At 45.0% G+C, this 72089-nt stretch overlaps 2 protein-coding genes across 3 annotated transcripts; one reads left to right on the top strand and one right to left on the bottom strand.

The window, feature by feature from the left end:
* The first annotated feature begins 30591 nt into the window (after positions 1-30591).
* Positions 30592-40819, top strand: igfbp5b (insulin-like growth factor binding protein 5b). Its single transcript, XM_028991020.1, has 4 exons — positions 30592-31232; positions 36775-36971; positions 37045-37164; positions 37252-40819. Exons 1-4 carry the CDS (start codon positions 30896-30898, stop codon positions 37384-37386), a joined length of 789 nt encoding a protein of 262 aa, XP_028846853.1. The 5' UTR covers positions 30592-30895; the 3' UTR covers positions 37387-40819.
* Positions 40820-44659: 3840 nt separating this feature from the next.
* igfbp2b (insulin-like growth factor binding protein 2b) lies at positions 44660-59054 on the bottom strand. 2 transcript variants are annotated; one of them, XM_028991120.1, is made up of 4 exons: positions 58652-59054; positions 47989-48122; positions 46750-46899; positions 44660-45931 (listed from the first exon to the last, which is right to left on the bottom strand). In XM_028991120.1, exons 1-4 carry the CDS (start codon positions 59019-59021, stop codon positions 45773-45775), a joined length of 813 nt encoding a protein of 270 aa, XP_028846953.1. In that variant the 5' UTR covers positions 59022-59054; the 3' UTR covers positions 44660-45772. The 2 variants fall into 2 exon arrangements, with proteins under 2 accessions (XP_028846953.1, XP_028846954.1); XM_028991121.1 differs by having other exon boundaries at positions 47989-48119.
* Between the last annotated feature and the right edge of the window lie 13035 nt (positions 59055-72089).

Below are 72089 nucleotides of genomic sequence, written 5' to 3'. Positions count from 1 at the left end.
GATGAGATCTTCTTCTAAAGAGGACTGACAGTGTGGTCATTGACATTTCGAAAATCATGAAATAGCCGGAGGCCTAGAAGTTAAACAGGATGTCACATTCACAGGAAACAAGGCATCAGCCATTAATTTTGCACATTTTAAATCCAGCAGGTCCATGGTATTATTGCTTCAAGGGAAACTGAAGGGTAGAGTGTGTGGTTGAGCAAATAGGTTTTCTTTTGTAATGTCTTCAAGGCCTTTTCTTCACAAGACACTGGGGAAGAAATCCCCTTCCTTCCATAAAGACCAGTCACAGGCTTTGTCCCATTCACAGTTCTCAGATGGGCAGGTCTTTAAAGCAGACCAAGCTCATTACTTACTATTTTGTAGGGGCGGATGATACTGCAGACAGTCACATCTGACATTTAGCTTGACCAGTGTGAACCCCATTATCACTTTTATTTGAAGTGTTTGCAAACCAGCTCAATGCAGATGTGCTTTTTTTTTTTTTTTAAAGACATTTATAAAAATGATCTCTAAAGAGCACAGGTTTAGTGCCCCTGCTTGGAGGCTACAGTGCAGCTTTTAATGGCACATACATACATATATATATATATATATATATATATATATACAGTGCAGCTACAGTGCAGCTTTTAATGGCTATATATATATATATATATATATATATATATATATATATATATATATGTATGTATGTATGTATGTATGTATGTATGTATGTGTGTATGTGTGTGTGTATATATATATATATATGTGTGTGTGTGTGTGTGTGTATTTGTTTTTATTATTTATTTATTTTTATTTATTTTTTGCTTGTTCTCCCATCCACAAATATAATTCTGAGCACATTTAGGTTTGCATCAATAATTCTTTTTCTATATGTTATTTTATTGCATTGTGAATAGTTGTGACTTTACAGGCTGTTGCTCTTGTGGAGTTTTTCCAGACTCGGCCTGAGGTAGCAAAATACTCTCTGTAACTATAGCAACAAGCTGAAAGAGTTGCAAGCTCTGGTCAAGATTGAGTTTATTTCAACTTTAACAAACTAAAGACGTGAACAAAAACACAATATAAATCAGTACCTTTGTTGTGTTTTTTGGCAAGCGTCCATGGGGGGTTTGCTTCGGTGCTTCTTTGCCTCCATGTTGTATGTCAAATCCATCAACACATACCCCAGCATGGATTATCCCTTTACATATCATTCTGAAATCCTGAATGCCTTTTTGCCATTTTATTATGACATAATGTTTTCTCAGGCTTTGTCCCACATGTCGTATTGTGCCTTTGGAAGGTGATACTGACCCGTGGATGGAGTCTGAAACACTCTGGGTCCATGACTGGGACCAAGAATGTCATCTCAAATTTTCCTTTCAGAAAAGCTTGGAGTTTGGCCACAGCAAGAGAAGGTTGTAAATCTGTGGTGTTATTATATTTTCCCCCATTTGCAATTCTAACCTAAGTCTGAAGGCATCTGAGCATACTTTGACGTGGCAGCAGTGTGTTTAATGTACTGCCATGATAACTAACAGCTTGATTTCAAAATTCACAAACTCATGCTTTTTCTCATCTTTTCATGCATGTAATCTGAGCATCCTAAAGAAATATGCATCTACTTATTGGTTCTTTTTCATTTATAGAATCTCAATGTCACATACACAGCATGATTCTCTGGTTTCCTAGGGCTAGAACATTACATTCAATACAAGGATTAAATATAACAATCAGTGCATGACACAAGACTGTGAGCATAAACCTTAACATGGAAATATAATGAATAATTCTGCAAACAATAATCTCTCACTTAAATGCCATGATTCCCAAATGTACAGTTGCTGAGCAACCAGGTATTAGTTTACCCATCCAAGGTTTTAAGTTCTTACCTTCACCCAACATTTCACTCTCTAAAATCAATAATCACTGGCAGACTGCCAATATACTTTCAGCTGAAGATTATGAACTAGCCCAATGATATGATTAATATCATTGAGAATAATTTTAATGAACCTAGATCCACCACCCATTCATTGCATGATTTGCTGCCATACAGTATGGCTTCTCTAACAATGCAGCTGGCAGTCCCATTTTCCTCAGCAGGCCCAAAGTGATATGTGTAGATTCCATCCAGCATGTCACCTGCAATGAATTCAGGCGGCATTAGCTGGCTGCACATCTCCACCAGCAGAATCCTTCCAGTGAAATGTCACAGGTTTGGCAGTCATCTATGCTAATGACATCACCCAATTTAACATAATTGCCCTGATGCATTTGAGTGACAGCTTTATTTTCACAGATGATGAAATCGTATTTTCCATATAGCCTGGGTTATGAGTGGCAGTAGTTCAAGGCATGCAACCTGCACTCCTAATCTTGTTATACCAGCAACCAGTCATTTTTACGTCAAATGAATATCAGAATCCATGCAGAGCCCAGGTCTCTCCAAGGTTATTGTTGTTAATGGAAACAGAAAATAACAGATAACAATGACAAAAGTAAATGTTGAGTAGAAAATATATATCTAAACTAAAATTCCAATGGACAAAGACTAAAAACTCAGCCAATAAACTAATTGCTTGTCTGGACCATGTCTAGATAATGGATCTAATTAAATGTCACTCACTGCCAGAGTGCTGAATGTGTCCAAAAAACTTAATTCCCTTTTGGTTATCCTTTCGCTCAAGCTTAAACCCCTGCAGGAATTAACAGATCTCTGCACAGCAATACCAAAAACCAGTCTAGTAAGAGCAGCAACACAAAAATGAGGACAGCAAGAACGTATAGTCATTCACTGCAGATGCGCTTAAGCTGACAATGGATATAGAATACAACACAACTGTCATGGTTACGGTGTGAGTAAAAGGCAGGAGACATGGTGTGATAATGTAGTTTTATTACAAACTACATTCATTACATTATTACATGATCATTGCTGGAAATTTCTGGAAAGGGTCAATGGTGGCCTAGTGGGGTTGCAGGTCCAAATCCCAGACTGCCAAGGTGCATCTAAGGTAAGTTAACGTCCCCACACACTGCCTTCATTACTATTTTCTTCTACCAGCTGCTGTGTACATGCTACAGTGCTTTCCCACCGGCAATGTACCGAGACATTTCAGTTAATTTTCCTGCACCATATGACTGGATTGCTGAAATTAACCAAAGTTATGTGCTAATTTCCCACCCTGACAGCATATGGGCCAAAACAATAGAATGATATACACAGGCAGGCAAACAAACAGGTAGATGACACACAGGGAAGGATTATATACAAAGGATGAAAGGAGGATACACTCTGGTAATAAGTGATGATGAGACAAACAAAAAGTGAATGCGGGTTTCAGACATCTATGGGTCACATGCCAGGCCAGTCAATTTCTTTGACTGGATGAACCCATTTTCATCTAAACCGCCTATTTGATCATCTCAAACGTTGGACCAGTGGCAGCATGACCAGTCAAATTCCAATGCATTTTGTGTTTTTGGCCGTCCTTGTCCCAACCTTTGCTGCAGAAGAAAGCAGAAACTTACAAAATGAAAAACATTTATAGCCACAGCTAACTTCCATTCAAACTAAAAAAATATATATATTTTTTTGTATAACTGTGTTTTCTTTATGGTGTGAATGGGAATTCAAAGGAGTTCACAAATTATCATTAATCCCACAAATACAGCACAGGCTGAGAAATACTCCACTTTTAAAATAAGAGCTGTGTCAGGTAACATTTAAAATGTCACCAATTTGTGACAAAGATTAAAGGTTTTTAACGAGAAATCAGTTCGGCAAAAATTCCTAAAGGCCTTTGAATACATTCCAAGGTCAACCATCACCTTTTCCCACCAAAGGCACAGTTCAACACTGTGCTGTTGAATAAAACTGTCTAACGGAGGACTTCTTTTGTCTCCTGAGTGTCAAAACGAACTCGTGGTAATTTACGGTTTACGAGAAGATAACTGGAAATGAGCGTTCCCACTGTGCGGTTGCTGAGTAGGATTAACATGGTCTGGCCTGGTGTTACCAGTCAATCCATCCAAACCCAACACTGTGTCATCCATTCCTCTGAGCTCAGAGACGTGGAGGCTTCCCGGCTGCGCCGCATGTGAGGACTGACCTCGGCACCCAGACACACTGTGTGTAATGGAGCATTTTGAGTGAAGAGAGCAATGCGGCGGATAACAGGAAGCCCTGGGAGTGTGTGGGGATCTACACTGGGTTGGGGAGGAGGCCCGCTGATGAAGTCAGAGATCGTCTGCCACAGGCGTCCCGCTCACGCTGATGCTAAAGCAGCCTGGCTTTCGTGGACGATGACTCAAGGAACTTTATGGGGGGATAATTGCGAAGGCTAACTGGGTAATTAAAATCTCATGTTAAGGCAAATGTGTCACTGTCTACGCCGACTGTGGCCATCAATGTGTCTAGCAGTGATGGCCTAATGAATGGGAGAGAGCTTCCCAAGGACACCGTTCAAAGTTGATTCTTTGTCTCCTCTCTGGTTAAGCATAAATTGTTTGTGCATTTTATCAGCCATGGATAACATCTATAGATGCAAGGCTTCTTCTTATTCAAAGTGAAAAGTGAAGTGATTGTCACATGTGATACACAGCAGCACAGCACACGGTGAAATTTGTCCTCTGCATTTAACCCATCACCCTGAGTGAGCAGTGGGCAGCCATGACAGGCGCCCGGGGAGCAGTGTGTGCGGCTAGGCCACCACTACGTCTCACCACATGGCCCCCGATGAACATGTATGCATTCATTTATCATAGAACAATGATATTTGGGGCAGTGGTGGCCTAGAGGTTAAGGAAGCGGCCCTGTAACCAGAAGGTTGCGGGTTCGAATCCCAATCCGCTGAGGTGCCACTGAGGTGCCACTGAGCAAAGCACCCCACACACTGCTCCCCGGGCGCCAGCCAACCTGAGCAACAATAACCTAAAAATGAAAACACAAAATATTCATTTTTATTATGTGTTTACACTAAAATTTTCTGGTTATGACAGACTGAGTTCAGAAAATGTCATTTTTAACTCTACATCCAATCACTTCATCCTTGCCAAAGGATATAATGGTTAAATATTACATGCATGACAGAAATGGTTGGTTTCTGCAGGAAGCCATATCTGAGATTGCTACTGCAAATTGTTATTATGCATTAAATCTGAGCTATTTTGGTAAAGCAAACAGTACAATGTTAAAGGCTGTGTTTGTCATTAGGAAGCCATTTAGCAGATCAGAATGAGATGCTGGTGGCTGAAACATCTGTGCTTAATTACATGATCTGTGCTATTTATAACTGGTATTATAGGTCAGGGTATACTTAACAGAGTTGATTTTGATTAATTTCCCTTTTTTGTGACAAACGCGTTACGGCTGTTAACCTCATCCAAGAGTTGAAGGAGCAGGAACATAATTGCATGTATGCTGTAACCAAGAAAATAAATAACTTGCAGTCTCGGTCATGAGGCAGAGCACGTGGCAGGAGACAAGTCTTGCTTTGGACGTTTTGGGCTAATTACCACGGACAGTCACGCGTGAAGCAGAGCTGAGGCCTGCAGGCGCATCTTGGGGCGTGAAGATCTACCTCTTCATGAGCTCAGTTTGATATTGGATGCCTAAATTGAGTCCCAATGTCATGCAAGTTCATAGTTTTAGCCTTAGAGATAAGAGCAAGCAAGAAATTGACAATTCAGCACCTCCCACTGCCAAGAGCAGTGGTAAGAATGCAGATGCAGATGGTGGAGATGGGGGTAGAGGAGCTTTTCAGGACAAGTCTACTCAGGCCTTATCGGGCACCGCAGCAATTTTATGGTTGTTTGAAACCAGTCGGCCATGTTCCTCAGCTCAATCACTGAGATTTCGAGCTTTTAGAAAAAGAAGGAAAATAAAAAGTTTCCATCATTTGCTGCAGAACAGGGGTGGGCACGCAGTGGTGGAGACGGTTGGCTCTCGTCTCTCATGAACCTCTGTGGTGTTTATCCTAGGATTATCGACTTTACATTAAATCACTGCTCAAAAAGGGTGATGTCACGGTGGAGTTAAGTCACATGTTGGGGTTTGACAAAACGAAATGATGAAGTAACGCGTTCTTCGAAAGGCAGCGATGTTTCACGGGATGGGTTCCATGGCCATGATTTGATATAAATGTTATGAAGCGGAATTGTGTACAGGCTATGGTTTGATAAAACAAGTTGAGAATCCCAGATGAGGCTCAATCCAAACCTCAAGGAGACAAGTTCTTAGAAAAGCCCCCAGTGATCCAACAGTACTCCGTTCACACCAGCTACAAAGCCTGGTAAATGGCAGCGTCACAAAAGGTTACGTGCAGCATGATGCAAGGTGCATCATGCATTCAATCAGCAGGCCTGAAGGACAAAGGCTATTGCTGAATCATTATGTTGCCTCCACTATTAAAGTTGATTTTGTCATTTGGAGCAATCTAGCAGCTTGCTAAATCATCTTCATGCACACACACATTGACTGTTACTGCTGTCGCGAACCTGGTGACCCTAAACTCAAGGGCTGACTGTTATGTCTAGCTGAAGCTATTTTTTTTTTTAGGTTCTTACCTCAATTACCCGAAGTTAGGCTTTAAAGCAATTTCAAGAGTCAGCACGCTCTTGGAAGCAAGAGATGGTGCGGCCTTTGTACTGAGAATCCATAACTCGTGGCGGTTCCCAAAATATTCTGATTTGCGATTAGTCTATTAGGGTGGAGGTTTTGAAAACTTATTTCCTTGTGCGTTTTGGGGAATGTGCTGGCCTTAAAGTGCACAATAAATCTCCTTCCGAAGAGACAAATATGCTTGATATAAACTGACGTGTTCGTAAAACTTTGGACTTTGTTTTACAGTCGCTGGAAACAAACGGGGACCTTTATGAACCACTTTTGTTTTTGTCAGAGTAAATACTTCGTCTCCTGTCAGCGATAGAATCTGACAGGGACTGTGTCTTCTGCAGATAAACTGGCAGTTATGTGCATGGGAATAACACAATGTGGCTCTCCTATGTGGGCCCGTAATGCTCAAAGATATTATTTAAATCCGTATAAAATCTCGTCTGGACAACCTACTGGGGCAGAAGGACGCCATCATGCAGTAACTCAGTCACGGCATTCATTCCATTCGAACCTCTTGGACAGTGTTGGTTTTCCGTTACCTGCAGATGGATGAGAGGAGGAAAGTCTTTACCGGCCTTAGTGCAGACATATAAATGAGCACAAAAAAAGTGTTCCATTTAAGAAATGTCAAAGAATGACTTGAATCATTTTCCAGTGGAGAAGAAGAAAATGAGCACAAGAAAATTACATTTTCAAACTCGTCTAGGTCCCTTCAGAATTTACAGAGACAAATAGATGAAACAAAAGGAAACATGGTATTTAATGACGTTTGCACATCTGAAACAGTCATCCATCATTTTTGATGAATTTAAGTAAATCCTGACCTAACACTAGTGAACAATCCGCACGCCTAGAGTGTTGCATTGCAGTTGGTGCCAGTGTGAAAATAGTGTCAAAATCCCCGCACATCCTGAAAAATGACACTTGCTTTCATTTTCTCACTAAATTAATGCTAATTTACCACTTGGTTGGTTGAAGTCTTTTGAAATAAAGTATAATAACAGGTAATGTTTTTCAAGATTTTCTAATATATTTGCGAAGCACAATAGACATTGTGCTTTTTTGCATTGTGGTTTTTCACATCATGTTAAGCTTAAAAGGAAGAAATGAAACCCCTACCACACCATCCCAAGTCCCATATGTCTGCATGGCCCTCTTTTTTCCACCGAAACTACAGAACAGGTGGATATATAGTTAAACATGTTTGGTGTTTTGAATGCAACGGTTTGTGTACCTGTTCACTGTGTAGGACAGATCAAAATCCAGGACAGATCTCCCAGATCCAACACGTTCCTTTTTTCATGTGCTTGGAATGTAAGCAGGCAGGAGGTTTGCATGCAGCGCAGAAATACAGTTTCACCGCCCACATGGTACAGGTGCCATGGCTGGCTGGCCTTATGTGTGGGGGTGTCTGGCCCCCGCTGCGTGTTTCGCTTGTCCCGGAGCGGGTGCTCTCTGCTAACACATGGGTCCCGGTGGCTAAGCGGTTCCTGGAAAACCAGCTCCTCTCTGTAACTCAACTCTGGCAAATGCCTGCTTATGTATTTTTATCATGGCTGATGCAACCCTAAGAGAGGGAATAAGGTGGCATAGAGAGATGAAGGTGGAGAGGTGGCGGAGTGGAGGGTCTTCTGCCTACCTAAGGTGTTGGTTAAAACCTAAAGGGGGTTAAGGAGCTCGGGTACACGTGCTGATGTGATAAATCCTGTTTAAGAAGCACTCTGTTCTTGGGGAGTATGCATGGGGCAGAGGTGAATGGGGGGAGGCCAGTGCTTCCCCCTGTCAACAGTTCTGGACCCCCTACTGACCTCACTGTATGAGCGTTTGTCGTTGTAAATCATCGTTTGATTGGTGATGACACTTGGTGATTTTTCACATCATGTTAAGCTTAAAAGGAAGAAATGAAACCCCTACCACACCATCCCATGTCCCATATGTCTGCATGGCCCTCTTTTTTCCACCGAAACTACAGAACAGGTGGATATATAGTTAAACCTGTCTTAGCGCTATTCAAGTGAACAAACTGGACCTTGTACAAACTCCCCGAGACTCACCATGATCTATATGTAAATATATAATCAAATATATAATCATGTAATGTAAAATACAGCATGAGATATAACATTACAGTACAGAAGGCTCTCATGTTTCTTATTCATTTTTTAATTGTTTCTATTCAAACTTTAGCATGAGTATAGCTTAGATAGTTCTTATATTGTACAGAAACACAAAGGTAAGTAACAAGCACGGAGACAAAGAGTTTGTATGAGTTTGTATAGCTGCACATTCAGCATCCTGCCAAACCAAGCAAAAAGCCTGAGTCATCGATGACGGTGACTTACGGCTCTTTTTTTTTTCCTTCTCCTGATTCCATGAGAGTATAAAACAAATACCAAGAGCACGGCACAGGGCCGTGATCTGTTTCAAATAAATACAGCAGAATGCGCATGATATCCGTTCAGATGATGTAAATCACTCTGTTTGCACAGGGCGGAGGCTTGTTGTTACAGAGAGCGTAGCCTTGTCGGCCCAGACATGGGGCTGAGTTTAATCAGAACGCTACACCACCAGATGAGATTAGGGCTCGACGCCACATCACCGTGACGCTTTTCGAAATGCGTTTCATTACAAATTCTACATAGGGCTTAGTCCAAATTCATTTTAAACTAGAAAATGTACATAGATGGACGCGTGGCAACCCTCTGGCCTCTGATGGACTTTTCTCGGTACACGTCCTGTTTTCTGCTGTCAGACAAGACTGGACATAATAAGCCGGAGGTGTTGTCTTTTGGCAAGGTTGCCTGCAGAGGGATTCTTTCCCCTCTTCACTCTGAATAAACTCTGTCTGGTATTTGTTTGGTTTAATCCCTGGGAGACACTACACCTTACTTCACAGCGGCAAGAAAATAGCACAGATGCATGGGATGTGCATTGTGGACGTGTTTGTGTGTGATTACTCTATCATGCAAAGTAAACCAATGGAGGCTTGACATATTACCCTTTAAGGCCAGATAGCAGGACGCTTACCAAAGTTTTAACTTTTATAAGGTGGGACTGACCACTGGGCATGCCAGGTCCTCCGTCCCTCTGTCCCCATTCATCCTACAGCTATAAATATAGCTCATTCTATTCTGTGTTGGTGTTATTCTGAACTATACATACATGTACTTTTGTTCCCACCACCCTAGAACAGCATTTTCCTATACACCATTCTTTGTTTTCCCCAGTACATGTTTTTTAGCAAATTGTAACGGACCTTACACAAGCCCACATCATGGTGGGGAGGGGGGTATTCTGAAATTTATTTGTACAGTTCAGTACTGTTTGTTTCCCAGCCTTGGTAAAGATAATGTGCATATTTGCATAACAAAAGGAACCTGGCATGAACAATTAGGAGGTCCCACTCGCAGTCAAATGCATCTGTTGGCAAATCCCCATGATGGAATTATGCATACGTATCTACGTCAGAAATGCCAGATTAAAAGCAGACAAAAACGGTAATGTAATCAAACTTTGGATAGAAATCTACTTTGGGGGACTGAATTATTACATCTCATGCCTCTAAAGTGAACAGTGAACTAAACAATCGAGTAATGCCTCCAGATTTTTTTTATTTTGACGCACTTGCACGTTTTATTAAATGCTGCTGGGAACATCACAGCAGGGTTCAGTACCCAGTGTGCATTATGATCTTTTTAAATACATGCATTTATCAAATCCATATCTCTGCTGAGTTATAAACATACACATCAAAGGACAAGCTAGTCATTGTCCGCTCACGTTTAGTCAAATGGCTCCAGCCAGTACAGAGCTGAACAAAATAGAAACTTTAAGAAGGAAAACAGAAACTATATTTGTCATCACAGGAGTCATTGATTCTTCATCCCTCTTTGGAAAGTTTAAGCGAGATGGGACTTTCCACCACCGGTCGTCTTCCTTGATAAAGAAATCACAGTTTCACAATGAACTCGCCTCACGACCAATCAGGAAGCTAATTTGCATGGCAACTGCCGTCAGACAACAGTAAAATCCCCTGCCAATTATCAGATTAAAACACTTATCAAAGAATTCCCCTGGTGGGCTGCATTTTTTTCCTCATCGGTCAGTGCCGGGAACAAGCGAAACGGAAGCATTAGAAAAGAAAAATTCCCACGTACACCCGGTTTATCCCGCTGGTCCCCTTTGACAGTTGGGAGAAGCAGCATCTACGCATGTTTACAAAAGCGGAGGCGTTTGTGACAGGCTGTGATCCTTACAATTGAGACAACTAAGTCTTTGTTACAGTATGTTCTAATAACTTGCTCCTTGGAACCAATGGAGGGGAAAATAATCCCTCAGCACCATTACGCATTAGTACACTTCCACAAATAGTCCCGAATTAGACCGGGCGCCTGTTGCACAGCGTCGTTTTCACGGATTCCACAGAGCAACAGACAATAACTAATTAATATCTGACGTGTTAAGTAGACCTTTTTCACACATGGCCACACCATTACTCGGCCACAATGGGCCGCGGAATTCCTCCGCTTTAGAACAAAGTGTTTACAAGCTCTGGCGTGGGCCGGACGACCAACTCACCCATTGCAACGGGAAAACACATCACGCCTGTGTCATTGACCTATTCTTCAGGCACAATTGAAAGGGAAGGTCACAAGTGGCAGTTGCATTCATTACTGTTGAGTTGGGCTCGGGTGCCATCGTTGCACCAGGCCCTTGCTCTTATTTTCCATGGCACAGTTTTGATCAGGTAAGTTCACGGGCCAAAGAGCTCTGCAAGCATAACACTCCATAAACTCGTAGGTGTTGATGAGTAATCGTAAGGATAAGCCCTTTGTTTGCATCTGTTTGTTTTCTTTGCCATGTCCTGCGATTACTCCCAGCGCGCTGGTATGCATGACGCAAGTAATCAAGGAAATCTCTGCAGATGATGAAAAATCTAATTCCTACAAGAGGAGGTCAGACCAAAATCATATAAGCAGTCTGTGGTTATGTTGCTGTTTGGGTATGCTGGGTCTTGGGTTCTTTTTTTTTTTTCTTCTTCACTCCAGGCTTTAAATTTCCATTACTTATCACAGTTGGAACCCAGCACTTCCATCTGTTGTGTACTGTATAATGACAAAAAGGGGCTTAGCTGGGTAAAGTGCATAATCATTAAAAGTATATTCTACATTTGTGAATTCCGTGTTACTGAAGAATGAGTGGGTGCTTCGAACAGCAGATGCCCTCCCATGAGAAGGCCCACCCTGGTCGTCCTGTTCATCTTGTTTTGTTTTAATGGTCCTGGAGAATCATCAATTTGATTCACAGCGAGGTACATGTGAGTCAGAATTCATACTCTGACCCCACTAATTGATTCCATGCACCATATAACCAGTTTCGCTTGGCGAGGACCTGAATCCACGCCCATGAGGCAAGAGCTCGCAGGTGGGTTGCAGTTAATTAACCGCTGGTTTGCGGTTTATTCATCATTAGTACAGTTGTTGTGTAATCATTCTTGCCCTTCGACCATTGTTTGCTATTGACTGCGAGCCAGTTATTGGGGTAACAACAGACCTATGACTGAACATGGTTCACAAAGGATGATGGGATATCCGTGTCTTGCTCTCCATCCAGGAGAAACATCACCGAAGGCCCAGGGTTTCTGTTATTCCATGAATAAACATCAACATGGGGATTTCAGATCATGTGCTTCATATAACTGTTCTACCCATTATGTTGTTTTGGATGATTGAGTATGGGTCTATAGTGTCTGACACTCCCAGTATTTGAATTTTTCAAGCCACTATATTTCAATAAATAAAGTAGACAGTAAAATAAAAACCACCAGCAGAAGACACTGAAACGTACAGGCGAAGCAAAGCCTCCACCCACAATGGCCAAAAACATTAGGTTAAGGCATCAGTTTATAGGTCTCTAAGTTCATGGAAGGCTCCCCTGCTGGAGTGAAAGTGTCTGCCAGTCCTAATGGAGAATTACAACATTTGGCCTCGTCTACAAGCCATCTTTCTTCCAGAACGAGAGCTAGTTGATTGCACTTAGAGGCCCAAACATGATGGAAATGTGTTTAAAAGCCTCCATGAAGATTGTTGTCTGTAGTCACATCCTATCCTACTTAGTCTCCCATTTCATATTTTTTCTTCGTCTGACATTTTTCTTATTCATTTTTTTTTGTATGTGCAATCCTTTAGCTGATGGTCTTACTCAGAATGACTTACGATCCCATTCCCTCAGGAGCAACATAAGGATAAGTGTCTTAATCAATGACACAATAGTAGCAAAAGGGAACTTTGTTTGTCACCCTCTAGGGACTTGTTTCTGGAGCGAGGTAAGGCATCCTCAGGATTCACATAAGGAGATAAAAACAAAAATGAACCGTTCGGTATCCATTTTTGTTTTGTAATTTAGCTTTAAATGGGGAGATGATTTAAGCCTGCGTCTGTCAACACTCAATAATCATATGAACACAATTCATAATTACAGGTGTTTCTTTCTAGTCATAATTTTTATATTTATGTAAATCATTTAACCTTACATGAATGAACAAGCCCCTTGCTTAGTGCACAGTGCTGTGCTTAACACAAGATAAAGCACCAGAAAATAGTCCCCCTAGGACTATACGTTTTTTTGCAACAATTATATTAGTTCAGATGATGAAATCATTCAATTTTTATGTCTTTGAACAGGGTTTTAAAAACATGCCAAAATCAGTTTTACGGCTTACATTTTTCGTATTAAAATGATTGTGTATTTGCATTCAACTACAATGTGGCTTTCAATGTGGACATGATTAAGGTTAACATCATACTGGGCTTGTGTCATCTTAGAAAGTGCACTCCCTTTCCTAAAACAATAAGTAGGAGTCGTCAGTTTCACTTACACCAAACAAGAGAAAAACATTGTGGACGAATAGAGCACTTAACGGATATAAAACAGATATTTCCATTATTGTTTCCAGTATCATCCAGCCATGACTCAGAGGGTTTGAGGGGTGGGGATGTTCGTCATCTCCTTGGCAACACATCTCATCTGTCTTATCAATCTCACTGCCAGCAGTGACTCCCCCCAGCCCAGACCCAGAACCACAACACATTTCCCACCTTCCAGTGTCCGGTGGATGGATGGGATCAGTATTTGTATACAGGAATACTGGTTACTGCATTTGCTCTCTGGGAATATCACAACTTTTAGGATCATGCTGTTCCAAGAACCCTGTCCTCACTTTTCCACTTTCCCATTCCCCCAGCAGTACTGAACATTTCTGCCTCCTGTCATGGACATTACACACCATGTTAGGTGCTATAAATACATATCCTGTTCTCCAGAGGTCTTGATACAGCAGTTTGTGGTGGAAAATTACCTGGACGTTACATGGTGTTTTGCTGTCAAATGGAGTTCAGAACTTGAAAATGAACACCTCTGAAGCTCTGCACCATTTTTCTCCCTCTGAAACTTCAGCATCTAAGCCACAAAAGAGATTGTGTTCTCTCCATTTATTGCATGATTGTGTCTGTGATTTGTCAGCACAGGTATATTCGCGTCAAGATGTAGAAACTCAATCCCAGAGCGTCTGACTCTGAAGAGAATGACATGGAAGACAATAACTGAAAAAAATATCCTTTTTGTCATGTTGGGGCAGCAGATAGTCTAACATATTAATGCTCTGCAGCCTTTGTCAGCTGACATACCTGAGGGCTGAAAAGCGGAGTTACTCTGACATTTTGTAAACGACTCACCCTGCCAGCTGAATTCAGATCAGTTTTCGCCCTGTCATGTCAAGCGCTAGCAGTCTAATGGATATAAGTTCCAGCTGTTGAGGCTGGATCTCACTTACTTGCACCATTCATCAGCTGAAGTAAAGTGATGCACCGTGGTAGAATTGTCATAATGCCAACATTTTTATTTCAGCACCAATACCAAACTGAAATGAAGTGCCAAAACTGCTGCACTGAGTAATGCACTGCACATTATTTAAGTAACATTTGTCTTGTGGTTGTGTGTAGTCAGATGGATCTGGAAAAACATTTTCTACTTTCACAAGGTGGTTGAAATAACAGTAACTTTGACAAGAAACCCAAGATCGCTGTACACATACATAAAGGTCAAAGATCTTTGGGAAAAGGTTAGACTTCGAGAGGTTCTTATTTCAGAATTTCAGATTTCAGAAGGGAGTGTATTCTAAAGAGCAGGGGCAGCTGAATACTCTATCACCAAAGGACCACATTCCTGTATGTGGGACTCTTAATAGCAGACTGTAGAGTCTGAGAAGGGATGTGAGGGAGGACTAGGTTCGATAAGTAAGTGAGAGCTTGAAGGGATTTGTATGTTAGGAGGGGGATTTTACAGGAGATCCAGAATTGAACAGGAAGCCAGTGCTAGTGAATGAGCGTAGGAATGATGTGTTGCCAAGCCACTGTGTGAGTAAGAGCTGAGTTTTATACTTATTGGAGTTTGATGAGGTCTTCACTGGGGAGACCAAACAATGGTTCATTGCAATAGACAAGGAGAATGAGATCTTCTGCGGGAGGAAAAATGCAGGGATGCAGATTGTGAATTAAATGAGAGGGTGGAGTTCAAAATAAATCATAGGTTAAGGATCTCTGGGGATGAAAAGGTAGAACTTCCATCAACAACCAAGAGGATAGCACTCCTTTTTTGATGTATTTTCTTTGGGGCCATCTTCGAGAACTAAGTAGGAAGTTCCAATAAAGTTAGGACCAAAACATAAATTATTTGATGCCTGCAACATGTTTCAAAAAAGCTGCGATGAGCATATTTATATTTACTGTATAACATCACCTTTCCTTTTAATAACGTTCAATAAGCAAAAACACTAATTATTAAAGCTGTTTAGGTGGAATTCTTTGCCATTCTTGCTTGATGTACAACTTCACTTGTTATATTATGCACTTCATAATATGCCACACATCTTCAATGGGAGACAGATCTTTTATTCTGAAGACATGCTAGTGTAACATATGCAGAATGTGGCCTCGCATTGTCTTGCTGGAATAAACAGGGATGCCTATAAAAGAAAATTGCTTGGATGGCAGCATATGTTGCTCCAAAGCCTGCATGTATCTTTCAGCATCAATGGTGCCTTCACAGATGTGCAAGTTACCTGTCATGCCAGAGGTGTGGGAGGAAGAACAATGGACACAGAAGGGATGTTGTAAAAAGTGAGTTTATTTGGGAAAACACAGGACACGGGGAACAACTATGGAATCGTGTTGGTGAACTGCTCTGTAGATCTCCAGATCACACGGGCTTAAATAGGGGAATGGATTAGATATAACAGGCTGCACAGTTGTCAGTGTCATAACAAAGTTTATAAAAACACAGATCAGAGACTATGGTACAGTTACAGTACAATCTTTTGTAAATGTTCCTATACTATACTACCATTGCCACCACTACCTGGTGTAATGAATTGGACAATGATGAAAGTAAGAGCAGAGGAAGGTGTGTCATATGGTGTCACTCGTCTCATCTCGTTGTGCTCCTGGTAGACTGTCTGAACTGAGCCACACTTATCTGATGCAGATTACAGTCCCTATCACATTTCATGTAGCCTACAATGCTTTTGTGTTGCCAGCGGCAACGTCTGGAGGGAAAAGGGGTGAACGACAGGCTTGGCCAGTGTTTTCATTGATGTATGGTATCTCCTCCTCATCACCACTGTCTCCAATTCTACTGTCCGGGCAGGGAGGAGATCTTATCCTGGCATGTTTTATCCTGTGTGTTGGTCAGACATTTCAGTCTGAACACATAGTCACACAGTTGGGCATGGAGACACTGGCATGGTGATCAGTTCATCTTCTGTCCGAACAATTCAATATATAGGTGGTAGTAGCCTAGTGGGTAACACACTCAGACCCAGGTTCAAATCCCACTCACGACCATTGTGTCCCTGAGCAAGACACTTAACCCAGAGTGTCTCCAGTGGGGGACTGTCCCTGTAACTACTGATTGTAAGTTGCTCTGGATAAGGGCGTCTGATAAATGCTGTAAGTGTAAATGTAAATAAGAAATAATTTAAGCAACCATTTGCTCCAACAAGTGGATTTCCCTGCTTGACAAAAATCTTGACTTAGTGTTCCATTTCCATTATTCATGTGAAATGCATTATTAGTATACTGGCTGACTGTCAATCACAACTAATGATATTTGCTTAAATTCAGCTTTAATCCCATCATATCTGACCACCACCTTCCTCTACAGAATTCCTGGAAAAAGCTTATTGGCAGATCACAATAAATAAACATGCAAATACATCTAATTGGTCTGCTCAAGTTGTCTTTCCATTCATCCTCAAATTGAGTAAACTGAAATTAAAAAGAACTTTTGTCTTATTAAATGTAATTTACATACAGGGTGCTAGTAGAGGGTATTTATTTATCAGTTTAGCCTTTGGAGAAGTGTGAATGTAATCAGTGGTTTCAAACTCAATTTAGTTTTTGCAAAACTATAGCAATCTATTTCTGTTACACAAACGAGAAGATTCAAGACCTGTATTACCCGACAACCAACCAAAAGTCAAATTTCCTACTCAGAGTCTCACAAACTTCGATTCCAAATTCAGAGATAATGTCACTGCATTTCAGCTGCCGAAGCCGTTTTCTAACAAAAGACAATTTAGATCTTGATATATATAAGTTTTCACAGTGTTAGGGATGCATAAAATTGCATCTTAATGTGTCGTTATTAGCAGGTATAGCTAAAAATAGTAAATGGCTTAGCTAGCTGTCCAAATGATTTTTTCAACTTGAAAACTGGAACAGGTGTAATATTACTTCCCATTGCAAATGCCAAGAAACACATCGTTACTTAAAGGTCTTTCACTTAGGCAGAGGCTTTATTGTAAAGGGACAAAATATAAAAAATGCTAACAAATGACTAAGATAAAATGACATGACTAGTGACATGTAGACAATGGGTTGGAGAACAGCATTTAAACAAAAACATCAAGAAAAAAAATTCAATGTTGGAGTAGGACAAAAACGTCTGTGTGGATTATGACAAAAACATTAAATTTATTCTCCTAATTTCATTTGGATTAGTACACCATGACTTACCGCAACTCTGGAAGCATGAAAGTGGCTGGCAGGAAGATAGATTCCATCCCTCCTCCCTGCGCTAATCACTGCAGAGGAATAACACCGCTGCTTCCAGGGCTTCTTGCCTTTGTCAGAACCCACCCCTTTAACAACCACTACCAACACTTCAGAAACAGCTATAAAACGACATCTAGATCCAAAACCTCAACTTACGACTGCACAAGGAACAATATAAAAGGCTCTGTTTAATAGTGACACGAAAACTCAAGGGTACCGTTTATTAGATTGCTGACTCACTTTACAGGCCGAATCACCCTTGTGCTTTTCTTTGCTGAGATAAATGCGTCAGCACTTTCTGAGTGACTCACTGAGCGACACTCTCGAGAATTCTGTCCCGCGTCCACAACATATGTGTGCAGGGGACTGCTTGAAAAAAAAAAAAAAAAAAAAGATTAAGGCCCCGATGATTATGACCCTGATGGATGCCGAATACAAAGTCACAGGACATAAAAGCCAGCCCTCAGCACAGCTCCAGCTTGTCTTGCCAAGACAGCTTGATGCTTTGGATTATTCATTCCAAACCCTAAGCAATGTACCGTGTCCTAAGGTCTCAGGAAAGCAAGAAGCAGAAATGCTTAGACTTGGGTTGCAGATAATAAATCATTAGTATGTTTTTTTATTAGGAGAGGCCTGGGGGGACAGGATATTAAAAGAGGCCATTTCTAGCTAATAATTCTTTGTAAGAATGGGTCACTTGTCACCAGCCCTATTTTCAAAGTGCAACAATAGACGTAGCATGTGCGGCAGATTCGCTACTGCGGGTCAAGAATGTCCTTGATATTTGCATAAATACATAGACCATGGCATGCTAGTTATCTGTCTCTTGCAGAAGATAATATAAGAAGTCCTTTTTGTTGGTGTGTCCAGAAGTCTTTTTTTTTTATAAACTTTGTTTAAAATAGAAGAAGCCCAGTTCTCACGCACCCTACTTTCTTATTTAGGACTACCATCATCAGTATATTGCAGGTCCCCTGTTGATATTTATCTGATTGTTTCAGCCAATAGTCCAAAAACGACTCAGAAACAGATCAGATCTCAGAATATATCTATTATCAGATCTCTTTTGTTAAGAAAATTTTACCAGCCAACTAGTAGGTCCAGCATTCAAACAGTATTAAGTATTAACTAGGATTCACTAAATATGTGTTTACTTTGTATTACTGTGCATCACTTCACTCCCGACACATCCGCACACCAACAAATGAACCAACTATTTCTGTAGAGACTTTTTCATTTGTAGTAGAACTGTTTAGTAAGGTGTAGGGAGTGACACTGCTGAAGCCCAAGACAGTCAGCCCATCTTCCTGTTATTTGTGTCTAAATTCTTCTGTCTGCTAAAATCCAGATGTGGATCTCTGAGCTATGTCACACTTGATAACGTCTCCTCGCGGGCTACTTTGGCGTCTTCTCCTGGCCTCCTCTCCGAACGATACACCCACATTAGCACGGCGAGGTCCAACAACCCCACACACCTCCAGAATAGAAGGCCAGCTGAGGAACCAGAGCAGCAGCTCCCTATTTGGCTTTTGAGAGGCAGCTGTCCTCGGCATTTTACGGGCCAGTAAAAGGAGAGGGAGTGATGCTTCTGTCAAATATTCACTGTGACACTGAGGTCAAGTGTGACTGGCTCAAGCCACGACAGCACCACCAAGAATGGAGTTAATAAATTTGGCCACCTGGTTGACATGAGAAACACCAGGAAAATCTTCAACAGGTGGCCCATGGTGTTACAATGGCCATTGTATTGGCCTTCACCATGTGAATGCACCTAAAGCTGGGAGGCTAATGTTGACTGAGCTGGACTAAATCCCTTTTCTACACAAAGCCACGGACTCTTGGTCCTAAAAACGACGTGTAACCAAAGATGTCTTTTCTGGTTCTGAAGTCCCATGGCACTAGGACTTTGCCATTACCCATAATTTTGGCTTAATTTTCTTATCCAGTAGGAGGAAAAACAAGGAGATATTTCCTTTGGACAACATTATACATCATGCGGTGTTCAAACAAATGAAAAAACTCTCTCAGCAAATATTGTGGAAAGATTTTAAGATGCAGAGAATCATTTGAGATAAGATAGTTAGCTTATTTTTTGTTGTAATACAAAAAAAGTTTACTGTCACCCTCAAAACTGTTATAACTCTACCACAGTGACAGGGAAAAGCAGGCATTGAACGGCATTGCCACTTAAATAACTTTCTGCCAGGAGATCCAGACAAGCGCCGCAATGCAACTGCACTTGAGACACCGAGAAATGAGAGCTATAAATATGGATATCATCAGCAACACCAACAAAATAAATCAAAATAAATGATCCTGCTGCCTGGAAACAGATGTCCTATGTGTTGGTTGCTGAATGGGGCCCTCTGTTTGCATTAGGTTGAACAAGTGTCTTAGGCGGCGACGGGTCAGGGGTTGCAAAAGGCATCAGTCAACCCCGTGTCTTGACCTTGTAATAGCTGCAAGGTAACACAGCTGACGGGTTGGCAGTGAGGCGGAGCACGAGGACCGCCCAACAAATCTACAGCGTCCACACTGCCGACACCCCGGGAAGCTGAAGATTGTGTAAGACGCAGCAGACCCCAAGGCACATGGCATATTGATTGGGGCCAAACTATTTCCAGCAATGGCAGGCCTGGTGGTGTGGCGTCCTTGGGGCTGTTATTAAAACCAGATCCCCTGGATAACGACGCCGATAGTCATGCATTCTTAATACTATCAAGATTGCTTTATCCTCCCAAGAGGGCTTAGAGGAGCCTCGAGGGAGCCAAGTGTTGAGGAATTCGTCACGTCGGTGCTGTCATCGGGGCTACGTTGCATGCAAGAAAGAAGGCGAAAGGAGTGGGGCATTAAAAAGCTCTTCTATCCAGGCCCGCAGAAGCCTACAGAAGCAAGGTGGAAAGCGTAAATCTAAATCTGGGATAATCGTGTTAGGAAAATAAACAGCTTGCGCGATGGAATTATTTTTGCATGCGCACAATTATGCGCACAATTAAAGACATTTACTCTGCCTCTGCCTTATTAAAAATGTTGTAATCGTTGGATGGAAAGCTGGTGCTTGTCCCTGTTCCTGCAGTGATTTTACTGTGGACAAAATCCATTATCTTACCATATCTGTGGCGAGATGAAATGCAACCACTAATTGGGATCTCCATGGCAACTCATCACAAGCTTTGCTAATGTCAGGTCTGCACCATAAATCTTTCACAACAGTTTAGCACTGAGAGAGAACAGACGCACTGCGCGCCGTCCAAGAGAACCCAACCATACCGAACCATTTCTGACTAAATAATGTCAACACCAGGGCTGCAAACAGATGGACCACGTTTGTTTGCTGGTGCTTTTTTTTTTTTTTTTTGTTAAAGACGTATTTTTGTTGTTGTTTTCTGAAGTATCTGAAGTTTTTGAAGCATGCACGCTATCCTCGACATACACATAAAGTTTGGGTATTACTTCTTCGCTTAGGTTTTCGTTCCTAAGCAGACTCGTTTACAAAAGCTGCGGAAAGTTTTCCGCCAAATTCCGTAACTTATTGATCAAAGTCAGATTTCAACAGGATGACATAAAAGAGAGTAAGGCCACAAAACGGCAATAAAGTTTTCATCCTGTACATGCCTTAAACCTGCAGGGATAATGTTAATACATCCTGAATTCACTTGTGTGTATTTTCTTCTGCATTCCAGACATAGTCTACAGTCTATCTTTCCCAAACTGAAAATCTGGGTCTTAAGAAACTCAGGCCCCAGAGTCTCAGTGTGCTTGTTTCACTGCACGCATTGAATGAGATGTTCAAAAGCAGACGTCTGAAAAGTCGCCTTGATGCAAAGTTTTTTTACGTAAACCCTCAAACAGCGTGGTAAACGCTGATGTTGTTTGTCAGAAAAAAACGGTAGCTCAGCCTGACAATGGGGTTGGCCGTGATTCAGAGGCAACCAGGCATTGTGAAAAAAAAAGAAAAATCTGTGATGTACGATGCATGTACAGCGATTCCATTACACTGAAAACCACACTGATCATATTCTATCATCATATCATATTCTTTTGCCACCAGTGTATATCTTACACTGTTACAAAACAGATATTCCTATATGTGACCTTTTGAAACCTGATGTCAGAAACATTTAATGCCTCCTCTTTTCAACATCACCATGGTAACGCAATCTTGTCTCCATGGATACTGCTAAATGAAAATGAAAACATGCCAAAATTCATTGCCACATAAAAAAAAAGTGGCCCAGAAAACCTCAGATGCCATGGCTACACTAAGCAAGAGCAAAAATTCCCTTCTTAAGTGCCGGGACACTTGGGAGCAGGCCGTGGCCCTTTAAAATACGGCCTGAATGCAGCTTGTTTCGCAAAGCTTACAAGTTCCCCCCGCTGGGTAAAAAAGCAAGGCCAAAACAAAAAGACATTTTTCAGGGCAGCCAAATGTGGCCGATGCTTTCTACCTCTCGCCATCGCTTCATTCAGCAGCACTCACCCCAGCAGCAGATAACAGAGTCAAGCTAACCATTCCTAAGTTCGGGGGCAGAGAAGAGAATTTTTTTTGGTTGTTTTAAAGTGAAAGTCATGGTGAAACACTGCAGCACAGCACACACACACCCCTGGCGAGCAGTGGGCAGCCATGACAGGCGCCTGGGGAGCAGTGTGTGGGGAAGGTGCTTTGCTCAGTGGCAACTTCAGGATTCGAACCGGCAACCTTCTGATTACAGGTCCTTTTCCTTACCTGCTAGGCCGAATTGCAAAGTCCCATAACTCGTCTGTGTGCTCAAGTGGCAACAGTGCTTGGTTCAATTGACCTTGGGGCAGTGGTGGCCTAGCAGTTAAGGAAATGGCCCCGTAATCAGAAGGTGCCACTGAGCAAAGCACCGTCCCCACAAAGCACCGTCTCCCCGGGCGCCTGTCATGGCTGCCCACTGCTCACTCAGGGTGATGGGTTAAATGCAGAGGACAAATTTCACTGTGTGCACCGTGTGCTGTGCTGCTGTGTATCACATGTGACAATCACTTCACTTTCAATTCTCTGCTGGAACAAAATGTTCATTTTCTGCCTTTTAGATCCAGTGGAGCACTTTAATTTATAGACACTGAATGAATATGCCTGCATGGCTTGAAAGTGCCCAATAGGGCTGGGGATGGAAATGGAATTGATTAATTCTCACCTGAAATTATATAAAAAAAAAAGTTATGTTGTTACTGTTGACAAATACAATATTTTTTATTTGCTTGAAAAAATCATTCATGTTGTAATTTGATGTTTGTTACACTAGCATCTGAGGATAAATGTGTCTGTAAATTAGCTATACAAGCTATATCTTCCAGTAGAAGCTTGTGTAAAGTTAGTTGTTACCAGATATGGAAAATAAATCAGATCAGAAATGTTCAAACAAACCAGTTGGGAGGTGGAGAAATATGCATCTCTTGTTGTCACACATATTTATTTCACATATACCTTTTGACTAATGATCTGCTTTTGAACGCCAAAATGTTCAGATTCCATCTTAAAAACACAGCAAAAAATTCTGGACATCTCTGATGACTAAAAATGAATTATGTCTCAAAGTGACGTTAATAGTTGGGTAACGGGATGTGATGGTAGTTGAGGTTAACCTCACAACACTTTCCACACAAATTCCCGTTACCCATGAGACACTGCAGCAACTGCAGCTTGTGGAGGTCCTGAGAACACTGACTCACACGTCACTGCGGATTTGATTGCCAGGCAGGAGTCAAAGAAAGTGGCACCAGATGAGCTTCTTAGCTTCTTAGCGCTTACTCCACACTGCAAGAATAAATTGAAAGCACACTGTATCACACAGGAATTCATTTGAATACAGAATTGGGTGCTCACAAACTCGCATGTTTGATGGACAAATGCCATTACAGCAAGTATGTTGTCTGTAGATGGTGGCACGGTGGGCCGGAGAAGCAGTCCTCCTTCAGTTTGCTGTGTGATTTATAATTTTGTCAAAAAGTTTGGCCTGAATCTGACCAAAATGCAGCACTCTTGTAAGCTGGTTCTCTTCCTTTTGGTTTGAAGCCTCTGAAGAATTGATTGCCTAATTGCATGGGCTGTGGAATCTTCTATGTGAGTCTCTGCACGTGTTGTTGAAACAAGGGAGCGTTGACCAAATCAAAATTCGAACCTGGCCTTTAATCAGGAACTAGAAACAAAGAAAAAGAGGTCTTTTTGCACCAACCAGCTGGGGTGTAGTTTGTACATTTTGGTTTGGCCAAACGCTTTCTTGCTGGAAAGCTGAGAAAAAACAGCGATGAAAAAGCAGAACAAATTACATAATAGCATCACCATGATGTGCAGTCAATGGGCTGTGAGGATAAAAAAAAAAGAAATGTACGGTACTGGATACTGGAAATGCTGGTACTGGGTGTACTGGGTGTCTGTCAGTGGTGAAAAGAGAAGTGCCATTGAGTGCAATCCTTGGAAAAAAAAAAAACTGGGTCAAGGTTGACAGAGGCACACAGGCAAATTAGACAAATGAAAGGAGCGGAGATGAAAGGTTTGTGGGGCGTTTTGCTGGCATGCTTTGGTCCACTTGTCCCATTAAAGGGGGGGAATCTTTATGCTTGTGTCTTTGAGAATGATGATGCTAAAATTCAAAGGACACCTTCACTTAGTGGTTGCCGAAAATGGTACAAACTGTGATGAGGCCTTCAGTGTTCACATCTCCACCCAATCTTATTTTCAAACTACGTGACTTGCAAAGTCATCGGATCCCTGTTCAATTCGCTACACTACACAAGTTTCTACACAATCTTCTCACAAGGTTCTGTCACAAAAGGTACAAAAGACATTACGCAACCTTCTTGCAAAAGGGGTTTAAAAAATTAACAACAATGGTGTTTGCACACTGATTCCTTAACCATGCAAAAAATGAATACAGGTTGAGAAATGGATTGGCACAGCTGTAGGACACTGGTAACATGACCAGATATTTAGCAAGCCAGAAGACTGGGTGCAGTCGATAGCTAGTTTCGCGAGTGGATTTGACCACATTCACACCGAGCATCCTTTGGTAACTTCAGAATCATCTTGAAATCGGCAGGATGCAATGCTGTTTAGGAACAAGTGGTTATGGAAAGTGAGTCAACATGTCTATCCTTTCAGTACAGACTGATTCTATAGAATCTGGGCAATGTTAATGTTACTTTGTAGAAATGAAGGGCTAACAAAACAATATGGATAGATGTGGATAGATGACAGCAAATGAGTTACGATGACAGCGATAAAATTATCCCTTTCCCACAGTGAGTAATCCAAGTCATGAAACCAAGAACAATTTCTGAATTAATACCTGCATTCCAATTCACTACAATTAGAATCACCTCATTAGTTTGTCACAAAAAAACCCACATTATGAAACTGAAATTAGAGGTTAATTTTTTCGGTTGGTACATGTATTTAGGGCACAAACAAGTTGCTCCATGTCTGGGATCTCTACAACTGACATGTGATATGAAAAAGATTTAATCTTCAAAACACCTGGCAAAAATAAAAAAAAAAAATAATAAATCCATTTACCGCTTGAGCATTTCTGACAGATGTCACAGATGTGCAATGGTTAGTGCGGCTATCTGGGGTTCAAATCCCGGCTTTGGTGCTCCCTGCCTGGAATTTGCACTCCCTTTTTTCTGGATGTTTTACCACTGAAATGGCTAAGTGAACATTAGAGCAAAAGCCCCTCAGATGTGTTGACACATCAACATTCCATTCCATCCACCCATTCCACCCATCAACATATGGGGCAGAGGTGGCCTAGCGGGTCAGGAAATGGGCCCGTAATCAGAAGGTTGCCGGTTCGAATCCCAAACCGCCAAGGTGCTGCTGAGCAAAGCAAAGTCCCCACACTCTGCTCTTATGGCTGCCCACTGCTCACTAAGGTCAGGCCCTAGGCCGGCCAGTTAAATGCAAAGGACACATTTCCTTGTGTTCACTGTGTGCTTTTTTCTGTCCAGTGAACATTCAGGCAGGGTCAGACTTTGGGCCCTATTTTCCTGGCTCAAAGATTTATGAAGAGTGTTTGCTAATGCCAAATGTTCCCTGTTTTCACAAAATGTTGCCCTTGTTCACTTTAAGTAAAAAAATCATTTTGATATATTTTTTATTTACTTATTTCTGCAAATCAAGAAGACACTCTGCGGTCCAGCTCACCCCAAACCATCTCGGTGACTGTGGAGGTCAGGTCTCCACTTTTTGTACTTAACTCCACATGTGTTCATTCATAGTTTTGATGCCTTCAGTGAGAATCTAACAAGGTAAATGGTCATGAAAATAAAGAAAACACATTGAATGAGAAGGTGTGTCCAAACTTTGGCCTGTACTGTACTTACTGAAAGTGAAGTGATTGTCATTGTGAAACACTGCAGCACAGCACACGGTGACACTATGAAATGTGTCCTCTGCTTTTAACCATCACCCTTGGTGAGCAGTGGGCAGCCATGAAAGGCGCCCGGGGAGCAGAGATGTGGGGACGGTGCTTTGCTCAGTGGCACCTTGGCAATATGGGATTTGAACCCACAAACTTCCGATTATGGGTCCGCTTACTTACCTGCTAGGCCACCACTGCCTGTCACCTGTTGCAAATGCTCCCCTTGTATTATGTCTTACATAGTACCAGCAAAACATGGCCCTAAAAGAACAAATGTTGTTATCATGTGACCCTAATATGATCTCATGTGTGGATTTCCAACACATTTCTGCGAACAGTAGAAAAACCTCCGGCCCATTTCAGCATAAATATCTGGAAAGGAGGTCCGTTCACTGTGCTGAAGTTGAGTAGACCACATCACAAAATATAAACTCTGGGACATGAGTTGCATTTAACGGCCAGGTCATTTATTCCCCCAGCGAGCGCTGGAGGAGTCCGATATATCGAAGTTGCTCTGTTTACCCACCAACAAAGTGAAGTAAGTCGGGGCAACGCATCTCACCTTACACAAGTCCAAATGACTGGAACAAGTTCGAATGTGTACGGCGTAAAATGTATATTCTCGCTGTGCGTGCCATACCGTCGTGCCCGAATTCGTCCGAGAACCGAGTTTCTCGAAGTAATCTTGTGTTTTGCTTATCAACGTCGCCTGCAGATTAAAATAATTCGTTTGGTAACTGTACACAGAGAAAAGCTCACAAGATTGTTCTTATTTGGTCTAAACAAGAGACAGGCGTGGCATTAGGGGACACGAGCACATTTATTTAACAATTAAGTTGCGAAGGGGGGGGGGGGGGGGGGGTGTAAATAAACGTCAAATAAACAGATCGCCGACACTCACCTGCTTCTTCAGCTTTTTGCGTGGAGATCAGAACTTCGTGTTTCTCTCTCGGGGTTATGTGCGACGGCTCATCTATTTGTGTGGGTGAGTGGATACACAAAGTGGGGAACGGAGAGTAAATATTTCTCCAAGAGAGTAAATACTCCGGCGAGCAGAATAATCAAAATGCGGTGCTTCTCGATGTGGGCCGCGCATTCTTCAGCACGTGGGCTGAAGCTGGACGTGGTGCCTACACTCTGCATTTGTAATGAAGGATGGTTGAAAGGTTAGCAATCGCCCAAAAAAAGCCCAAAACCGTAACCAGTGGTAACGTCACTCATGGCATAGAAATAAATCGTGTAGCTTAAAAAGAATTTTACATGAATTATCATTTATGATGATTTTTATCCTGCTATTTGCTGTGAGGGAACAGAGAAAAAACCTTGATGAGCAACCTTGATGAGACCTTGGGTTCAAGGCCTTGTGGGGTGTTCCGTAGCCACAGACAAGGTCATGGGCGTCCAGGGTGGGAACGCTAAGTGTATCACACATGGCTAAAAACTTGACCATGGTTGAAATCACACTGCAGTCCCTGTCCTCCACCCAAATGTCTCGTATGGACATGTTGAATAATGGAACAGAAGCATGACGAGTGAATTTTTCCATCACTTTTAGAAAACGAGGACAGTTCGATACAAGCAGGTTGATGTGCACTACAGAAGTGCAATTCGCATTTAGTTTGAAGAACTTCCCCAGAACTCAGTCCAGAAAATACGCCTGTAGGATGTGCTGGGAAACCAGGTCTAATCCATGTAGACCCCACCCATATTACAATTTACAGATCTTACAAGATCTGATGAGAAGGTTTTCTTGCTCTTGTGGCATCTCTGCCTTGCTTTGGCGGCGCGAAGTGACCTATACAATATTAGGCCGGTGGTTTTAATGCTGCGGCTGATCGGTTCGCATCAGATTATATGTGTTCGTAGATTGGGGCATTATTAAAGTGTAACCCGAGCCCACATGTTGCCCAAATGAGCTGCAGGCATGTCAGAAATCTCCCAAGATGTTAAATCCCGGCTTTATACTTATTTAATTAACAGAAAGGCATAGCGGTGAATGGAAAGATAATATCGCGTTACACCATGTGCCATTATATCGTACCAGGGACACAGCGAGTGGAAACACGGCCGTACGAGAGAGAAGGGAAAAAAAAAACAGTCTTCACAGAACATAGCTGGCAGCAAGGCTGAATCCATAATTTGTGACAGTTTATCTCCTCATTAGCAACAGGATAAAATGTCCTGCAAGTTTCCAGTAACCTCTTAACTGCTCTCCTGGCGACCTGTTTTCTCTCAGAGAACCTGGCGTGTGTGAGCCGTATCGGGCCGGTTTAGGGTACGGAGGGGGGGAGCAGGCTTCAGGCATATTGATCATTGCAAGTTAACATCTCAATCAATCAAATGCTGATAACAAGTGATTACACTAGTTCACGAATCTTTCTATATACACACACACACACACATACAGTACAGGCCTAAAGTTTGGACACACCTTCTCATTCAATGTGTTTTCTTTATTTTCATGACCATTTACATTGTTAGATTCTCACTGAAGGCATCAAAACTATAAATTAACACATGTACTTAACAAAAAGTGGAGACCTGACCTCCACAGTCACCGGACCTGAACCCAGTACAGATGGTTTGGTGTGAGCTGGACTGCAGAGTGAAGGCAAAGGGGCCAACAAGTGCTAAACACCTCTGGGAACTCCTTCAAGACTGTTGGAGAACCATTTCAGGTGACGACCTCTTGAAGCTCATCGAGAGAATGCCAAGAGTGTGCAAAGCAGTAATCAGAGCAAAGAAACTAGAATATAAAACATGTTTTCAGGTATTTCACCTTTTTTTGTTAAGTACATAACTCCTCATGTGTTCATTCATAGTTTTGATGCCTTCAGTGAGAATCTACAACATATGACATTGATAATACATAGAGCATTGTTCTAATGCATGACACTTCACATCACTGGTGTAGTAAATAAAAAGGTATCCAGGAAGCGGTGTGAGTTTGCTATAAATGGAATCAGTATGGTAACAGAATACTTTCTTCTTCTTTTTTGTTCCACAAGGGTGTATTTCAGCCAGACTGTATTGAGATTGTAATGAAGGTTAATGGAATCACTGACAGTACAGGAAAGAGCAGAGGGAGAGAACCTGATACCCATCTTGGAAAATAATTAGTTTTTTTTTTCTTATGTTGTTGTTGTTTTTTGGTGAACTTGATACCTGCAAATCTGCTTTTCTCCAAAAATAAAGTGAAGGCCTAAACCAAACAAATGGCAAAGGCATCATGCTTCCACCCCCCATTCTGTGCAGCGTGTTTTTGGTGGAAGCCGCATGACTGTGTGTGTGTGTGTGTGTGTGTGTGTGTGTGTGTGCCTTTTTTTCTCGTCATTTCATAAACTGGAGGTAAAGGCTGCTGCCGCAGAGACCTTCCAGAGGAGGTTAATTTTAAAGAAGGAGCCTCTTGTGGTTGTTAACAGCTCCTTCTAGTGGCCATTTCCCACATTTACCCACTTCCAACATTTACTGTCCTGTGTGTGTGTGTGTGTGTGTGTGTGTGTGTGTGTCTGTGTGTTTTGTCATCTTAGACAAGAGGTTAAGGCAGAAGGGCGTCTCTCATGTCAGGTCAGCACCTGGAGGGCAGCATGCTGAGAACATTTTCTGGAACATCTGGAACTGCCAGCACGCCGACGTTTAGCGTGGGCTGCAAGGGATCTTATCTATTTTTTTTTTTTTTTTCATTTATCTGCAGATTGACTCTCGTCCTACACGCGACGGGCTTCGCAGGACAGCCCCGAATTCTTTCTTCCTGTCTTTCCTTCACTGAACAGCATCCAAATGACTGGCACAATACCTCACCCCGGCTGAGCCGGTGCCAGTTTACAGAGCCTGACAGCGGCAAGCACTGCGGTGCAGAGGCTGCCAGGGTTCCTGCCCACAGAACGCGGCAAACCGGGCTTAAAGCTGCCTCCTCGCCCTCGTCCAGGCCCTCCGCCGTCCCCCAAACTTTCATCTGCCACTCAGTCCTGGGCCTAAAAAAAGAAATAATAAAGATAGCAAAGGGGAACGTTCCGTGATTCTAGAACAATTCTAAAATAGCCATGTCCTAATTACAACAACCACGTTCTGTAATCACTGGAGAGGTTTCCCGGGATGAGCAGCCTTTTTTGAGGGACCCAAGGGTCTCTGGGATTTAAAAATGCGAGAATAGGAGCTTCTGTTTTTTTTTTTTTTTTTTTTGGAGAGTGGGGGGTGGGGGTAAAGGCACCCACTGCTGGGACGTGGGGTGGTGGCGGCGGCGGCGGCGGTGGTGGCGTCGGGGTGAGGGAGGGCTGGGCTGGAGCTCGGCCAGCATGTGCAAGTGCGCCTCCCTGCTCGCAGGGCTCGGCTCTTTTTAAAAAGGCAACGTCGCTCTCAAGTTGATCAGTGTGCGCTCAGAAACTTCTCCAGAGGGGAAAGTATTGGGACCGGCCGAGGTTTTTTTTTTTTTTTTGTAACAGACGGAGCAAAAAAAAAAAAAAAAAAAGTCTTGAATATTATTCTTTTTCTTTCTTTCTTTCTTTTTTTTTTAAATTTGCATTTGCGCGCAGATTGGAGATTTTTTTTCTTTTTTTTAATATCTGAGAGGAATGATTTGTTTTTGATTTTTTGCAGAAATTGACTAGATAATTGGAAGGTTATATTTCATGCCTTGAGAAGTTGTGGATGTGCTTTTAAAAATCTGATGACCTGAAGAGTAGACGGCCAAGAAAAAGAAAAAGAAAAAGATACACTGACATTTTCACAACTCTGCTCATCATTTGTCGGCGAAAGCGCGTCGAAAACCAGACTAGTCCGAGAAGACCATGGTGCTCCGCTTCCTCCTGCCGCTCACCTTCCTCCTGGCTCTGTCCCGCTCCGGCTCCGCCTCGTACGTTCCGTGCGAGACCTGCGACCAGAAGGCGATGTCCATGTGTCCCCCGGTCCCGGTGGGCTGTCAGGTGGTGAAGGAGCCGGGCTGCGGATGCTGCCTGACCTGCGCCCTGTCCGAGGGCCAGGCGTGCGGCGTGTACACCGGGACGTGCGCCCAGGGGCTGCGCTGCCTGCCGCGGAGCGGCGAGGAGAAGCCGCTGCATGCGCTGCTGCACGGCCGGGGAGTGTGCACCAACGAGAAGGGATACAAGCCGCCGCATCCGCCCGTAGGTGAGGACGGATTTTTTTATTGGTTTTTTTTTTTTATCGCACGTAATCGGGCGGGGGGGTCGTGAACGTTGGACGGGTCGTGTGTTATAATTTGCATTTTGGTTTGACACCCCAAAGTTCGTGCGGTGCAGACCCGCTTCGCGCTCGCGCTGCTGCCGGGTATTGTAAATAGCCACCACACACACACACACACACACACACACACACACACACACACACACACACACACACACACACACACACACACACCGTGTGCCCGCGACGCGCGCGTCCGACCGGCTGGAGGGGGGGGAAGCGCGCTCCCGCGACGCGCGTCGCCGGGCCGTCAGAGCCGCACGTGCGCGGGCGACGTCGGTATGTGGAAGATGGGAGAGCGCGTCATGCGCGTCTAGCGCGTCTGTTTTCTCTGACGGGGGGGGGATAAAACGCTCTTTTTTTTAGAGAGGCGGGGTGGAACGCCGTGTGAGAGAATGTTGTCTCGCTCTCTTAAGCATTTCCGTCTACTTCCGCTGGCGAACGACGCCTTGCTTTTTTTACACGGTCCCTCACTCTGTAAGGGACCGGCGTTTTTTTTCTCGTTTCTTTATTTGTAATTAAACCGCAGATCCGCGGTTAGGAAGTACTTCCTCGGTCGTGCCCGAGTGGGGCGGGCGGGTTTGACTGCTTCGCCGACCCGGTAGGGACGGTCCCGCTCACGTGGGACAACAGAATCGAGGCAGGAGACGTTCCAGGGCTCCCTGGGTTATTGGGTGTCCTTCGTGGGACAACAGAATCGAGGCAGGAGACGTTCCAGGGCTCCCTGGGTTATTGGGTGTCCTTCGTGGGACAACAGAATCGAGGCAGGAGACGTTCCAGGGCTCCCTGGGTTATTGGGTGTCCTTCGTGCCTTTTTTTTCTCTTTTCCTCGCGTATCTTATCTCCCTTAATGAAATAAAATTAGTGGGGTTTTCTTTTGTGAGCAAACCCCACTTTGCCCTCGTCGGTCCCTCCGTCCGTATGACCAAACCCGGCCTGGCTGACCTGGATTGGGGTTTATACCCGTGGGTGGCGCTGAGTGCAGGATTACAGTCCAAATGAAAAACCCACGGGTGGACGGTGCCAAACGAAATGGTGTCCCGTGGGACCTCGTTCCACCATTCCTCAACCTAATATAACCCCCCTCCTCAGTGATATTACCAAAAACGTAACTCGAAGGTTTTTAGTGTTTTTATTATTCGAACCAGTTTTAAAGTGATGTTGCCATGGCACTCATTTCGAAGCCCGCCCTTCCAACCCCCCCCTCCTCCCACACGCACACACACACACACACACACACACACACACATCTCCCTCAGGCAACATCAATCCGTGAAACCGCGTGAATGGAATCCGGTCTACTCTGCAGGCATTGTTCTGGAAATAGAAAAGACGGCCAAGCTCGGCAGCGTTCTTAAATCGTTGGCACTAATGATAAATAGAGCGTGGCCGAGCTGGGTGTCACTCTACACTTCGCGAGGCGACACATGTGCGTGCTTTGAAGTCCGCCTGTCCCAATCCTGACCTTCTATTGTCACTGTTGGGATCGTCCTTGAGCCCCGCGGGCCGGCGCTTTCCGAGCTCGGGGTTGCACCGGGCTCGCAGTCCCGCCGCAGTGATTCAGCAGAATCATTTTCGGAGGGCTTCTCTGAAGACCTGTCCGTCAGGCAATGGATGGATTTAGAAGGGAGCTTCTAGTCGCCCGTGGTGTTTCGTTTCAGCCCGGTTTTACCAGCTGGGCAAGACAGAGACAGGAGGAGAGGTCAAGTGTCCATGACCGCGCGGGGATTAAGCGCTGCCGTTTCCTGTCTTAACCGCATCCCTGCCCTAATAGCACAAGTGCAGACTCCATCATGAAGAGACACGTAAACTGTTGCGGATGAAGGAATAGAATGGAATAGCTGGTGTGGAGTATCGCGGGGTACAGTATTCACCCCCTATTTGTTTCTTATATCAAACCCCAAAATCCAAATTTGAGACCTGGTACACGTCTTGACCTAAATGAACTTTTTCTTTTTTCCTTCAGTGCTGTTATGCAGCAAAATGTGTTGCTCTGGAGCATGTTCCTGCCGCCAGAACCCCTCCGTATACCACATGAAAGCAGCGACAGGACAAGAATCCATTTTGATTGCGCCACGATATTCCTCTTTTGTGGGGCGCAATACCGAGAGAAATGTTATTTCCTGGACAGTTGCTGGTCACGCAGGCTCCAATCAAAAGGAAAAGGACACATAAAGAGACCCTTTGTGAATCAGCAGAGACGGCCCGTGGTGCGTATGGGGAAAGGAGGCTTAGCACTGGAAACAATAATACCGATCCCCTGAGTGTGCAGATCTCCCGAGCGAGCACCGGGCGTGTATCAGGGCCGCCTAATTTAAAGCCAGGCGCTTCTCCCTTACTCACAGCGATTAATCAAGGCACATAGACTTATCCGCCGGGGCATTTCAACTCCATCATTACTGAGCCGAAAAGTAGGCCAGAGCCTTTGGCGGCCTCAGCAAGGGCATTTGTTCACGTACCTGAATAAGCTTTTAAACCTTCAGGAGGAATTTTAGCGTAATGTGGTTAACAAGTCTGATTAAAGATGAAAGGATACAAGAAAATAATCCAAAAACGGGCCCTCTTTGTGCAACGTCATAGGAACATTTTTAAAATACGCCGAAACGCCCCGGCAGAGGGTTAGCTAGGTGAAGCGTTCTGTTGGATCCGACACATCCAGATGTACTGGCTGTCACCGGTGGCTGCAATAAAGCAGGCCTCCTGCAGCAGCCGTTTCATGCCACGCCGGTTTAGTAGCGCAGGCTCGCCGTGGCCCGCGTCCAGGCTTAAAATATTAAGCAGCAGAATTAAGCCGCCGGAACCCTGGCCAGCCATTGGCACAAGCAGGAACAATTAATGCCATGAGAAATGCCATGCGGTCAAACGATACCTTGGAAGAGGTGCCCTCGTTTTCCGTGCAATAATGAGTCTTGGGAACATTCAAAGGTTGTCTACCAGGGTGTAGTTCTCATGAACTGTCCGTTTTCTGCGGAGCGACGCGGAACAAAGGGACGTGCATATTGTGTAAAAGTATGCCGAGGCAAGTTGTCATCAAATCCCTCCCTTGTTTCTGTCCTGTAGATCAGTGGAGGGGAGAAGAAAAATGGTTGAAAGAAAGGCGGATTGGCTTTCATTACTGGACCCTGGGCTGCAAGAAACTTGGGATATTCATGAAGCATAATTGCCCTGCGCCCGCATTAATGTTTCAGGAGAGCCGTATCAGATGCGCCTCCTTTGCCCCCGCTCGGATCCTCTTGTTTTAATGAAAACTTTAGCGGCACGGAGGGGAGAGACACCAATACCTCTGCAGCGTTCACTCCAGAGCTCATTTGAATAGAGGTCTGCACGTGACACCGCCCCCTTGGCCCCCGTCCAGCGTCTTGGCTGTGTTTCAGATGTTAAACACAGGCCCGCTAAGCCTCCTTTACAAGTTGGGGACCCAGAGCATGGAAAAAGTGAGTTTTGTCCTCATACCCGACTGGCTTTGGCTCGGAAAAGATGAATTTGATAGTTTCTAAAAAAGAAGAGCTCCATTGTCAGCGAATGGGCTTAAGCTAAACTTTGTGCATTGTCGAATTAAACTGAGTATGAGCAGCCTGCGTGCTCCTGACCTGCCGGACCACAAAAGACTGAGAACCACATAAAGGCCTGTTGTGGACAACGTCTATCCATTGGGAGCGGACAGAGGTAGCTTGTGTTCCCCCGAGTGGACCAAGTAACCTTGATCAGCGGCATGTTTTCTCCCTGAACGTTTCTGAAACTCCCGCTCGGATGCATCCGCAGAGCTGGATTCATGAAATCACGATGTTCAGACCCTTCAACTCGAACCTAGTCCCTTCTGGCCCGTGCGCGCGCCACATTTATTTAAAGAGCTTTATTGCAGGGTTACAGGGAACGCTGAGGCATCTATGCCGAAATCGCAGACCGCCAAGTCATGAGTTGCGAGATTAATTTCAAAGAGACACCCAGAGCTGTGATTGCAACTTCAGAAGCCAGCGACCCGATTCCCGTAAGCGCCCTCCTTCTCCGTGCGCCCGTGTCTGCTGTCTCCAGCTCTTTCAACACCAGCTGGCTGATAGTGCGCCCGCCCCGCCTACGCTCCATATCAAATGGTGGAGGCTAAAAAGCGGTTTGCTAAATTATTTTTATTCAGAAACCCTCCCCTTCAGCTGTCCCACAAGATCTCACGGTTGTGTCCTCAACAATACTTGGCACACTCCCACTCACCCCCCACCCCCCAGCATTTGACCCTGACCCCGTCTGGACTCTGGTGTACTGTCGGATTTCCTTACTGGATAAATATAACCACAGGCATCCACTGGCAGTGTGACCAGGCCTCGGCCTGGCAGGTTCCCTAATTATTTCTGTGCAGAATATAGACAGAAAGAGAAAAAAAAACTTACAAAAAGGGCAAAAGGCATCCAGCTGTGGCTTTAAAATCGGATTATGTAAGGTTTTCTGGCATGTTGGCAAATTAAAATCCCAATTTGCACAGGCTGTAGATCTTGTAGGTGGGGACATTCTGATCTAACGCTGACGTAACCTAGCAGGTGAAGTTGTCCTCAAGACAACGGCAGAGCAGACGTAGTTAAGATCTTCACTGAACACCATTCACTTTTCTGTCGTTCTGCCTTCTCTTTCAAACTGTTGACTCATTGTGGTCGCCATTGTTTTCTTGGGTTTTGTGGCCTAGATTATGTGGCTGAAAACCATGAATAGCTAGTTTCTATTTTCTGCTATAATCTGTCAGGACAGTCTCTTATAGTCAAATCAGCCAGACTTCAACTGTAAGATGACAATGTCTTCATGTCGGATGATTTGGTGGATGTGTACGTACAAATACGGATGGAAAGATTCCATCAAAACATTTCTAATTGGCAGGTGACTATAAGATGCCATCGTGAAATTGGGCCCATGATACAATGTTATTCACGTTTGTTACATTGTAGTGCAACACATATACAACATAAACTTCTCTGTAAACTGTGCACCAAACTCATGATTCTGGACAATAGAAGGATTTCTGGTGCTTCAGAAGCAGTGTTTCAATTAGACTAGATTTTACAGTAATACTGTATATATTGTCCACCGCTGTTTATATAAGATTCTGATGAGAATTATTGTCTACCTCATAGTTTTTCATTATGCAATAAAGATAGCGAAAATGAACTCTCTCTAATGAATGGCATAAGATGATAATTGCTGAGGTAAGGCACAGCGTCTCTTGCTTGAGCTTCATGAGGTACTCTGGCTTTTGTTTAGATTGGGGAAGGGAGGGTCATCAGCTGTTGGTCCGGGCTTCCTCTACAAACAAAGATGAGGGAAGCATTTGGTGGGAAAGCAGTTGGCCGCATGTTGATTAGGCCTTTCGGAAATCTAAATATGCCCAAGCTTTCCTCAGCCGCGCTGAGGGATAAAAACGTGTCTGTCCGCACAGTAAAGTTATTTGTGCGTTGACCTCTTCCCTCGCTGTGTCGGTTTACTGCAGACCGTGAATCCAGAGAGCACGAGGACGTGTTGAAGACAGACAAAACCGAGGAGCAGTCGCCTAAAGTCCCCATAATCATCACCAACAGGAAACAGCACGCCATTGAAAAGGACAGGAAGAAGCAGCTGGAGAAACAAAGGTCCTACGGTCCAATGAACTACTCTCCCATGCCCATCGACAAGCACGAGCCGGACTTTGTAAGTTCTTTACAGGGACTCCGGATGGTCTCGCGGTGTGAGATGCGAGTTAATCTTCTGTGTCTGTGTTCAGGGCCCTTGCAGGAGGAAGCTGGATGGCATCATCCAGGGGATGAAGGACACTTCACGTGTCTTGGCCATGTCCCTGTACCTCCCCAACTGCGACAAGAAGGGCTTCTTCAAACGCAAGCAGGTGAGAAATCCCTCGCATTTTCCCAAGGCTCAAGGCTGATGCACGTTTGCAGGTGGTTGCGTAATCTTTTCACCTCCGACCCCTCAGTGCAAGCCGTCCCGCGGACGCAAGCGAGGCATCTGCTGGTGCGTCGACAAGTACGGGGTCCAGCTGCCCGGGACAGACTACAGCGGGGGCAACGTCCAGTGCAAGGACCTGGAAAACAGCAACAACAACGAGTGAGGAGCCGCCCCTCCCTGATCACCTGACCCAGGGCCCACCTCCTCCTTTCCCTCCCACCTGTCCACCCGCCAGTCACTCTGAGATTGGGATCCCACAAAAAGAGAGAAAATGAAATCATTAAAACAGCAACAAAATAACAGACTCTATTAAAAAAAAAAAAAAATTATAGTAATAAAAAAAGACAACCATTCTTCTTGACTGAGCGCTTATCCCTAAATCACAGGACTCAGCAAGTCAGAGTTCGTCTCTACCATGGAGTCCCCTACTTAGGAGTGGGTCCCAGCAAACCATTAAAAGTACATTACATACAATTATATATTTTTATAGGAAGCTGGGTTTGAGCACCGTACCATTTTGTTTAAAGAAAAGAGAAAAAAAAAACAACTAAAAAAGCAAAAAGTTCGTGTAAGACAAAACAAAGAATATATGGCATGTTTATCATTAACAGGGCTATCTTGGTCTTTTACATCTTTTGCTGTCGAGGTGTCAGAAGAGATAGCGGGAGCATCTGCCGTTTGGAGATCTCCTGCAATTTTTTTTTTTTTGTTTGTTTTCCAAAAGAGAGAAGAGAGAGCGAGAGAACGATAGAGATCCGCGGATACGGTTGTCTTTATCTCGGTATTCGCTCCTGTCATAGCACTTATTATAGGGGAACCTGCTTGGAAATGTGTCATTTCATCAAGTTCAGAATACGTTGCGTCGCGTGGGTGAATGTACGCAGCTTGCGTGGTCCCGTTTTCCGTGTGTCGGTGCGTGTGTGAAAAAAGCTTTATAAAAGAATGTTCTTTCTTCTTCTCCTTCTACTTCACCCCCCCCCCCCCCCCCCCCCCTCCTATCTGACCTTAAGCGGGCTCAAGTGAGATGCTTTCACACCCCGTGTGATTTGAAGAGTGTAAAAAAAAAATTTATAAGACAAACCTGTTCTTAAGTGGCTCTATGACTCTGTAGCTAGCCTGATATGCCAACTGTGCCTATGTATAGATGCTGCCATGCTATAAGAGGCCCTGATGGTGAACTGAAGCCTGGACCCCCGTCCACAATTTGGACGTAATGCCTGTGTGTGACCTATACATCTTTGGACACTAAAGCTACAAGAATTGGACAGTTGGAGTAAGAGAAACGTCCCCACCCCAACCCCACCTGTTTTGGGCCGCAGTTCACCATTCGGGGCATGGCATGGCGTGGCGTGGCTCCTCGCTCTGTCTTCACCGTCCTAGGTGGCGTCTCGTAATTTTTTTTTACATATATATATTTTCTTCTTTCGTCCTCTGCTGTTCTCCTCTTTTGCCTTTAGTGAAGTAACGACTGCCCACTCCTGAGCCATGTTCTTAAAACCAAGTGGTTCCCTGATGCAGAAATGGGTGTAACCTTGGTATATTTACCTTTTTTTTTTTTTGATTCATGAATGTCTCAACAAAATAAAAAAGAAAGTTTAAGAGAAAAAAAAAAACAAGAAAAAAAAACTACAAAAGACTGGTGCTGGGTGAAAGGACTCTTGTATTTTAGCCTGCAGACTATTTGCATTGTTCCATACAGCCCAGGTCATTTGAATGCAGGTCAGTCGGTTCACGTAAATCCATATTCCTCCCACTATTGTTGTACGCCACATCCCACAAAACCCTGCCTAGTATATAGCATTATGATGATGACGATGGTGATTATTATTGGGTTGTTTTTTTCTTTTGGTCTTTCCCTTATGGGGCGTCGTGACAGAAAAACAAATGGCACATTTACTACAGGGTCACTCGATGTGTAGTTTTGTGTGGGTTAGAGTCTCAGTGCCTTTCTACATGCAAATACATTTGAATAGTGACGTAAAACCCTTTTCACACTGACGAGGGACCTCTATCAAGTTCGGACAAAGAGACGTCACTAAGCTATTTTTCCTCTTCAGCCAGGTTCTCTCGTGGCTGAAGGATCGGGGGCGGAACCCTTTTTATTTTTTGTGTATCAATAACAGCTGAAGCTAGTGGGTACACACTTCCGTCCCCAACACACTTTCTTTGAGAATAAGCTGAAATATTCATTTGTGAGGGACTGCAAATGTTACGTTTTATAGCTGAAGAGAATAATGTTTTAATGTCGACAGTGATATTACGCTGACCTCGACATTTTAAATACAATTTAAAAAAAAAACGCTAGCTGTGTTTTTCAGCAGAAAAAGCCATTCCCGGCCATGATGGTTGCACACAGCCCCGAGTGTTTCGTACTTCAGTGGGATTTGGGAAGGAGCCGTTCCCATCGAGCAAGATCGTGGTGGGGGAAACGGCGTAGTGGGATTCCGTTGTAGCATTCTTCTAGGCCTACCAACAGTTCTTTTTCGGGAAAGTTCAGGGATGTCGCTTGCGCAAACCGGGTTGGAATGGGGCTTAATGCAACAACTATGTGTGATGAACCCAACGCTATCCAGGTCCAGATGGTGCCCCTTCACCATATATTAATGGAAAAAGGTGACGGATTTGGCATTCCTAACACAGTGCCATCAACAGGGAAAACATCCAGCTACGTTTCATGAAAAATAAAGACCAGGGGCAGAACCACAGAGGAGGTTACCTCCTGGACTATGTTTGACAGGGGCTACGTGGCCAATGCCTGAGACCCAGGACAATGAACAATAGGGAGATCCTAAATCTGCAGCAGCCAATCACAGCCCACCTCTTCTCATAACCAATAGAACAAGCTTCCTCAGTGCTAATCCAGGAGATAGGGAGAAGGTGAGCGTCATGGGCAGTGGTCGTTTTCAGGGCCTCACCGCCGTCCCCCATCACGGGGGTTACAACAACCACAACACAGTAGACACAGTTAGCAGGGTAGACTGCAGGGGTCAGTGGAATCTGAGAGGCAGGTATGCTAGCTAGGTCAGGGGCTATGAGAAAACACCCGAACCACATGAAAAGTGGCATGGATTTATTCAAAGACATCTCACTGAAACGCAACTGGCCCTTAAATCGATTTAATACGGGACCTGTCTGTCCACAAGCCACTGGGTGATGTTTCTGAAGGAAACAAGTTCCAGTCTCTGTTGGTGCCTTCATCAGATTCCAAAATCCCCTGTCCGCTTAGACTAACGCAGTAGTCACATATCATACGATTCACAGTAGTTGCAGCTTTCTGAATGCATAACAGTTGTTTGGTTTTAGTTTTTTTTTTTTTCAGTTTTTGACACATTGTATGACCACCTTAACATGTTGCATAAGCTGGCATATGATAAATACCCATTTGTGGCAGGAGAACCGTGGAAATGCATTTGGAACTCAAAAAGAAAAGAAGAGGAACAAAAAAAAAAAAAGAAAAAATCAATTTATTAAGAAAAAAAGTGAATATCACTGTGTAATATTTATTCAACTTGTAATTTATGTACTCTTTTAACCTTTGTCTTTTTTGTTATGACAAAGCATTTATTTAAATAAAAGTTATGTATTCATTTATGCTGCTTGGTTGCCTCTGTGTTTGTTTTACTACACGTCTACATCGAGATACATACATTCCGCATGCCCCGGAGGAGCTTATGGGAGTATGCTTCCAATTAGAATAATCAAATGCAACACACATCAATTTTCCTGATGTCAGCGCAACACGAACAACACATGCAAATTATGCAAAGCTGCCATGCTAAATCACCACATTGCTCAGAAACTTCTCTGAGGTTTTGAGGATCAATTGGACATAAAAACTCATTATGAAATCATTGAGTATGAAATCATTGACAGAATACTGAAAAAGATTTTAAAAATGCATTACATCAGATTATACTGAATCATAACCCCAGCATTGTTCATGGCACTGTTGCCAGTACATGTTTAAAAAAAATGGCTTTTATCAGACGTCCTTATCCAGAGCGACTTACAATCAGTAGTTACAGGGACAGTCCCCCCTGGAGACACTCAGGGTTAAGTGTCTTGCTCAGGCATACAATGGCAGTAAGTGGGGTTTGAACCTTATTAGTAGAAAACTTCAAACAACAAAAATATCTTCACTGATACTGAAAGTTTGAAGGTAATATGAACATTATATACACACACGTAGAGTACGAGTTCATACTACGCACATCTCAAGAAGTATCATAAACTGCTTGCTGCAGTATTAGACCTGCTTTTCAAATAAAGGCTATAAGTAAACCATAAAGATGATCCCGGAGTGAAGAGTGTGTCACCGGATCTTGCTTTATTTTGGCTGAAGACTTATTGCATTAAAGCTCTGCCTAGAGGCTAGTCACCTGGTTTCCAACAAAAGTCAAAGAGATTGCACAGGAACAAGGAAGTCATTTACAGTGGGTTTGAACTTCAAGGGGACTTCTTGGATCGCTATCCCTCATTTCAAATCAAATGGAAGACACTAAAAAGCCATTCCACGGGTCAGGAATTATTACCAGTAGGGGATGGGTACTTCCGACCTGTAATGTTTATTCATGTGTGTAGTTAGGGTCTACAGAGCTCCGGAGCACGACATTCAACAACAGCACCGGGACTTTACTGCAGGAATGGAAAGAATGGCCTGTCTGCTCCGATCCAAGTTAAAGTTTACTGAACACACGGAATCTGTGTCATAAAAAGCGGTAGCCGAGACGCCCTGGCACATACCAGTCACCAGTTACACCAGTTACATACCAGTCACACTCCTTGTGGAGTCGTGGAGATGTTCTCATCTCTGCGCGGAAGGGTGGTGTCGAGCGGCGTGCCAAGGTGAAGTCCTCCCTGGTCACGGCTGACTTTTTACCCAATCCAGATGTGTGGTGGGGGAGCGCAGGCAGCGATGAGGAGGGCAGATCAAGCGTGGGGAAGCAGACCAGACTCGGGGAGGAACACGTGCACGAGGATTTGATTTGTGAGGTAGTGAACATGACAATTACTATTGCCTTCAAAGAAACTGACAACTGCCCTTAGTACTTCAAAGCATTCATGCCCCTTTTATTACATAATTAGCCCGACTGTTATGAATGGCTACGTCTAATCGCAGCATGTGTCTCTCCATGCCAAACCTGCCTATGTGCATGGTAAAGAAAGCTGCTATTTCAGCCTTTTCCCCGGTAAAAGCAGATACGGTTCAATACAGATTTCTCAATTCCAATTGGTTTTATTGTATTTCTATTGCAACAAACTACAGGTTGGAAAAAAATAAATAATAAAAATTGCTTGGTTTTTACGTATTCCTAATGTTTCTTTGTAATGGAGTTTTAAGAAAACAGCATTTTTTTAATGGAAATCTAAGTGCGGGTAAAAGTTATGGCAAAGCTTTATAGGTTTTCACTCCAAACACATTAGTTATAAGTCAGATAATAGATAAGGAACTGAGTTGAGACTCCACCATTGCACCAATATGTGATGTTCCCAGTCATAGCTGGGGTGGTGATCATGACCTTGCTGAATGACAACCAATGATGAGGTGGGACTTAAAAAAAAATTTATGCGACTGGAAAGGAAATATTAAAACAAATGAGCCATGGATCTGGGAAAAAAAGATAATACGTTTAATTGCACTGCAGTTTATTACAAGTCTTTAAAAATACCAAGTAACAGTTTGTGCTCTCATGCATTTATGACTTTCCCCCCTGTCTTTAACAAGCTACTAGCTGTTCTTGCAGCTGAAGTTCACATGAAAAGAAGACTTGAGCAACATACGACAGTCGTGGAGGCATGGCAAACAGAACACCGCTGTGCCTCGTGCTAATCCAGAGGACGCCAAACACTAAAATAATAGAAAGAGTAGGAAGGGGAGAGGAGGCAGGGTGAAAGAAAGAAACATGCAAGTAGCTGGCATGGGCACATGCTGTTCTGATTTGCTTAAGAAATTCCCCTTGTCACTTGTGTGAGACTCTCCAAACACAGAGACTGGCTCTGACATTTTTACACTGCAGCAGATGGTAAACACCCAGGCCCTCCGTCCCAGTGGCTCCAGGCAATTGCAGAACAACCCCCCTACACACACACACACACACACACACACACAGAGGCAGGCAAACTCAGATGTATGCATGTGTAAACACACGGACACAGACATGCACACACATGCACTCAAACACAGAATAGAAAAAAAGGCTTAGCCCCCCCCCCCCCCCCCCCCCCCCCCCCCCCCCCCCACACACACACACACACACACACACACAACCACCACCTCTTTCACACAATTTCGGGCCAATCTGGATCGGTTTAGGTTGTGTTTTACAACTGGGCCAGACCCAAAGTACCGTAAAATCCTCGCTACGAGCAGGCCGGACACATGAAGACATGCCGCGGAGGAGGAGAAAACAGCTAAATTCGCCGTGACTTTCCAGCCATAAAAGTGACAGGTCAGGGAACGCGAGATTGAAAAGAGAGGAAAAGCTGCATTTGGAAGAAGGCACCATTTACAAACTGGGCTTGTTCGCAAGTGTAAGGATAGGATTTACACAAATAAATAGTAAAAAAAAAAAAAAAGCATCTTTCATGTGGCTTGCTGTCAGCAGGGGTTTACATTATTAAAATGATATTTATTAAAAATAAAAAACATTCAAGATTGTCTGCTGGATCACCAAAAAGCTTGTTGGTTTCTTTTCTTTAAAATGCACACATCTGACAAAAGGGTTCATTCTTGTCTATTTGTGTTACACTAGCCAACAAGCCCCACGCCGAGCGTTTAGTGCTGCGCTTAGCACCGTTTGGAAAACAGTGCCCTGCAAATTTGATTCATGGTCCAGGTAGCTCCTCCAGGTGGGAAATCTGCTGAGGCTGCAAATTTGTAAGGAACACGACTCACCCAACCTGCGAAGCAACTTGGCGTCTGTGTGCGAAACTCCGCCCCACCCCCAGCCCCTCACCTCAGTAAAGCCCATGGAGGGCAGGTCCTGCACTCACACAATGGCAAACCTGTGTTTATTTATAGGTACTTTGCCCACTTAATACTACATTTGTCAACGTCTGTCCCCAATCCTAATCTCACCCTCTGTCAGCACTTCATTAGTAACCGCTGACCCCCGCAGGCGTCCCCCCAGCCGGCCCCGTGGCTGTGACCCTTGTCTGGTCTGGAGAGAACGGAGGGGGGGGGGGGGGGGGGGGTCTCTCAGCACTTTCTCCACAGAACGGCACAGAAATAATCGGGCAGGCGGTCGGCGAGACTGACCCACTCACACTGCTGGCCCCAGCGAGGGAGGGTACGGGGGAGAGGCAAGGAGGGGAGAGATAGTGGGAGCAGGGGAATGGGGTGGGGGCGGCCGACGGTGGGACCCACGCTGTGCTCTTTAACCATGGGAAAGTGGAGACTTTCTCGGGGAAAAAAAAAAAGCAAAAACAAGAATCAATAGAGTCGGTCTCCATTTATTTATTTTATGATAGTGTTTATTTTATTATTTTTTACTTGACATCCACTGGTTCATTGTAAAGACAGCTGTGCAAGACTCAGCAGACGCTTGCAGCATATGCTTGCTGGGGGTTTTGTAAAAAAAAACAAAAAAAAAAAAAAAAAAGGCTGAACAAACACAAGCGCAACCTGGACAGACGGCCGGCAGCTGCTGGGACTATATCAGAGACTGGCCTGCCTGGAATACCGATACTGGCTGACCTGGCGAATGCAGGACCCTCGCTCAGGCCACTTAACCTATGAATAGGGAGAGACAAAGGTCGCTCGCTCAATAACAAATTTAGCTTAATACAAGTCTGCGTTTAACCCTCGAACGGACGGGGCCCTGCGCCTCGTCGTGGCCCAAGTCACGCCTTCCGTTCCCTGTACGTCACTGATAATGGCCTACTGGAACCAGAAGGGGACACACACAAATAAAAAAAAATCACACACACAGGAATAAAAATGGATAAAAGATTTTTTTGGGATGAACTAGTTCAGTTGTTCCAGAATGAAAAAAGGTGTTTTTCTTTTGATTCTAGATGAAGAGTAAATAAATGTTTCTACTGTTGTAGTAAACTTTTCAAATATTATTTATAATATATACATTTTTTTAAATCAACGGGGAATCTACCTGAAATTGATTAATGGGATTTTGCACAGATAGCCATTTCCCTGCATGCATAATGTAATACAATCCATACAAAGATGAATTTTCTATCTAACAAGAGCGATCTTTAATTATCATGTATTATATGAATTACCAAAACTCCCCCACGTGCCACGGCAACTACTGCACTGGTGGGCAATGGTGGTAATCGTTTTAAAATAACGTTATTAACCATTCATCTATATCATTTGAACCGGATCTTAATTAGATGAGTAGCCTCAGACCATTGACATTGAACGTAACAGAACACTGTTCTGAAAAAAGATTTTTTGTGTGTGTGTGTGTGTGTGTGTGTTTTTTTCTTTATCCCTGCACACACACTTCCAGCCATGCATGCACCATAAACCTGTGTAGGACGTTGAAGTGTCTGAGACTCCTTTGAGGTTGCGAGAGTCCCGGAGACATTTATTTCTGCATGGCCGTGGGCAGCTCCATCTCCGGGCTGTTGAGATACTGGTTGCAGTTGGGATCTCCCCTCACCCTCGGGGACGATTCAATCTGGACGCCCGTGTGGGGGTTGACGCACCAGCATTCGCCCCGCTGCCCATGAGTAGACAGGTGGCACTGGAACACAAGGAGAAAGGGGAAGGTTGGGGGTTAGAGGGCTGGCTGGCCGGGTCGGAAGAGAGAGAGGGGGGTGGAGTTAATGAAGCACTTTTGTGCAGTCATCGGTGGGGAGCACTGGGGATTGGAGGCCTGGACCGACAACAACCATTTGAGACTCATTTGTCCTCTGACCCCCGCTGGGCACTTCGAAAAATGAGGTCATAATTGAACAGGACACAGCTTACGCTGGGACCAAAAACAGGAGGAAAAAAAAAAACGGCGAAGAACAAAAAAAGTGACGGTTACTGTATTTGCGAGGGGAGCAAGACGACTGCGAGACAATAAAGTGCGGAGTGAGGTAGAGTGTTTCTAGAGCTTTCACATCAAAACAATGGGCCCTGTGGCGCCGCGTCCAGGAGCCCATGTCCCCGTTTCACCTCGTCACATGTAACTCCTGGTGTGCGCTCGGGACGCCGACATGTCGTATCATTGTTTTGACCTGTTGCGAAAAATAAACCGGCATCAAGGTCGCAACAGGCGGCGGAAACTAAACTTATCTCATTGTGTCTGCCCCCGCAGACAGAATAATTACAATCGTTCTGCAAACATTCTTGCTCCGCTCTGTAAGCGGCCGCTCGGGATCACGCCATTGTGTTTTTTGTTCTGTCTTGTGTGTGTGTGTGTGTGTGTGTAGAAACGTCTGTGGCTACAGGTTTATGAAATGATTGCCCTCGGTGTTTTTGCTGAGGGACGCATTAATAGCACGATGACGAACACTTAGCCACCGTCTAGACTCTACAGAGCTAGCTGGCGCGCTGCAGACATCTGCGTGTTACCTGCTTCAGGTTGTACTGTCCTCTCTTGTCACAGTTGGGGAACTTCAGGTCGTACAGGTTCTCCAGCGGACCCTTGTTGTCGGGGAAGGTCATCTTGGAGATCTCCTCCAGAACCTGATCCAGCTCCTGCTGACACAGGGTCTGGGGAACCTGGAGGAAAAGAGGAAATTTGGGCCCAACGTTGACGCCCCCCTTCTCTCTCTCTCCCTGCCTCCCTCCATCCTTTTGTGACAGGACACACAGCTACATCAAAGGGCCTCAACTTCAAGGTTTCTCCGGGGGGCTTCGAGGTGCCAGGCTACGGGGACAGCCCAGCGGACTTGGACTGTGACTAGCCACTGTCCAGATCCGCTCCTGCAACTGGTTCCCCTCCTCCAGCCCTCAGAGTGCCCTGCTACGCTCCTTCATTGTTGTCCCCGTTTCTTTTTTGTTTTAATGGCTGCTATACAGAGAGTTAAACGAGGGGGAAAATTTGGGCATGTATATCATTGTTCATCCGGTTGAAACGCTCACAGCTTCTGATAACAGCCCAGGCTGGATGTCGTTCCCTTAAAACTCGGCTAACAAATGACGGCAGGCCCTTAAAAGCAACAATAACGCATTTTCTCTCTATCCAAATCATTTGTGACTTTTATACTGCATGAATACTGCATTCCATTTGTACAGTTGTTTTTCTACTTTTTTTTTTTTGTGCCAACATCATAAAACTGTGGCTACAGGTTCATGACATGATGTGTATATTTATAACGCGATACATTAATAGCAGTAATTGCCTCTATCTGGATCATTTTTGTGATGGCCAACAGGCCATCCGGTGGAAAAAAATTGCAATTATAAACACATTTTCTTTTGTATGTGTATTTGAGTGTGTGTGTGTGTGTGTGGTGGTGGTGGGTGAAGGGTGTATATTTACAGATAGAGGCATTGCCAGAAGAGGGCACTACTGTACTAAATTAATTGCCAACTTGGTCCATCCCTGTGCTACAGGCACCAAAACGACAGATTTAGTCAATGGGAATGGTGTCCAACATTTGTTGACAGATCCTGAGGATGACTTGCATTTACATTTACGGCATTTGGCAGACGCCCTTATCCAGAGCGACTTACAACATGCTTTTACCATCGATGAAGAGATCAATTCCGGTTCACTAGGACCCCCAACTATGAATACAATCTTTTTATTCACTCTGTTGTAGATTCTGTACACAAGTTCGACAATAAGAAAGTTACAAGACTTACTGTCCGGGGTCGAGGGGTTCTGGCCTCGACCGGTGAAACCTTCATCCTATTTTTCTTTTCTGTCAGGTACTTCTGCACGGCACCATCCTTGATGTGCTTCACAAATGGAACCTTGGAATCTTGGACGTCCCCTGCTGATGTCCACAACATGAGAAAATATGAAAACGAGAGCATTAGAATCCTAACTTGTGCGCATATTAACCCAATCAGACGCACAGATAACGTAACAACAAACAGAATCTTTTTACTTATGAGCCAAACGCAACAGTTTGGCACATCATCAGAGAACAACGGAGACAAGGTAATGACCGGGTCTTAATCACAGCTACTGATGGAGACGGAGCTGCCAGCTACAGATAGCTGCCTTTTATCTAGCAAATGAAAACACAGGTGAGCTTCAGTCCTGCTTTTCCTCACTTGAGAATAAAAATAGCTGATGTCAGGCAATCCAGAAAAAGAATCTACCGCTGGACAGCAGACTGCTTAATGTGGTTCCAAAAAAAGTACAAAGGCCATAAGAAATTAAATGCTACCTCGTCGTGACAGTAATGAACCAATCAAACCCTGCTGGGGTGGTAGTAGCCTAGAGGGTAACACACTCGCCTGTGAACCAGAAGACCCAGGTTCAAACCCCTCTTACCACACTTGCCTTTTTTTTTTTATGTAAATGTAAAAAAAAACGCATGGCCACTTTATGCAGGTTCATCTAGTTTGACTGGATTAAGGTGTGGTATAAAACCATCTTTGACCATGGAGATATGTCTTTATAGAGTTTATAGAGTTATTTTTTATGGAACCAATATCCTTTACGGGGCAGTGGTGGCCTAGCGGGTAAGGAAGCAGCCCCGTAATCAGAAGGTTGCCTGTTTGAATCCTGATCCACTGAGGTGCCACTGAGTAAAGCACCATCCCCACACACTAAAGGCCCCATCCACACAGGAACGCTTTTTCTGTAAAAACGGGTAAATTCCTATCTGATCTTGTCTTGCGTCCACGGGGCCCGAAAACGCATCCGTGTGGATGGCAGAACAGCTTTTCTTGTGAAAAAGCTGCATAAAGCAACTACAATAAATCTTCTCTATGGTGCACATTTCTAATGAAAAGACGAGGTTGGAGAACAATGACCTGTTCTGAATGTTGCATCCACAAGATCTGGAATGTTGTTCTCTACACAGAGACATAGAGAACGGACCAAACGCTTCTTTTTAACCCCCTCCACACCGATAGGTGGCGCTGTAACTCCCCGGTCTCACCCAAAGTGCTCTCGTTGTTTCGTGTCTAGTTTTTTGCTTCAGCTTAACACAGGCAATAACAGTTATTGTGAATCCACAATATCAGACAATAACAAATAATTATATACAACATTGACATTTTAATTAAAAGTCAGTTTTTCATTGAAAAACAATGTTGTGAAGTACAACTTGAGAAACATCTTCTTCACTACAAGAAAAAGACACTTTACTAAATCACAGCGTGCATTGCAATAATAAAGAAGAAAGAAGAAGGGGTGGAGCCGAATGCAGAAATCAAAAAAGCACAAATCGTGGAATGGTGGAATGAAGAGTGTTCTAATAAAATCTTCTGAATACAGCAACAAACATCTGAATCATGCCAAAATTAGTCGTGTACGATAAATATACGATTCGCACACTCTTTATCCAAATGCAAATCATTTTGCAGCCTTAACAATTGTTGTATACCTGCACATAATGCATACTGGATGTGACTTTTGTGAACAAGCCCCTGCTCTATGGCTTTTTTTTCGGATGCAGAATAAGCAATACCATGTCTCCCTTTTCAACATGCATTTCTAAACACAACGTTCCTTCAACATTCCCTCAGGGACAGTCTCTGGGTCCCGGGACACTGATGTCAGGCACTGTGCTATTCGCTGCGGAGTTTAGTCACTTTTATTGGCACAGATGTAAGCCATCAGCCACTGCCCAGCTCTGCCAGACAAAAGGTCCACACAAGCCTGGTCATTTGCGCTCCTTTAATCAAAGCTCGGCAGTCCTTCTGTAATAATGGCCCTCTCTGAGCCTCCTCTCCTCATCCTGGGTTCTGAAAGCAGAAATGTATACACCCGTGGGGGTAGGAACTGGTACACGTCACAGTGTCTAACGCTTTGTCCACGAGCGGGCTGCTTTGGCCCCATCCATCGTGCTGGGCCTGCACTGGTAACAATGGTCAGATCTCTGATCTCATCATCGTCTACTCTGTGTCTTTAGCCTGACAAAAAGTGCTTCCACAGGTCACGTGACCAGAGCAGTAGCTGGGGACAGTTCAGATGATGTCACCAGAGTCCAGACAGCTGCTTGGGAAAGATCTAAGGGCTGTATGATTGGGTTAGTCTAGTTACGTGATCCTGTGCGCTCCGGTTTCATATCCAATGGTGTCAAGAAGACCCAGACCTTCACGGCCTTAACAGAATCAGAATAATTGTAATAGGTACAATGAAACTAGGTGCAACCTTTACTCATAAAGAGTCAAAGAACAAGCGCATGAACAGATCAGACATACATGCTACTTAAAAACTACATTAAAACTTGCACAAAACTGCAATTAGATGCTATATATACACAGTATGCAATATATACAAGGGAAATATATACAGTGAATTCAGTGCCCCGATGGCAACAGGATTAAAAACTGTTCCGCATCCCGTTGGTCCTTGTTCTAATACTCCTGCATCTTTTTACACGATGGCAGCCAATAGTTCATGGGCGGGATGTGATGGGATTAAGAAGCTTCCTGGTTTTCCAATGCAATGTCAACTGCTTGCTCCTCACCGAAGTGTCTCCCTGAAGGTTGACAGGGAATGGGGTGTGTGGTCCGGGTGTGGACATTCGTTCCTCTCCAGCTCATTAGGACCCCTACTTTCGGCATAGCCGCCGGTGTCTCACTGGGAGCATCTAGGCTGAAAAGCCCATTGGTTCTTGCGTATTTACATTTGGGAGTCCATATTTAGTCAGTGCCTAACTGTAAAAACAATGTCTAGTCCTTGGGCAATATTTAACTTTGTACCAAAATATAGATCTGATCCACAGCTGAAACTGAAATAGAAGAAGTGACACTCTGTATGCTTCCACGCTACGGTTATAGCGCAACTTGGCCATTTAATCAGACTCCTGTCCTGGTCTCAGTACTCAAGCATGGGAGAGGAATCGATTTATTGATAGACGTGTGTCGCACTCGGTTGCACTGTTCCTTGTTGACCTACTGCGTCACAGATCGCAATAATCTCCAGGCAACTTAGACTGGTGCCATGTCGAGTGGCGAGTAGGACAGCTTTTCATACCTGCGGCACACTGTGCACGCTTTGAGATGCATGAGATGCATGTGATCCCTTGTCAGGAAAAATTCCTCAAAGAAGGTTTGGAAAATTTCCTGTTAAAGTTTACGTTAATTAAAAAGCCTCCACGAGGTGGGCTTCATCTTATGTCAGTGCAAAGCTCCTGAACACCCATACACAATGGCGTCCATTATAGAAGTATTCGCCGCACGTTTATTTCTCCTTAATGAATATTTCTGTTTACCGGGTTGAGTTTGCACGCATGTGAAGGTGCATGAAGCCGAGCTCAGGCTAAGGCTGCACGATGCCAGTCGATGAAAGAGGGTTTGGTTTGCTCAGGCCCCAGGGTGATGACACAACCCCCTCCCCTTTGCATCCCTCCTCACGCGCAAATGGAAAACCAACAAGAAGACACTGACATTGATTGAAATCTGTCCACAGTTTACTCTCCTGGTTAAACATCGACTGGAAAAAAAAAAAAAAAAAAAAACTCCCCCACATACAGGAATACCAAGTAACAAGATGAGGGGCGCACTTTCTTTTGCAACAGAGGACCCTGGCCCTTGGCTTGTTGCACAGAAATATACATTTTATTTTGTAACAGTGCAGTTAGGCCACTGGCTCGCTTGACTTTTTTTTTTTATGTCTTTTAAAGAACACCTGGTGACAGACGCACAAACATTGTCAACAATTTCCCCTTAACGGCTGAAATAAAGAGGCCATGGCAGGCTTCAAACCATCTAAAAAGCCATGAGGACTTTACCGTAACGTTTCAAAGCTTGAAACACCCGAACCTCTCCCTCTCCGAACACCCTGCATGCACCCGCAGCTTTTTTTTTTTTTTGGCCTCTGAATTTGGTCTGCATTTAGCCTTCACAGTGAAACGCTCAATGAAAACAGTTCCTGGTATTGTCATCAAATTTAAAGTGCCATTTGGTCGCAACCCCTGGGGCTGTGGCTCCGTTGTGTTTATAAGGCAACCAGGCGCAGCCACAGGCATCCGTTTCCACACAATGCCTGTTTTTTGGTATGTAACGGGAGAGAGGGGGGAAAAGAGAAAGAATGTGGTTATGATGACATATTGTATAAAGTGTAAATTGTCACATGTGATACACAGCAGCACAGCACACGGCGCACACAGTGAAATTTGTCCTCTGCATTTAACCCATCACCCTGAGTGAGCAGTGGGCAGCCATGACAGGCGCCCGGGGAGCAGTGTGTATGTTGCTCAGTGGCACCTCAGTGGCACATTTGGGGGATCGGGATTCGAACCGGCAACCTTCTGATTACGGGGCCGCTTCCTTAACCGCTAGGGCACCACTGCCCTGCATTGTGGCATTTGTACACAATATAAATATGTCTTACCCCCTCCTCCGCCATCTGCAATATCTATGGTGTTACACCACACTCATTCTATTCCATTCCTTTTATTTTCATGTCAGTGACACACAATATGTCCTATTATATGCCTGACTTTTTTTGCACAATAATTATACTTTTATAATCTTGGTTTTACCATAGCCCATCATCATACTTGTCAATAGTTTTAGTTTGTTTCATTTTACATCAGTGGAAGTTAAACATATTAAAAATGAGTACTTAATATGACCAGAAGTCTTTTTATATTACTGCTAATATTACTGCGAGCCTGGCACTATTGGTGCTATATCCTTCCTGTAGACATTATAATTGTGTTATAAAGTTAACCCTTACTGGAGAGAGGGACATCAGAGCTTCAGAGTTGTTCTGAACCACGTAACCCGCTGCAGGTGTGAGGCCGGCATGTCTTACATAAAGAAACACAAGACACAAGACAATGCAGAAACTGCAGAGGTGCACAATGTTCTTGGTGAAGACTAAGGTATGTCTTCAAAAGTCACATACTGTACCGCACGCCTCACCAACCACAAAACATTACTCGGGTTTCTCTGTTCGGAACGCTTACGTAATAAAAAAAAAAAAAAAAAAAAAAAAGGTTTCTGTTGCCACAGTATCTGACTGTGGAAATTTACGGGAGACATTCGTTCTTGCTGACAAAAGCTTTACCAGCCTGTGGCAAGCTGACTGTCCTCCGAAAGATGAGCTGGGCCCAGGACTTCTGCCTCAGCTTTGGTCTTATCTGTAATTACCAAAGACAAGGCGGCGGTGCAGAGCCCATCAATCACCGTCATGCTGGAGAGGAACTTGGTGAATCAGCTATTTCTATGCAGGTGCTGTGTGTGTGTGTGTGTGTGTGTGTGTGTGTGTTTGGTCATTTCTTATACACTCATGCATGCAATAAAAAAAGATAAAAGCTTGGGTAATAAAAATGGCTGTGCCGGGACCTTCTGCATTGTCTGAGGGCCTTCATCCGATCTTAAGGCCTGGCGGTGTGCACAGCCTTTCGCTTACCATAATCACTTTGTTAGCACCATGGCAACAGCCGTCTACCTGCCGAGTGTAGCCTGGAATCTGGCATTAACTGCGCCTTGTGCCGCGCAGGGATGCTCTCCTGCCACGCTGCATAATTCCCGCTCGTTGCTAGGCATCCGCTATTTTGAACACACATCTGTTTGGATTTGTTTGATTAATAGCACAAATACGAACATTTCGAAGCGGAGCCAGTTTAAAACGATGCGAAATATGCAAATACAAAAATCTGGTTTGCTTACTCAAAGGAAAACCTTTAAAATGATGATTTATGAGTTATTTCTAGACGTTATTAAGAATCTGGATCCAACTTTCTGTCACTTTTTGTTTTCCCGGCTGGCCCAGAAAGCGTGTTGAGTCAGACGGGCCGTGAGGAACCTCTTCAGGGTCGCAGGTCCTGACACGCAGCCTCCACCGAATTAGGCACCTGCAGGGGCGATGGAAGGAGGGGGCCTGGAGCAAGCCTCAGCACATCGCCGGGCTCCAAGGGACATAGATCACGGTAAAAAAAAAAAAAAAAGTGTAAACGGGAGCGAAAGGTCAGCCAAACACGTGAAGCTGAAGAGGACAGGAGGGAAAGGCGTAAATCCCGCTGCCAGAAAACACTGATTCCTGTGTTGTGCTTCATCTGTTTATAGGAAGTCATAGGAAGCCTTTGCTAGAAACGAACTCAGCGTGTAGTGCTGTGCTCAGCACCGTTTCGAAAGTAGCGCCCACACAGCGTTCTCGGCTGATCAAGATTCCGTAAAAAGGTGGCATCCGAGGTAAAGGGGTCTACGGCCGCGAATGAGCCGAGCGAACATTCCTCCTCCTCACCGTGCATCACGCTCACTGTTATTTTTTACTGGATGCAGTAAAAACCCGCGACTCCACAAGCAAGATATTTGGCCGCCGCTCTCCCAATTTCCATAACAGCTAATATAATTCAAGTAGCGAACCGTGACCTCACATGGGATTCTTGGACAAAGGACGGAGGGGTAGATCTCACCGCGCCGACGTTTACCTTAGTAAGTGGCCAGCGGGTCTTGTTTCTTTAAACACAAGTGGTGTTCGTATTGCCCCAGCGTCTGACCAGCCAACGGCAACACTTGTTTCGCAGCGCCGAGAGAGCTGCCGTGGGAGACGTATCACACAAACACTGGCTGGGAACACTGGGAGGCCAACGCTGGTGACCAGCACGCATCGAGGGACTTCAACAGGGGCAACGCCACATCGTACTTCTCAGCCAAATGGTTGGCGAAGTTGCGAAACTGGGCCAAATTCGAGCCAAGTTAACGGCCCACTGTGTGCAAGAACACATGCACAAGAAATATCTTTTACCATGCTGGCCAAAACGTGCCTGGATTTGCCAAGCCAGGAGTATTTTTGTAAAGCTTGATTTAAAGTTTCATTGAATAAACACAGTACACATTTGCTGTACAGGTTATGGTACATGGCAAATTTATATTTATACTTCCACCTTTCTGATTGTGAAACGAACGTGACGCTACGCCGCATGCCGGCAGTGCTGCGGAATCACCACTTCGGTGTCAGACCATCCCAATATGCATTTCACTTAACACAAAACTTTTTGATTAATGGTGAAAACGTAAATTGGAACGCACAAGGAATGTTTTAACTTCTGTGTCCTTTTAGGGTAACAAAAGTCATATTTTTATCATTTGATGTCAATGTCAAGTCATCTTCAAAAATGTGGATATATTGGATACCATTTAGTCAGTTGTTGTCACTTGAGTTCTTTGCTGGGGTCTGTAACCTTGAGTTCAAACCTATACAGAACTGACCACGTGATATGTTCTACAAACACGTGACCTATTTCTTTACTCATGGGTGAAGGGGGTCGCCGCTGAATTTAACTCCTGATGCAACCTGGTCCTTCTATCGGACACTAAGTTCAACGCGTAGCCCGTCATGGAACTGAGAACCAACTTCCGGCTCAGCGTCATCAAACATCTGCACACAAATGACATGTGACATGAACCACATTCTTTTGATCACCTCAACCCCAAACTTGGTCTCCTACATCAGCTGCTGCATCCACGAAAGGGTGAAAGGGTGAAAAACACAGCAGTACTTCAGAGTAACGGTGGTAACGCTGGCACTAGTAAAAACTAGTAGTAGCCTAGTGGGTAAGACACTCGCCTATGGACCAGGAGACCCAGGTTCAAATCCCACTTACCTCCATTGCGTCCCTGAGCAAGACACTTAACCCTAAGTTGCTCCAGGGGGGACTGTCCCTGTCACTACTGATTGTAAGTCGCTCTGGATAAGGGCGTCTGGTAAATGCCGCAAATGTAAATGTAAAACGATTGGAAATGGGTGGGGTCTGTGCAATTCTGATATGGAGCAAACTGTCACGCAGGGTATATAATGGCAATTTGGTAATATACTTCCAAAATAGTGTGTCTTGTGGGATGTAGCCGGTAGTTGCAGTTGTTGGTGCCCAACAGAAGAAATTCTAGTTGAAAACCGTATTATTGGTTATACCAGCGCTATAAATGTAGACAGCATACCAGTTCACATGTACAGCTTTTGGCAGAGTGAGTGCTTTAAAATGTCCACCATTTAAACCCCTCTTTTGGTTCACTAGGCCCCGATCTGTGAACACTATTAGCTTATCTCAGAATCCAACCTTTTTTTTTTGGTAGAAGCAGTGTGAGGTTCTGGACAACGTTCTACAAGGAAAGCATGCTAATTGTACTCAAGCGTCTACCTAGACTGGTGAGGGCCACATACGGTCTTTACAGTACTCGCCAGTGACCCAGATTCTTCACAAGAAAGCGGGTCGAGATGTTGACTTTGAGGCACGTGCTTGAAGGGTTCCACACCTTGCTTCACCTGGTTCAGACGACGCGATGGTGACAGACTCACTGACTCCGACACGAGATTTGGCCGAGTGGACACGGAGCCGCAGCCAATGACAGCGCGGGACACGGTATAATGGGCACACTGGCCATGTGTGCCAATCCAGCTCCTGACACGCATTTCTTTTTCTTTTTTTTAAATCAATCGTTAATCAGTCGTCCGTTTCATTAGAGGGCTGCGCCACTTCCTGTCTCACTTATTTTAATCACAGAGCGTAATTACAGAATCTCATAACGAACAAGTTGGGGGTCAATCGTTGTGCACTGTGTGTGACCCCGGCCACCCCCCCCACCACTAGTGTAGTATGAACCCTTACGACCCTTCCACAAGTCAGAAGGTTTAGTTCTGTGAACTTCTTCTGACAAGCCGCTGCCTCCTCATGTCAGAGCAGAACATTCGTCCGAGTGGTTTTAATGTTGTGCCCGATTCTGGCCGTGGGACATCGGCATTCACATTTCCCTCTCTGAGAAATGCCAGTAAATACATGGGAGTGGTAGTAGCCTAGTGGGTAAGACACTCGCCTAATTCACCACGAATTACCACGGTGTCGCCGAGCACTCTGGTGCCCGCTAAACCTGAGTGTCTCCAGGAGGACTGTCCCCGTAACCACTCATTGTGAGTCGATAAATGATGTAAATGTACACAGATCACAAGTCTCAATGTGGCAGGATGAGGAATGAAAACTACGGATCGTACCACCGACGAGTTCTCTGGGCCAAAAAAGGAGGTCAGTGGCACCAGACCTTTGCGATGTGCCCATCAAACGTCCGGAGAGGAAAGCCGGTGATGATAAAATGCACAGTGACCTCGTTAGAATCCACAGCTTCACCACAGTGGGACCGAGGAACGCACTAATTAAGGCTCTGAGGCCAAAACGTATTTGTGTCCAAAAATAGAACCCGGGTCATTATCCAATGGCTAACAAAGACTTCTAAATGTGGCTACCGTCTGTCTCTGATGACCGTACACAGCGAAAGATCCTCAAGGTCCAGGGCTGATTCCGTTATCTGCTCTCCGCCACTGCAGCGTGGTTTTCGCCGTGAAACCTTGGGGTCTTTTCCTCTGACTGCGTCCTGGCGGCGTGACAGAGGTTCGGCGAAACATTAGCCGGGCCCTGCGGGCACCTCTGACACCGTTATCGGAAAAGTCAACGGGAAGCGAGGATTCCTTGGCAACAATCTAGTTCCTGTTTGACGAACTCTCGGCCAAACATAAAAAAAAATATGTATGTATGTGATTCATTGGATTAGAAAGAAATCAGCGTGGATGAAATCCCGTGCACCGGTTTCTGGGTTTCTGCGGTGGCATCAATCAGTAAAAAAACAAAAAAAGCAAAAAAAAACGAAAAAAAAAAAAAACAGATGTGTGGACAAGTGTGGACAGGACCTCGAAACGTTTACCATGATGACGGGTGCCAGTTTACATTACAGGCTTCCAGGTCCGACTTCCCGGGGGAAAAAGACGACGGTAAATAGCTCGCAGCACGGGCCACCGCCAACCTCTGCCGGCCTCGCCTTTAACCCCAGTGAAAGGGTGGAGCGCGGACCGTGGACGTTACCCGAGGGTCCCCTGAGAGAGGGACGGGGGTGAAGGGCCCAAGGACTCGGGGAAATTGTGCAAGCCTGCTGGCTGACGTTCCAGCGATAAGGCGATAAGGGTGTTTGCTCGCAAAGAGCAACAGTCTCGTGGTCAACTCTTCCTCCCCACGCTCCTTCTCCACATCCACACATCCCCACTGCGGGCGTCCTGAGGAGCTCAGATCTGACCTTTATTCTACATTTACATTTACAGCATTTACCAGACGCCCTTATCCAGAGCGACTTACAATCAGTAGTGACAGGGACAGTCCCCCCCCTGGAGACACTCAGGGTTAAGTGTCTTGCTCAGGGACACAATGGTAGTAAGTGGGGTTTGAAGCTGGGTCTTCTGGTTCATAGGCGAGTGTGTTACCCACTAGGCTACTACCTATTCTCAATTCTTCTTCTTATTCTTACTATTAATATTTTACACATGCATAATGACCAGGCTGCATTATTAAGCAAGGGTCCAATCTGTCATCCAGGAATAAATCCCCACACGTGACATTTTTCCACTCACCACCCTGCTCGTGGTTCTCGGGACCGGCCGTGGTCTCCGCGTCCACTTTGTGTCCGCACTGCCCCAGCCCCTTCACCAGCTGCTCCAGCGGCATGTCCGAGTCCGGCCGCGGGTAGCACCGCAAGCCGCCGGAGCATCTCGGGGTGTACACGCCGCACGACTCGCCCAGGCTCCTGGCGCACACCGGGCAGCAGCCGCAGCCGGGCTCCCTCACGATCTCCGCGCAGGCGGCGGCGGGCACGGGGCACGCCGCCCGGCGCTCCGCGGTGCAGCCCGGGCAGCGGAACAGCACCTCCGCCAGCGAGCCGGGCGGCCGTGGCGGCGGCGCCAGCGACGCGAGCAGCAGGGCGCAGGCGAGACGCGGCAGCATGGCGGCCTGGCGAACTTGTAGACGCGGCCCAACTTCAGGTGGACGCGGCGGAGCGTGCGCGCGAACAGGTGAGGTCGGCCGGGCAGGACCCGGCTCTGCAGGGTCCTATTACCGCTCCTGTTCATTCTACCGCCGAGCCCCTGCTAAGCTGGACCTGGGGACACCTTCTCATTCATTCAACGTGTTGTCTTTACTTTCAGGACCATTTACGTTGCTAGATCCTCACTGAAGGCATCAAAACTATGAATGAACACATGTGGAGTTATGTACTTAACAAAAAAAGGTGAAATAGCTGAAAACATGTTTTATATTCTAGTTTCTTTGCTCTGATTCCTGCTTTGCGCACTCTTGGCATTCTCTCGATGAGCTTCAAGAGGTCGTCACCTGAAATGGTTCTCCAACAGTCTTGAAGGAGTTCCCAGAGGTGTTTAGCACTTGTTGGTCCAGCTCACCCCAAACCATCTCGATTGGGTTCAGGTCCGGTGACTGTGGAGGTCAGGTCTCCACTTTTTGTTAAGTACATAACTCCACATGTGTTCATTCATAGTTCTGATGCCTTCAGTGAGAATCTACCAACGTAAATGGTCATGAAAATAAAGAAAACACGTTGAATGAGAAGGTGCGTCCAAACTTGTGGCCTGTACTGTATGTCATATTATTATTATTGTTGTTGTCTTTTTTTCTTTATAGTTTTGTTTTTTATGTTTTATCTTTTTTTTGGTTGGGGGTGGGGGTAGTTGAAGTTGCTGTCAAAATTTCAGTTTTGACATTGTTTTGTAAAATGAGGAAACCAACAAAAAAATTAATAAAATTACAATCCAATAATGCCCTAAACCTGCATCATGCACCGTGTGGTGCAAAACCCCCTGCAAAAACCTTTGTTTTATTTTTTTTTACAAAAAACATTTTAAAGCCTATATGGTGCACAATATAAAAAAATATTTAGATGGATCTAAAACGCATCATTATAGTCACCAAAGAAATATGGGAGGGAAATGTACTATATAATTTTTTTCTTTTAATCATAATTTCATTGCCAGCGTGAACACAGTTCACAGTCCCGCCAGGATTTCGAGATCACAAAAAGTTTAGGCCAATTCAACCAACCGCCAAAATGTCACCTGGATGCATGCGCACAGACCATAAAGATGCAAGTTGTAGTTCTTTTTCTTTCGCTCCCGTTAGCAAAATAAACATTTGATTTATTACTGAATTGTACTACAAAAAATACAGCTGTTTTCCCACAATTTCCACTTTCTCCTGCAATTTCACTTCCAAAAACATGGCAGCAGTCATAACACGTTTTTTTTTTTTTTTTTTCTTAGAAAATTGCCACTAAATCAGGCACTTTAGGCCACAACAATCGCACAAGAAAAGGCCACAATAACCTGAAGGTACTGACAGCGTGTCCATTTTCAACAGTCAAGAACGCAGAGCCCGTCCAGGGAATGTAACGCCGCCGGCATTTTTTGACATGACCGCTCTCCTTTCCTGTCATGTCTATTGACACTTAATTAAATCTGCGCGCTTGGGCCAAAACTGCTCGCCCTCCTGTATGCGGCCTATTGATTACAGAGTCTGGGCGCTGAGGTGTTGTGCCTACCCACAAAACAAGCCTCTGTTAACCCATATAATGTGGCTGTCTCTCACGGTGGCCCCGGAGACCGACCCGTGTTGATTTAAGGGCACAGAAATAGCACCTCACTGTGAAACCCTAGCCTGCAGTGGCGGACTGGCAGATTTAAATGAGGATTATTTTGTTTTGTGGGTGCCTTCTGATTTTATGGCATTCACGTATATATGGCCGGCGGCCTTTCTCACCGTGGAGGGTATGGGGGACGGCTGAAAAGCCCGTTTTCAGCCAGAGTTGAGATGAAGCTGGCCTGTTTATATAGGACCTCATGTCCTTTATAAAAAGAAACTGCCAGCAAGTGGCCCTGCCACGTTATAAATGCAGCCCATAGACAGAGGTTGGATGCAGGGCCTGAGGTGTTTGTTAGTCAAGAGAGTTTTTCCTTAGGCATTCTGCCTCCGGGTTTACACCAGTTGCACATTTGCTCTCATTTTTAAGGTGGAAAGTAACCTGATGAATTTTGTGCACAACATTCATAACTATGTCTTCATTTAGGGGATCGCTAACTTCCGGGGTCACATTTAAGGACATTTTATTGTTGTTGTTTATTGCATGTACATTGCAATGCGGACGCAGTATTATTATTCCAACAGCATAGATGATTGGTTCTGATGATCTGATTTCTTTTTCTGAAAACCTCCATACAGTGGGTACAGAACATCGTGGTGCTCTCACCTGTCTAGCTTTTAAAATCCAGACGGGGGGAAAAATGTCTTCTTTTCCAGAATGAAAAACACTTCCTGCTTCTGACCTCTGGATACACACCGAGATTTCCAGGCCGAGAGCAAGTGAAGTCTGGGCTGCCTTGGGCCAGCCTGTGAGGTAATGTCTGACAGGTGGGTCCCTCAGCACCACTGCTGACCTTATCCCAACTCTCAACAGGCACTCACATTAGCATACTAATTTCTGCTTTGCCTGGCATAGGGGCCAGTTTTGTTCGGCGGTCGGGAAAGCCCACCGTTTACCATTCTCCTTCCCCCCTGCGTCCTCCAGTGTGCAGGATAAGAGGCCATGTAATAGGTCCCTGGGTAATATGGCGGATATGAGTGTCTGCTGACTGTTTGGGTGGTTTTGTTATTACGGCTTTCCCTCCATGTCACTGTAATCCAATTGAATGTGACAAGACACAGAGCATACAGGCGTGGCTGGTGACAGCTAGGTTTGCTTGGACAAACTCGCTTTATGTATTTCATCTGAGGCCCAGCTACCAGTAGCCATTTGAGCCCTGATATCCTTGCCTGCCAGGGTGAAGTAACGTAAGAAAGTGGCCGCGCGGTAACTGGACTGTAGAATCATGCTAAAAGAAGGCAGCTGTGGTTCTAAAGCCAAAGGAATCGAATGACCATGGTAAAATATCATTAATGCAAAAAGAGGACATACTGAGCCCGGTTTCATGGTGCTACTATACAGTCACCTCTTGGTATCATTATCTTGGAGATGTTGGATAAATTAATCACCCAACCACAGTGTAATTATTTCTTTTTTATACAGAATGTTTTAATGGGATGAACCATAGCCCATTCTGGATTTACTCCATTCACATCAATATGTCACATGCACAAGTGTAGGCCAAGGTTCCACTTCCTCTGTTCCTTCTCCATTTCTCTTAGTTTCCTTTGCTAATGATAGATCTCTGTCTATCTGTAGACCACTCAACCCAACGCAAACATGCAAATCAATTAGCAGCATTTTATTTCAAGGTTTCTGACATTTATGAACACTTCCCACATGCCAAGTGCTTGGCTGTTCATCCAAAATATCCCCACATATGTTGCTTTTGATACAAAATATATTCAGAAACCCCTTTACTTTGTAAAAAAAAAGGTAATAAACTCGTTTCTTACCGGTTTCCATGCTAAAACGACTATAATTCATGACTTACTGCTTTATTATAAACATGTATCTGATTGGCCTCTTTGAACTGAACTGGGTGACCATCCCCTACCAATGCCAAAATATACAGTGGTTTAATAGTCGTGCCGCTATAAATAACTCTACTGAGCGTGTGGATCTGGACATCCTCTGCTCGGGGCTTTGGAGAACGTTTTTACAGACACGACATTGTTGGCGCAACGTTCCAGTGCTGTGAGGCTGTGATCTCTGTCTGCCACTGCCACCTGGAGCTTTTCATGGAGATACCACAGTATTAGCACTGGTACAAGGTATAAGTGACCATCACTTCACAGCCTGGTCACATCACATTTTTTCTGTACTTCTATAAACAGTTTTTTGTACCAATATTGGTACATTTGTGTTATGAATTCAGGTCAGGTTCCATTGCCACCACAGATGGTATCTCTAAACACTGATGGTCCCACCGTGCTTCATGTTAGCTGTAAATCATGATGCTGATTTTTTTTTTTTTTTTTTTTGGCTTAGGTCCTGAGGTTCCTTTGTAAAGACTGCCCCCTGGCTTCAGTGCCTTAACCACATAACTTCTCCCAGGGACTGGAGTCTGTGGGATGAAACCTCTGCTATCTTGGGTATAAAGAGCCGGGATCTCTGTCTTATGCCAGTTGGCAGCAGGAGCTTCCTTTGCCCCTCCTTAGTTGTGGCAGATCTTACCCCGTAAGGATCTTTCTGTCAAAGGTACCTATGCTCCAACTCTCCTAGAATTCAAGTTGTGGGAACCCATAGGGATGTTTTTTTTTTTTACGTATGCCAGCATTTTTATAGTTTTGGATGCGGCTGTGTTAGGAAGCTGCTAGCCTCTGGAGACCGGAATAAAATTTGTTCTTGGTTCTCCCTCTCTAAAAGCGTGAGCCTGAGACATGCTCTCCATTTTCGCCAAGGAGACACTCTGTACAAACAGCACATTCAGGATCACTAAGGACCTTAATGCGGATCCAGTCAGCCTATACGTTTGCTCTGAGGTTTAATAGGATTACCTTTGCATCTCAGTTAAATGGAAATGTTCTTCACTTAGCCATCTTTGGGAACTTCTTTGGTCACAAATGGATTATGCTTGCATTATGTATGTGTTGCTTAACAACGTGAGATGAATGTGTATTTAGCTAAATAGATTAAATTTTTCACTGGAGATTAAAACTGTCACGTCTTCGGGCTTACGGGAGAAGGAAGCGCAGAGGTCTGACATGCTGGGAAGGGTTTTATTATTATTAAATAAACAAACAAATACAAATAAACAATGGCGCGGTGGCCAAAACGTGAAATAAAAGGCAATAAACATAAACAAACCCGCAGGTGTGTGGCGATTGCCAGAACTGAAAATACTAACACACGGTTACAATGTCAAGTTCACGAAAATGCCGGAGATCTGGAAGGGGCGGAAACATACGGCATTTAAGGGGCATCAGGATTGGAGTCAGGTGTGGAGCCCAGCTGCAGGCAATCCTGACAGAGCCCCCCCTCCAAGGGCTACGTCCTCGGAGCCCCAACAGTACCATCAGTGGAGGCGGCGGGGCGGACGGCGGCAACCACAGGGCTCCTGCCCTGCTGTATCCTCTCCTTGGAGGACCCGGTCCCTCGGGCTGGCTCCCCGGCGTGGTCAGGCGTGGCGGCCCCGGTCCCTCGGGCTGGCTCCCCGGCGTGGTCAGGCGTGGCGGCCCCGGTCCCTCGGGCTGGCTCCCCGGCGTGGTCAGGCGTGGCGGCCCCGGTCCCTCGGCCTGGCTCCCCGGCGTGGTCCCGCATGGCGGCCCTGGTCCCTCGGCCTGGCTCCCCGGCGTGGTCAGGCGTGGCGGCCCCGGTCCCTTGGCCTGGCTCCCCGGCGTGGTCCCGCATGGCGGCCCCGGACCCTCGGCCTGGCTCCCCGGCGTGGCCCCGCATGGCGGCCCCGGACCCTCGGCCTGGCTCCCCGGCGTGGTCCCGCATGGCGGCCCCGGACCCTCGGCCTGGCTCCCCGGCGTGGTCCCGCATGGCGGCCCCGGACCCTCGGCCTGGCTCCCCAGCGTGGTCCCACATGGCGGCCCCGGACTCCCGTACCTGCACACAATAATCAGGGCCGATCCATCTGGGTACGTGCGGGCCCTGTCTCCGCACGTCCCCTCTGACACATCTTGTGTCACCCCCTGCACCGCGCAGGGAGATTGTCCCGGAGCCTCCGGCAACTGTTCCAGGCACCCCAGGCTGGTGCCTTCTGGGACTATGCAGCCCCTCTCGCTGCACGGCCCTGGTGCCAAGGGGGGGGGCATTGCCATACCATCCGGCTAGCCCCTTCTGCGTCCGTTGGGACAAGCAGGCCCTCTTCCTGCCTGTCCCAGCTGGGTCCTCATGCCTACCTGGGGGCTCTATGGCGCTCCACTCCTCTGGAGGCGGATGCAGGCCCATGCCTGGCCCATCCTCCTCACCAGCTACTGGAGGACCCAGCTCCATCGCTTCCCCACCTCCCCTCCCCTCAGGAGGAGCCCCCAATCTAAACTGCACCCCCCCAAAAAATTCTTTGGGGGAGCACCCCCCCCGGCTGGACTTAGGGGTACCTTGGGGCTCGTCCACCTTGCCTTGGACCGGTGCAGTCAGGCTGGGAACTCCCTCCCTGGGGTTCGGCTCTGCTGCTGGTTCGCCATCTGGTGGACACAAAGAGGGGAAATGAGGGCGACATACGGACACTAATGCCACGCACACACACAAAGACAAAGACAGACAGAAGAGAGGGTCGTCTGGCTCCCTCTCTGGGGTCTCCGGGACCTCCTCAGGGGGCACAGCCAGGATCTCGAGAGGTGCGACCTTCTTGTCGCCCGCCAGCGCTGGGTCTTCTTGCCCCGGATCCTGACTGGCACTGGATGTGGTGGAGGGGCAGAGTTCGATCCCTGGCTCAGGCTCTGGCCGATCAAACTCCGCCCTCAGTCTCTGCTGGAAGTCCCGAAAACTCCAGTCTGTCTCTCCCTGCTGCCTGAGGGCTGTGCTCCAGCCCCATGCTGATCCAGTCAGGCACGTGAGGATGGTGGTGATCTCATTTGTGTCTGCTGCCCCACTGCAGGGTCCTGGGACCCTTGGGCTGTCCTACACGGGGCTGGGCACGTCGCTGGAGATGGGCGTGTGGCGTGGGGGGTGGTGGATGTCTTCTCCAGCATGCGGGGGCGCTGGTGATGCGCTGCCGTTCAGCTTGGGAATGTCCAGGCAGAGGGAAGGCGGGTCGGTGACTGGAGCTGGGAGGGCATCTTCCCTGTGAGGCAGTTCTGGCAGTGCAGTTGCTGGCTGGCGACCTCCTGTCGCCCTCTTCCACCAGCTTACCCCTGCATCGCTGTCCTCCTCCTCACTGTTGTCGCACCTCTGGGACTGACGTGGGTTTCCACGAACCTCACGACGGTCATGGACGGGCACGATGGGCGGAGCCATCACGGCACCGACTGCCCAATTGCCGTCATCCTCGTCGTAGTCCGTGTCGACCTCGTACCCTCGGAAGTCACATGGATCTTCATGGATGTTGCGACAATCTCGGACGCGCGCGCTGGGTGGAGCCATCCCGGCCCCGACTGCCCAACGAAAATCCACGTCATTGTCGCTCTCATCATCCGTGTCCTCCCACCGGTGACTCCGAGGGTCGTCCACCCTGCGGACATCCTGGACCCAGGGTGCGATCAACTCCCATGGGCAGTACTCTGGCCATTCGGGCTGGAGCCTGCCCACCTCCTCGCTGGAGGGACGCCGCCATTGTCTCACCCCCCTGGACGTGACGCGGGTCCCCACGGACCTTGCGACGATCGCAGACTGGCGCGATGGGCGGAGCCCAACTCTCGTCTCCCGTGCTCTCGTCATCATCTGTGTCGTCCCAGTCCACGGGGAGCCTTGCCAGCAGAGCGCAGAGTTCTTGGCTCGACATGGCGAAGATCGTGGGGGTCGCATCTTCGGCGCTCGCTGCCCACGTCACTTCCTCGCTGCTGCCGACGCCAACGTCCTCGCTCCGCCCACTCACCCGCCGACGTTGTCGCTTCCGGGTTTCGCGGAGATTCCTGGTGGTGACGTCATCACGCGGCGCCGCGTACCACGGCTTCTCGGGGAGAAAACGCTCCACCAGAACGGGCGGCGCGTCTCTCCCCTGGCGTCCGCGTTCTTAGAATGATATTCCAGTTAAATGCGGCACAATGGCAGGTAATATGTCCATTGCTCTTTTAATTGAAGAATGCCAAGAAAGAAAATAAATCATTTTTGGACAATCTAACACCCAGGATAAAAGCTGGACCAAGCAATGAAAGGGCCGGCCTAAAAAAAAACTAAAACATTTCCAACTCCAGTTTAATGGCGGCTCACAGCACAAAGAAACAATAAAGGCCGCCTGGAGAAATCTTGATGATCTGGCATACAAAGCCAGATGGGTTCAGGAATTGAAGCAGGGGCTGACCTAATAGCTCCTCATTCCACTAGTCGCTCTTCCAGACTTAAACAGGAAGAAGGGGATGAAAAGGGGATAAGCAAAAAAAAACCTACCCTAGGGTACCCTACACTGATCAGACGTAACATTGTGACCACTGACAGTCTGGCGTAAATGTCATAGATGAACTTGTTACAGAGGCACCTGGTACTGTTTGGAATATTTGATGTTGAAGCAGGAAAAATGCCCAAGTGTAATGGCTAGTGTACTGGATCGTAGCATCCCTAAAACAGCAGCTCTTGTGGGATGTTTCCACTCCAAGACCTACCAGAGTCACGTTTATTGGTAAGTATGTGAGTGGACACATACAAGAGATTTGATTCTGGTTGATGGTTGTCGCTCAAGCACAACAGTATAAAACAACGACAATATAGGCTAAACCTTATATACAGAAAAATAAAGGTACAGAATACAGAGAATGTACATAAAGTGCGGTTGCAATGTTTCTATATTGTCTGCCAGAGGGAAGCAGTGTCCAAGGAGTGAGAGAACTGAAAGGATTTTATCCTGCCCTTTTCAGGACAGGACAGGGAGACACTGATTATCTTTTCTGAGACAATGATTATCATACGTACAGACTATTGAAAAAGCACTCCAAGCACTACCAAAAACACTTTTGAGGAACATCTGGTGGACCATGTTGTCCAATCCAGTAGAAGAGTGTAAGGGGAATTTTGTAGTTATTAGATGTAAAATGTTAAACGTCTGAGTACTGTGGAATGAATGCTACATTGCAGGAAGGCCATGCACTGAACTCTCCTCTCAGCAGAATGGTAACAGACAGGATGGCGCGCTCTTGGCTGAACTCAGACTAAGAAACAATGTATGTGTGTGTGTGTGTGTGTGAGACTGCAGGAGAGATAAATGCACAAAGAAATAGGCAGAGCGTTGAGCAGAGGGCACACATTCAAGTCTTTGGTGATTTGAGTGGTTGTCCATATGAACACCTTTGCTTTTATCAGTCAAGGTTAAAATTCCACCATAGCGTAGTTTACGGCACAGAAGATGTTAATGCCTGTTCTGATTGAAAGGTATCAGAACACACAGTGCATCACAGTTTGTTGTGTAATGCGCTACATAGCTCGGCACCATGCAGGGTTCCCATGATGATCTGTGTCACCAAAAGCACCTACAATGGCCACCTTGATCAATCTTGTTTTCTTGTCCAATTTTGTGGATAGAGTGCATCGTGTGCTTTGCTGGAAGACCCTTTGGGGAGATAGTGAGGCGGTGAAGGCAGTGTGATGACCCAATGAGGGTACATGGAGGATACATTAATTCAATTAACAACAGGCGGACACAATCAGGGCATCAGGAACACACAGTCTACACCAAACTTGTCACGACAGTCCTGAATTCACATTTTTTTCTGACCAACTTTTCCCCTTCCTGGAAATGTATTCCATGATGATAGTGGTGGCCTAGCGATTAAGGAAGTGCCCCCCCGTAATCAGAAGGTTGCCGGTTCAAATCCCGATGCCACAGAGGTGCCACTGAGCAAAACATCGTCCCCACACACTGCTCCCCGGGCGCCTGCCATGGCTGCCCACTGCTCACCAAGGGTGATGGTTAAATGCAGAGGACACATTTTGTTGTGTCACCGTGTGCTGTGCTACAGTGTATCACAATGACAATTGACTTTCACTTAGCGCCCTCTTTCAGCAGGATATAGGATGTGCTATAGGCACCACCTCGCAAATTCCAGGACTTGAAAGAGCTCCTAAGTGATCCTTGGTGCCAGACACCAAAGCATACTAGTGGGGTCCATGCCTTTCAGGAAAAGGGAGATATTTTCAATATAATGTTATAACAGAGCAATATAATGTTATAACAGATCCTTTTGGATATATATATATATACACACACACACACACACACACAGACAAGGATCCTGTTGTTATATAATGACTCAGGTGTAGATAACATCTTTCCATCCTATTGCTCCATCTCCCCCTGTCAGCATGGTATGTGTGAGTTTGGACTCATTACACTGAAGGCTGCCAGGCAAACTGTACCTGCCTACACGTTGCACGAAGGGAATATTTTCTGCACTTGACATGAGCTACGCTGCCAGTGTTTACAATGTGCCAGGGAAGGGGGGGAAATATCTGAAAATGATCTTATCACGACCATGCACATTTTGGCACTGATGTTCCCCCGGCATTCCAACCAAGTAAAGTTTACATACCTATCTCCTGCCCTCTTTACTCCATATGCCTCAGAGAGGGTAAGGTCAGCCAGAGGTTTTTGGAGTTGGTGCACATTTATGGAAAGCTAATGCCCTCTGATGGTTCAACTGGCTCCTGTGTATTAAAGAATCATCACTTCACACCCATCCACATACTGAAACAGATTTGTCTTCAGATTGATATTCACCAATGATTTATTTAACTGCACATGCCCTATTGTATCAGTATATACACACACACCCATGATGTTCAGATAATGTTTAATTCCAGTTTTTGAGGTCAACAATCAATTTCTACTGTTGTGCAATAAAACACTTTTTTTGCATGGCTGACATGAAATGCCACATACATTCACACTGTTGCACGCAATAATAATGCAATATAATTTTGATGTCATGCAAAGTATTTCAAATGCATTACTCTAATTAATCTAATAGAATAGATTACAAAGTCATATATTGGAACAGTGTATTTGTGGGGAAAGATACATAAGACAGAGATCCTTCAAAGAGTTGAAATTTTACTGCATCAGTCACTCTGATTCCTACCATTATCCCTTATGCATTGGTTCTTGGCAGGCATTTGGGAATCTGTGAACCTGAAGTATGGAATATTGGGGGATGGGGTTTAGAGGGGGGTGGGAAGAGGAGTTTAAAGAACTTGGATCATCATGGGAAAGGAAGTAAGCACTCAGCAACTAAGTCTTGGTGGTTGCAAAGGCAAAGTCTCAGCATTGCAGGAGGGTTCCGCTACATATTATTGGATCTGCAGTTTCAGGAAGAGGCTTTCTGAATGAGCCACAGGATCACTTTTGTTTCTCTGTGGCTTCGCTGACTCTGATCATCATTCTTGGCAAATTTTTAATTAAAAGTCCAAGGTAGGTAACTCTGTGTTAGTCCGTTTCCTTGACTCGGATATGTAGCTAGAATCAAAATGTGTTTTTACAGGCACTATTTTTGGACTTTATCTGGATGGCTGGATGGCCAAATGTAATAAACAATGTTATTTTCCACCCTTTTAAGAGACAGCAAATCTAATTTTTGTGCATGTTACTTGACAGTGTCAAATAAGCATCTTATTTAAAGTCATGATTCATGTGAGGGGAAACTGTTTGTTGGAGATATTAAAGACTCCACAACATCTGGTCCTCATGAGAAATATAGTCCCAGGAGTTGCATTTGTAAAGTGAGATATTGTTTCAAAATTGGAGCGTGCATTACCATCTGTTGGACTGTCTGCAAAGATAAAAAAATTAGGGCATTTATAATAGTATTGTGTCATTTTCATTAATTATTAAATTACCAAATTGCTGTACCATGAGCCATGAGAAATTATGCTGTCAAAAGAAATGTTAGGATATGCATAACATAAAAAATATGACGATATTAAGCCCTTCCCTTGTTTATTTATGTCATATATCAATACTTATTTTTTAACAAAGATTTCACCATGTGTTATGGCTTTTGGAAAGTATTTCACAGTGCATCACTTTTTCCACATTATGTTACAACCTTATTCCAAAATGGATCAAATTAATTATTTTTCCCCTCAGAATTCTACACACAAGACAACATAATGGCAAAGTGAAAAAAGTTTACTTGAGATTTTGGCAAATTTATTACAATTTCAAAGACTGAGAAATACATAAGACTTTGTATTCACACACTTTGCTGTGAAGCTCAAAATTGGTGCATCCTGTTTCCCCTGATCATCTTTGAGATGTTTCTGCATCTTTACTCAAGTCCACCGGTAGAGAAAACTGTTGGTTGAAAGTGAAGTGCAACACTGCAGCACAGCACACAGTGACACAATGAAATGTGTCCTCTGCTTTTAACCATCACCCTTGGTGAGCAGTGGGCAGCCATGACAGGCGCCAGGGGAGCAGTGTGTGGGGACGGTGCTTTGCTCACTGGCACCTCAGTGGCACCTTGGCGGATCAGGATTCAAACCGGCAACCTTCTGATTACAGGGTCACTTCCTTAACAGCTAGGCCACCACTGCCCCAGGACAACTCTGTGAGTGTCCTTAAGTAATCCAGCCAGAGCCCAGACTTGAATCCACCTGAACATCTCTGGAGAGATCTCAAAATATCTGTGCACCGACGCTTCCCATCCAACCGGATGGAGCTTGGGAGGTGCCGTAAAGATGAATGGGCCAAACTGGCCGAGGATAGGTGTGCCAAGCTCGTGGCATTATATTCAAAAAGACTTGAGGCTGTAATTGCTGCCAAAGGTTCATCGACAAAGTTTTGAGCAAAGGCTGTGAATAGTTATGTAAAGTTCATGAGATTCCTAATTTTTTTTATTTTAAATCAATTTCAAGTAAACGTTTTCATGTTGTCAATATGGTGTGTTGTGTGTAGAATTCTGATTGAAAAAATTAATTTGATCCATTTTGGAAAAATGCTGTAACATAACAAAATGTGGAAAAAGTGAAGCACTGTGAATACTTTCCGGATGCACTGTAATGCATACAGGTTCAGAAAAACGTAGTTTCAACCTGAACTGAAGATGCCTGTAAATGTACAGAGACCAAAACTTTATAAAGCTGGTGGACAAAGAACTTTTATAAGCACAAAACTTTTATAAGCACAGAAGCATTTTAATTTGACTTTGAGGGTCCCCCAACCAGTTTGGTCCTGTGTAATCATTCCTCTTTGTCCCTCTACTATGATGCCCATGGAAGTCATCATGTCTGATAAAAACAGACTTGGAATTCATGTAAAGTCAAAATAGGGACGAAAAGATGCCGCTGCAGCACACAACGAACTGTGTGTTCTGCATTTAATCACTCACCCTTGCCCGGGGAGCAGTGAGTGGGGATGGTACTTTTGCTCAGTGGTACCTCAGTGGCACCTTGGCGGTTCAGGATTTGAACCTGCAACCTTACGGGTCCTCTTTCTTACCCACTAGGCTACA

This window comes from Denticeps clupeoides, chromosome 9 (assembly GCF_900700375.1).
Source record: "Denticeps clupeoides chromosome 9, fDenClu1.1, whole genome shotgun sequence".
Classification (NCBI taxonomy): domain Eukaryota; kingdom Metazoa; phylum Chordata; class Actinopteri; order Clupeiformes; family Denticipitidae; genus Denticeps; species Denticeps clupeoides.
Note: the sequence above shows the minus strand (reverse complement) of the source record. Positions and strands in the feature narration are given on the sequence as shown.

What these genes read in the sequence shown, in the direction of transcription:
- igfbp5b (XM_028991020.1), top strand. Translation starts at nt 30,896, where the DNA reads ATGGTGCTCCGCTTCCTCCTGCCGCTCACCTTCCTCCTGGCTCTGTCC. An exon ending in GCCGCCGCATCCGCCCGTAG is followed by an intron (nt 31,233 to 36,774) that starts GTGAGGACGGAT and finishes GGTTTACTGCAG; the next exon opens with ACCGTGAATCCAGAGAGCAC. An exon ending in ACAAGCACGAGCCGGACTTT is followed by an intron (nt 36,972 to 37,044) that starts GTAAGTTCTTTA and finishes GTCTGTGTTCAG; the next exon opens with GGCCCTTGCAGGAGGAAGCT.
- igfbp2b (XM_028991120.1), bottom strand. Translation starts at nt 59,021, where the DNA reads ATGCTGCCGCGTCTCGCCTGCGCCCTGCTGCTCGCGTCGCTGGCGCCG. An exon ending in CGAGAACCACGAGCAGGGTG is followed by an intron (nt 48,123 to 58,651) that starts GTGAGTGGAAAA and finishes TGTGGACATCAG; the next exon opens with CAGGGGACGTCCAAGATTCC. An exon ending in GACAGTACAACCTGAAGCAG is followed by an intron (nt 45,932 to 46,749) that starts GTAACACGCAGA and finishes CTTGTGTTCCAG; the next exon opens with TGCCACCTGTCTACTCATGG.